This window comes from Microtus oregoni, unplaced genomic scaffold (genome assembly GCF_018167655.1).
Source record: "Microtus oregoni isolate MIOR12 unplaced genomic scaffold, Mior012 000015F_ref0000493, whole genome shotgun sequence".
Taxonomy (NCBI): Eukaryota; Metazoa; Chordata; class Mammalia; order Rodentia; family Cricetidae; genus Microtus; species Microtus oregoni.
The window spans coordinates 37344805-37415660 of NW_024543074.1; the positions used below are offsets into that span (position 1 = coordinate 37344805).

General features: G+C 49.9%; 2 protein-coding genes across 2 annotated transcripts; one reads left to right on the forward strand and one right to left on the reverse strand.

Moving 5' to 3' along the window:
• Positions 1 to 20467: 20467 nt before the first annotated feature.
• On the reverse strand, positions 20468 to 41029 carry Map2k3 (mitogen-activated protein kinase kinase 3). Its single transcript, XM_041664506.1, has 12 exons — positions 40813 to 41029; positions 31212 to 31278; positions 30811 to 30859; positions 29905 to 30018; positions 29566 to 29685; positions 28314 to 28430; positions 27552 to 27603; positions 26347 to 26474; positions 25941 to 26018; positions 23062 to 23201; positions 21959 to 22004; positions 20468 to 21505 (listed from the first exon to the last, which is right to left on the reverse strand). The coding sequence occupies exons 1-12, from the start codon at positions 40859 to 40861 to the stop codon at positions 21422 to 21424; spliced, it is 1044 nt and encodes a 347-aa protein (XP_041520440.1). The 5' UTR covers positions 40862 to 41029; the 3' UTR covers positions 20468 to 21421.
• Positions 41030 to 62866: 21837 nt separating this feature from the next.
• Positions 62867 to 69436, forward strand: Natd1 (N-acetyltransferase domain containing 1). The gene is made up of 3 exons (XM_041665495.1): positions 62867 to 63031; positions 67739 to 67857; positions 68626 to 69436. The coding sequence occupies exons 1-3, from the start codon at positions 62935 to 62937 to the stop codon at positions 68740 to 68742; spliced, it is 333 nt and encodes a 110-aa protein (XP_041521429.1). The 5' UTR covers positions 62867 to 62934; the 3' UTR covers positions 68743 to 69436.
• Positions 69437 to 70856: the final 1420 nt, after the last annotated feature.

A 70856-nucleotide genomic window follows, 5' to 3' on the forward strand; every position in this document is an offset into this window, starting at 1 on the left:
TGCTCTTGGATCTCCAAAACTATTAACCAAATAACCTGTCCTGTATACAGCACTGACAGGAAGATTGTAGCAATGGGAAATAGATACTTAAATTTGTTTAGTTATGACTTCTAGTACTGTGAAGACATACCACAACCACGGCAACTCTTATAAAGGAAAATATTTAATTGGGTGGCTAACAGTTTCAGAGGTTTATTCCATTATCATCATGATGGGACATGGCAGCGTGCCAGAAGACATGGTGCTGGAGAAGGAGCTGAGAAGTCTACATCTTTTTATCTTTAGACAACAGGAAGTGAACTGAAACACTGGCGTGACTTGAGCGTGTGAGACCTCAAAGCCTACCTCCAAAATGACACACTTCCTCCAAGGCCACACCTACCCCAACAAAACCACACCTCCTCATGATTCCCCTCCCTATGAGCTTATGGGGGCCAAATACATTCACTATCATACATTTACTCCAAGATTGTCAGCTGTTCCATAGTTTATCAGTCAAAAAGTACTCAGCTTCAATTACAATGCATTACATTTAATGGCCTCCTATCAAGAAAATTTCAGCCAGCACTCAGGAGACAGAGGTGTGCAGATCTCTGTGAATTCAAGGCTATCCTGGCCTACATACAGAGCTCCAAGCTATCCAAAACTGTGTAGGGAGACCCTGGGTACCAGATAGTTTTATGTCAACTTGATACAAGTTAAAGCCATTTGAGAAGAGGGAACCTCAATTAAGAAGATGCCTCCAAGGCCGGGCGGTGGTGGCGCACGCCTTTAATCCCCAGCACTCGGGAGGCAGAGGCAGGCAGATCTCTGTGAGTTCTAGGCCAGCCTGGTCTATAAGAGCTAGTTCCAGGACGGGCACCAAAGCTACAGAGAAACCCTGTCTCGAAAAACCAAAAAAAAAAAAAAAAAAAAAGAAGAAGAAGAAGAAGAAGATGCCTCCAGCCAGGTGGTGGTGGCACACACCTGTAATCCGAGCCCTTGGGAGGCAGAGGCAGGTGGATCTCTGTGAGTTTTGAGGCCAGCCTGGTCTACAAAACAAGTTCAAGGACAGCTAGGACTGTAACAGAGAAACCCTCTCTTGAGAAAACAAAAAAGAAAAAGAAAATGCCTCCATAAGATCAGGCTGTAGATAGCCGGGCGATGGTGGCGCACGCCTTTAATCCCAGCACTCGGGAGGCAGAGGCAGGCGGATCTCTGTGAGTTCGAGCCCAGCCTGGTCTACAGAGCTAGTTCCAGGACAGGATCCAAAGCCACAGAGAAACCCTGTCTCGAAAAAAAACCAAAAAAAAAAAAAAAAAAAAAAAAAAAAAAAAAAAAAAAAAAGATCAGGCTGTAGGCAAGCCTGTAGGACATTTTCTTAATTAGTGACTAATTTGGGGAGGGCCCAGCCGCTTGTGGGTGGGGCCACCCCTGGGCTGGTGGTCCTGGGTTCTATAAGACATCAAACTGAGCAAGCATTGAGAACAAGTCAGTAAGCAGCACCCCTCCATGGCCTCTGCATCAGCTCCTGCATCCAGCTTCCTGCCCTGTTTGAGGGACTGTCCTGACTTCCTTAATGATGAACTATGATGTGGAAGAATGAGCTGAATAAACCCTTCCCTCCCCAAGCCGCTTGGTCATGGTGTTTCATCACAGCAATAGTAACCCTAAGATACCCTGCCTCGAAGGATGAAAAGGAAGAAATGAACAAACAAACGAACGAAGGAACAAAAGAGAGAAGGCAAAGGAAAATCTGACCTAGAACATCCCACAGAAGTATGATAGCCAGAGACAGTCAATGACGTCACTGAGTCAGGGAAAGACCATGTCATGAGCGGGAAGAGCATCTCATCAGGCTCACCTCCTCCCCACCCACAGCAGAAATCCCGGGACCAAGTGGGAGGCAGGGATGCTAGCATCTAGCCAAAGTGCCAACTGAAAGGCTGTGTGCAGAGCATCATGGGAACTCCAGGCCCCTTGTCCTGTGAGCCTTCCAGAGAACACCCAAGAAAGTAAGTACACTGGGCAGTTTTTATTGTATACTCAATGCTTCATTTGCTAGATCTGATTTCAAAATAATGTAATCACAATACATATTTATTTTTATTTTTTAGCTCTGAGTAATTTATTTTTTCTTTTAATTTTATAATTTGCAATACATTCCAACCACAGTTTCCCCTCTCTCCACTTCCCCCAGTCCCCCTCACCCCAAACCTCCCTTCTCCACCAAACCCACCGCTTCTGCTTCCCTTCAGAAAAGAACGGGCCCCCACAACACATATTTATAAGGTGCAAATACTGAAAACACAGAAGGAAACAAATGGGCCTGTGCACCCCAGCTTTGTCAGCACGAAGAATAGAGACTTCTGTGAGCCATAGCCTGACAATACATCTCTGCTGCCAGGCACCCTAACACTGAAAAGGAATCCCGATGTCCAACAAGATGGCTGGGTAAGTCAGGGTGCGTGCTGCCAAGACTGAGGACCTGCGTCCAGTCCACAGGACCCACGTGGAAGGAGAGAAACAGCTCACAGTGGTCGTCCTCTGACCTCCGCCCCCACGTGCACATTCGTGCATAATCAACTAACTTAATTAATTAACACAATAATAAAAAGAAGCAGAAAACAATCATCTACAGTTTCTTCATCACATCTCCTTATTGTTTATTATTTGTGTGCCTTGGGCTCAAGAAGACAGCTTCCTGATTGCTGTCCCAGTGTTGCTAAGATCCCAGAGGTTAAATAAAAACCCGGAGGTTAAAAAAAAAAAGGTACTGAATGTGGATCCAAAGTTGAACCAATGACATAAAACCCATGACCTATGCCCTGTGCAGCAGCTTTCTGTACTGCTGGTACCCAGACTATGGTTCCTAAGAACAAATTCCCACTATCAAGGCCCTGGGCTCCACAAAGATATGGCCGAGTCCCAGCCAATAAGAAGGATTCTAGATGAGCCTGCTCTAGCACTTTTCCCAACCAGATAGCAGGCTCTTAAAAATCACCAGAGTGAAGGCCAAAGACTCAGTGACTGACTGGAAAGATGGGATAATTCGAGCCTCAATAGCAGCAATTATTTCAACCATTTAAAACACACACAAAGTATCTCTGAATTCATGAGTTCAGTTATTTCTTAACCTTCTTAGGCTCCTGGGAGAGCGGTTTTATCTAGAGAACTGTGGGGTGGGACAAGGAGCACGAATTCTGCCTTTACCAGCTACACACATGGGGAGCCAAGGAGCACAGTTGACTGAGGGGTGGCTGCTCCCTAGAGAATTACTTCAACCACAAGCACAAAGGGAATGATAGCGTCTGAACCATCATTGTGCATCTACTAACAAATTTGAGATTTATTTGCAAACCACTAATGAATTAATGAAGCCAAGTTCTGACCGTCAGAACAAGAAGCGCTCTAGGGAGAAAAAAAGAAGAAAAGCTCGAAGTTCCTCACACTCACAAAAAAAATAGGCTGCAGCCTCAGAACAAGACCAGTCTGTGCCTCACATCCCAGCAACTCTGCACAACAGAACCCTAGTAACGGGGGATAATGAAGGTTATTTAATCAGACTTGGTTAAAATGTTTGCTCCCTGGGTTCCAGGATTCTGGTCCCCTAGAATTCTCATGAGTTTGGCCACTGTGCTGCCTGAAGACCACCTCCATCAGTCCAGGCCCTCAGCACCACTGTGCCGCCTGAAGACCACCTCCATCAGTCCAGGCCCTCAGCACCACTGTGCCGCCTGAAGACCACCTCCATCAGTCCAGGCCCTCAGCACCACTGTGCCGCCTGAAGACCACCTCCATCAGTCCAGGCCCTCAGCACCACTGTGCTGCCTGAAGACCACCTCCATCAGTCCAGGCCCTCAGCACCACTGTGCTGCCTGAAGACCACCTCCATCAGTCCAGGCCCTCAGCACCACTGTGCCGCCTGAAGACCACCTCCATAGGTCCAGGCCCTCAGCACCACTGCTGCTGTGGTAAGCTGCCATCTCCAGTAATGCTCAACATGGCAGGTGCTGGAGACATTCCCTTATTGCCACATTCCTGCCATCGCCATTGCTCCAAACAGTGAGGCTCACTCCTGGGGGACCTCCAGACATATCCAGCATGATCCAGGCTTTGACACTACAGTCCCCCCAGCAGAGGCGTCACCTAAAGTAAAGATGCAGGAAGGTCCTGGCAGCTCTAGATCAGACAGGGTTAGTGTCCAGAATGTACAAAGTACTCCAAAAATCAAATTACCTAAACCTCCCAACCAATAAATGGGCAAACTATCTATTTACAGTTCTCAAAAGAATAAATACAACTGGCTAATAAGCACACAAAAGGGTCAACATCCTGGGCCATCAGAAAATGCAAAACTGCAATGAGATTCCATCCCAACCCAGACAAAATGGTTCTCATCGAGAAACAAACAGCTGGGCATTGGCGGCACACGCCTTTAATCCCAGCACTTGGGAGGCAGAGGCAGGGGGATCTCTGGGAGTTCGAGGCCAACCTTGTCTACAAATTGGGTTCCAGGGCAGCCAGGACTGTTACACAGAGAAACCCCCATCTCAAAATACCAGAAACAGAAAAAGAACGAAAGAAACAAGGAAACAAACAAACAAGTGCTGATCAGGGTGTGGTTAAATTGGAGTTCTTGTGTATTGCTAGTGCGAGTTAAACTGGTAGGTGCTGCCACTGTGGAAATCAGTGTAGATGTTCTTTAAAAACACTGACAACAGAACCGCTCAGGCCCCGGCTATAGCATCCTGGGTGTACACTAGAAAGAATTCAAGTCAGCATACCATAGACACTTGTCACACTACTCCAGACAGACAGCCTGGACACCCACCAGCACATGAACAGATAAAGAGAACGTGGGACATACACATGTAGAAATATGGGTGTTCTCTAGTGGTAAAGAAAAATGAATCATGATATCCATAGGACAATAAGTGGCACTGGGACCATCATGTAACATGAAGTAAGTCAGATGCATAAGGACAAATACTGTTTTTGTCACGTTTAGAAGTCAGACTTAGGGCTGGAGAGATGGCTCAGAGGTTAAGAGCATTGCCTGCTCTTCCAAAGGTCCTGAGTTCAATTCCCAGCAACCACATGGTGGCTCACAACCATCTGTAATGAGATCTGGTGCCCTCTTCTGGCCAGAATATTGTATATATAAAAAATAAATAAATATTTTAAAAAGAAAAAAAAAGAAGTCAGACTTAAACCTATGTGACGTGAGAGCAGAACGGAGAGGAACCAGTAGGCGTGGAGGAGGGGTGGGCAGAAACTATATGTATGCATGAAAGTATCACAGTAAAGCCCAGTTTTCAGCTCCAACTACCGAGATTAAGTTCTCTGCAGGGCACACACACTGCTTCCATATTCCCGGAGCCATCACCCCCACTTTAGAGTGTCCCTCCTGGCAGTAGTACTTGGCTCTGCTAGGCCTGAGGACGTGTTCCCCACTGCCAGAGTGACCCTGTCACCTAAAGAGTCCCAGCCAGGCCCAGTAATGGGTGCTTGCTCCACTAAGTCCTAAAGTCATACAGCCCTGGTAGCCCATGCCCTACCCAGTCACACTGCCACCTCCACAGACATTTGCAATCTAAGTCAACGAAACACTCACAAACACCACTGGTGTCGACTGTAGCTAGAGTTCACGTAGAAACTCTACCTTCATTCCCTACTCCAAACCGAAGCCAAAGCACCACGTCTACACATCAGAACAGAGCTACTCTGCAAAGCCAGACGAGGTGACTGCCCCATGAGATGCACAGCCAAGCACTGAGGGACAGAGTCAAGAAAGCAACAACAAAGGAACAGAGAGGCCACAAGAAACAGAGAAAAGAAAATGCAGGGCGTTTCTAAAACAGACCCCAGGACCTAATGACCCTAGGAAACGTGGGGAAACATAAGAGAGTGCAGAAGGAGGATTCAAGAAACTGAAGAAAACAACTGATGACCTAGGGGGGAAAAGTAACTCAAGAGCAGAACAGACATTGTAAGAGCCAAACAGAAATCCAGAACTGAAGAATTCAATCGATAAAATAAAAAGTACAATGGAGAATCTTGACACAGAGTAAACCAAGCAGAAAAAAAGAGTTTCTGAACTTAAAGACAGGTCTTTTGGAATAACTCAACAACAACAAAAATAGTGATAAAGAATAAAAGGAATGAAGAAAGCCTATGAGACTTGTGGAACACCATTAAGCAAACAAATATTCATTCTATGGGTATTACAGAAGAGGAAAGCATGGGGAAGCTATTCCGAGAGCAAATGGCTAGAAGCTCCCTCAGCCTTTGGGAAGGTATAAACATCAGAGACCAGAAAGGCTCAAAGGATTCTAAAGAGAACTTGTCCCAAACCAGCTCCTCTGCAAAGTATGGTACAGCCCAAATGTCAAAAGTCCAAGACTAATAAGAGAATCCAAAGCAAGATGAGGTGTTGCCAACCTGTAACCGTGGCACCCAGCAGGCAGCGGTAGGGGGTTGCTGCAAATCTAAGGCCAGCCTGGTCCAGACCAGCCACCATGTTTTAGTTTCCTTTCTATTTTCGTAATGAACACCATGACCAAATGCAACTTGGGGAAGAAAGGATTCATTTGGCTTACACTTCCACAGCAGAATCCACCATTCAAGGAACTCAGATGAGGGACCTGAGGCAAGAGATGATGCAGAGGCCATAGAGGAGTCCTTGCTCCTCACGGCTTCTCAGCCTGCTTTCTTATATACTCAGGACCACCAGCCCAGGGATGGCACCACCAATGGTGATCTGGGCCCTCCAACATCAATCATCAGCCAAAACAATGTACCACAGCCAGGCTGGTGGTACACACTTTTAATCCTAGTATTCGGGAGGCCAAGGCAGATGGATCTCTAAGGGTTCAAGGCCAGCCTCATCTTCAGAGTGAGTTCCAGAACAGCCATGGATACACAAAGAAACCATGCCTTGAAAAACAGAAAGAAAGAAAGATAGAAAGAAAGAAAGAAAGAAAGAAAGAAAGAGAAAGAAGAGGAGGAGGAGGAGGGAAGGGGAAGGAAGGAAGGAAAGAAAGACCCATAGGCTTGTCACAGTCAAGGAATCCCTTTATACCAACAGCAGATTTCCCAGTAGAAACTGTACAAACCAAGAGGGAATAAGATAACATGTTCAAAATCATGAAAGGAAAAGCTGTCTACAGAGTATTTTATAACCTGAACAACTGCTGTTTATAAATGAAGGTGCAGGAAAGATTGTATTAGACAAGTAAAGATAAAGGAGTTCGTTACCACTATGCTGGCTCACACACAAAAAGAAAAAAGAAAGGAAGGAAGGAAGGAAGAAAAAATACTTAAAGGAGTCCTGGAGTCAAAGGACTATAATGCCCGAAACAGTCAAAGCAAAAATAGAAAAACTCACTGGGACAATAGATACACACGAAGAACAAAAACCAGTAGACTTGACCATTAGAGGACTAACAAATGACAAAACACATAAAAGACCATTGAGATGGCTCAGTGGGCAAAGGCTTCTACCAAGAGAAAGGCACTTGCCACTAAGCCTGATGATCTGAGTTTGATCCCCAGTACCAAAGTAGTGGAAAGAGATTCAACTCCTCTGTCCTCTGCAAGTGCACTGTGACACACACACACACACACACACACACACACACACACACACCATTTTAGAAAGAAATAAGCCAGGTGGTGATGGTGTACACCTTTAATTCCAACACTCTGGAGGCTGCGGCAGGTGGACATCTGAGTTCAAGGCCAGTCTGGTCTACAGAGTTTTTTACAGGATAGTCAGGACTACCAAAAAAACACTATTTAAAGAAAAAACAAAAACAACAACAAAAGATAAGGAATCTGTTGTCATCTAGTCTAATCCCTTCTACGTGTCCTGTTTTTAGGAATCTCTTTGTTACAGACTTTGAACTTTCTGTAAGAAAGACTTTTTGCTGTGATTGGGGAGATGGGAAGCGATAACTGGAGATTTAATCCAGGGGCTTGTACATACTAAGCACGTGAGTTCCAGCTGCAGCCTGGAAAGGACCCTTCTGGTCACACCTCTTAGGGTTCTATGAGTTTCCTGTGCCTGAATGTCGTCTGTATCTTTCCCAAGACCAGGGAAGGTTTTTAGGTATAACTTCATTGAACTATTATTAGTTTTCTATTGCTATTTTAACAAACAAAAAATACTCAAAAAATGCAGGAATAGATTGATACTTACCAAGAACAACCTTGAATATAAGGAGTTTAAATCCTCCAAAGTACAGAGTGGTACTGACCCAAGCCACTGGGGAGGTCAAGACATGGAGGATCACTAGGGATAAGTGGGGTGGGGAGAGAGGGAGGGAGAGAGGGAGGGAGAGAGGGAGGGAGGGAGGGAGGGAGGGAGGGAGAGAGGGAGGAGAAAGGGGGAAAAGAGAGAGAGAGAAAGAGAAACTGAATGAATTTAAGATTAAAAAAAAAGCAAAGCAATCCGACTATATACTACAAGATATTCATTCATTCTACGAGTAAAGACACATAAACTGAACGTGAATGTGAAGTGTTGGAAAGGATATTCCATGCAAATAGAAACTACCAGAACATCTTTGCTTATACCACATAAAAGAAATCTTAAGTCAAAAACTGGAAGAGGGGGTTGGAGAGACAGCTCAGCAGTTTCGAGCACTGGGGCACTCACTGAGGACCCAGGTCTCATATGGTGGCTCCCGAACATTTGTAACTCCAGTTCCAGGGGACCTGAAACCTCTTCTGACCTCCTGAGGAACCAGGCATGCATATGGTAAGCATACATGTATGTAGGCAAAACAACCATACACAAAAAAAAATAAAATAAACCAAACATTTTTACACTTAAAAGGAAACAAGGAAGGTGTGATAGTTTAAACGAGGATGGCCCCCCCAGGCTCATATGTTTGAATAATTGATCCCCAGTTGGTGGAACTGTTTAGGAAGGATTAAGAGGTGTGGCCTTGTTGGAGGAGGTGTGTCACTGGAGGTGGGCTTTGAGGTTTCAAAAGCCCACACCATTCCCAGGTAGCTTTCTCTGCCTCAGACTTGTGTCTCAAGATTCAAGCTCTCGGCTTCGGCTGCTCCAGTGTCAGGCCTAACTGCTGCCATGCTCCTACCGTGATGATCAGGGACTAATCCCCTGAAGTTTTTAGCCCCAAATAAATTCTTTCTTTTATAAATTGCCTTGGTCCCAGTGTCTTATTACAGCAATAGAAAAGCGACTAAGACAGTAGGGAAACTATCCAAAGACAATGGATAAGCCCAACAGGAGAGAATGAATTACAAACACATTTGCCCCAAGCTGCAGCCACAACACGTAGGGCAAATGCCGCAGTAAGGGCAAAGGTGGATGCCAATACAGTTAACAGCTGGTGACTTCCACACCCACTCTCATTAGATTTAAACCATACTGTAGACCAGGTGACCCCAACACACAAGCAGAGTGTGTCATCCATTGGCCAGGATTCCCAATGTCTTTATTAAGACATGGACAAGATATGCCTTGGGCCACAAAGTGAGTTGCAGGGCTAATGAGATGACTTAAATCCTAGCACTTGGAAGACAGAGGCAGGTGAACTTGAAGCCATCCTGGATAGTAAGTTCCAGATCAGCCAGGGCTAGATAGTCAGCACCTGTCTAAAATAATTAATAACAATAATAAGGCAGATTTAAAAAGAGAGAACAATTTGGGAAACTGAGGCAGGAGCACTACTGTGTATTTAAGATCAGCCTCAGCTATAGAGTAAATCCCAAGGTCAGCCTGAACTGTAGAAGTAACGCCTAAGTCTGAGCTTCAGGAGAGGACCCTGTCTCCAAAAAAAAAAATTAAAAAAAAAAAATCAAACCCAAAGTTAGTAGAAGAAAAAAATCAAAGAGAAATAAAATAGAGACTAAAGTAAATACAAAAGATCAATAGCAAGTGTTTTGAAAAGATGAATAAAATTGAATTACCATTAGCCAGGCTTGCAAGGGCAGAAGAGAGAGGGGATACTCATATAAATAAATTCAGAGATAAAAAATGAGTCAACAAATACCACAGGGATACAAATGACTGATCCTCTTCTAAGATGACTGCAAGCCGCTGCGGACTACAGATTCTAAGACTAAATAAAGGCATCACCTTCTGTACACACACAACCAACCCAAACTGAAGCATGAAGGTAGAGCTGGAGGCATCGCAATGACTAATGTCTGAATACAATACAAAAGCCCTACAAAGCAAAGCAGCGGGATGCTGGCCTGAATAAAGGGATATACAGATCAATGGAAAGAGTATAAAATCCAGAAATTAGTTCAGGCTTTTATAGCAACTGATTTCAGCAAAGGCGCCATGAATACACGGTGGAGAAAGAATATTCTCTCCCTTAAATGGTGCTGGGAAAATGGAATACAGAGACAGACGACAGACAGACAGACAGACAGGCAGGCAGGCAGGCAGGCAGGCAGACAGACATACAGTGTGAAACCCAGACATCGACTCAGAACAGGTCATGAATCCAGACAAAGTGAGGACCAAGTCAGAAGCCAGAAGGAAACAGATGAAAGCGGAGTGGGAATACTTCGAGACACTGGCAAAGACAGTGTTTTGGAGAAAACCTCAAATGCGCAGACAACAACAGCAAAAATAGACAGATGGGATTGTGTCATTCTCCGAAGCTGTGAATGGCAAAGGAAACATTCAGCTGGGTGAAGGGGGAGTCTGCAGAATGACGGAGCGTGTCTTAAACTATTCATCTGGAAAAGAACTAATAGAAAAAAAAATCGATTTTTAAATGGGGACTAGCCCTTTCTCAGGTGAAGATAAGAAAAATGGTCAACAACTATTTTAAAAATGTTTAGCCTGGCTGACCACCAGGGAAACATAAACGGAAGTAGTCACAGGGAGACATCACCTCATCCCAGTTAGAACAGGTATTACCGAAGAGATAAAAGACAACAATAAATGCCGACAGGGATGCCGGCAGAATGGTGCTAGCGCAGCCACTGAGGAAAACAGCACAGAGGCTTCTCAAACCTGAAAAGACAATTACCACATGGCCCAGCAGTCCCACCACCGAGTAAGCCAAAGGAGATAGGTCACACCACAAAAGAAGCACCCGCATGGCCATTGGAATTGCAGAATTACTCACAGCGGCCAGGGAATGAAATCTACCGAGATATCCATTGGCGGATAAGTGGGTTTAAAGGTGTGGTCTGGGGTGATGGGTTGGAGAGGCGGCTCAGCCGTTGAGAGCATGTCCTGCTCTTGCAGAGGACCCCATCCAGTTTTCAGCACCGACATCAAGCAGCTCACAACCGCTTGTAATTCCAGTTCCAGGGGATCCAGTGACCTCTTCTACCTCCCATGGGTATCGGTATTCATTCGTGTATGTATGTGCACACACAGAGAGTTTAGAAAAACAAAATAAGACTTCAAAAACTTATTTGAAAAATAAAGAATGTGGTCCGTGAACCCAGTGGAAGATCATCACCCACTGAAGAGATGAAATTCTGTCAAAGGCAGCCAGCAACGTGGACCGAACTGGGTGTTATTTCGTTACTGAAATAACCCAGACACAGAAAGGCAAACCACACATACCCATTCATTTGCATAAGGAGACTAAGAGCGTTGCTACATAGTAGAGAATAGAATATAGATCCTGGGCGCTCTGCAAGATGGGATGAGGGTTGCAGAGTGGACAATGAACATCAAGGCACTACTGGAGGAAGTGTTCAATGTTGTGTAGCAAGTGTGACTGGAGGAGAGCTTGGAGGCTCTCACACACAGAAGCCAGGCGGGGAGATGGAAACACACTGCACACTGCACGCGTGTACCCGGTTTAAAAAACACACCCACAGATGTGTGTACAATGTGTCAAATAAGGATGTGTTTAACAAAACAGCTATTAATGATTTGCTTAATGGTAAAATAATTACTTTGTTACATTTTTATATCATGTTATAATGAAGTACAACTCAAGTACGGTTCAGAATCTTAGTTGTTTTGTTTTTAAAAGCAGTTTCATGCATCCCAGGCTGGCCTCAAATTAGCTATGTAACTGAGGAAGACCATGGACTTCTGATCTTCCTGCATCTGTCTCCCAAGCACTGCAGTTAGAGGCATGGGACACCACACCTGGCTCTGAATCTAGTCACTCTACAGATGCTGCTAGCAACTTCCAGAAAACACAGGGTGTGGGTATCTAACACCTTGGTTTCTTCAACAGATCAGTTCTACGGAAGAACAGAGACGTGTCTGGAAAACACTGAGCAGATGTGCCAGCCAGCTGTGCTACGAGCCATGTTAAGGGCCTATTTCACTTCTTGTACTAATTTTGACATTAATGAGACGATCAGAAATTTGAACAGAAGCTAGGTATTTGCCAACAGTGAGGGATTGTTGTTACATGTATGAATACTAAATAATGCTATTGTTGTTTTTAAAACCCTAATCTTCCAGAAATACACTGGAATATTTGAAGATTATCATGTCTGAGAAGAGTGTCATGGATGTCCAGATAATTTGAGGAGAAAGTGGGTGTGACGGAGCCAGGACAGGGTGTGATGGAGCCGGGACAGGGTGTGATGGAGCCGGGACAGGGTGTGATGGAGCCGGGACAGGGTGTGATGGAGTCGGGACAGGGTGTGATGGAGCCAGGACAGGGTGTGATGGAGTCAGGACAGGGTGTGATGGAGCCGGGACAGGGTGTGATGGAGTCAGGACAGGGTGTGATGGAGCCGGGACAGGGTGTGATGGAGTCAGGACAGGGTGTGATGGAGTCAGGACAGGGTGTGATGGAGCCAGGACAGGGTGTGATGGAGTCAGGACAGGGTGTGATGGAGCCAGGACAGGGCGTGATTTGAGTCCTGTGTGCACAGGATGTCTATGCTGGGAAACCTGGAGGCAGAGAACACAACCAGCCCAGGTATGATGTACAATGGGTTGATGAGGAGACATCTAAGACAGTAATTAGTGAATAGAATGCTTCAAACTTCCTGTGAGGTGAGGAGGCATGGCTGTAAACCCCCACATGACTCCGGTTCTGTCAACCCCAAAAGCATGAGTGGAAGGTGCTTCACAGGGCAGCACTCGGGGGTCAGATAGAAGCTGAGCAGTTAGGGAAGCTGATGTATGCTCACTGTGCCTCCTCCGTTCTCAAAAGGCTTCTGGGGAGCTAAAAAGATGGCTTGGTTGAAAAAGTGCTTGCCGACTTTGAATCCTCAACACCCATGTAAAAAGCTATACCTGGCAGCGTAATCCTACAGCCCAAGTGCTAACAAGGCAAAGTCGGAGGGTCCCTGGAGCCCACTGGTCAGCCAGTCCAGATTCAGGGAGGGACCCTGTCTCAAAAAACAAAGTGGAGAGTGACTAAGAGAGACACTCAGTGTTGGCCTCCAGCCTCTACCCAGCATACACTGCCACACCCACACACGAAGGCCTGTAGACTCCCTAACCTCCAACACCAGCCAGGGGTCTGTGCCAACACATTACATCCTCAAGCTGGCTTGGTCCTTGATGCCTTCACTCCTGCTCCTTTCCTGGGGTCTCCCCTCCCCTCACAAGTCACTGGAAATCGGTTAGACTGGCTGACCAGTGGACTCCAAGGATCCTTCGTCAGCACCAGGGCTGCAGGCGCACACTGTTATGCCTGGCTTTCACATGACTGTTGAGGCTCCAGACTCACAAGGCTAGGTTTCAAAGTGAGGGTCTCTGCCCAGGAACTCCTTACTGGCCATGCCTTGTGCTTCCTCCTCCAGTAAGCTGATTGGGACTTGAGACACCTCCCAGAATGTCCCCTGGGAGATACTTCCTGCACCCACAGAGTCCTCAGCATGTCTCCTTAAACAAAGATAGTCTCTCTATGGAAAACAAATCTTCCTGCTCTAAAGTAAGGCTCTTGTGTACTCCATGGAAAGGTAGCTCCTATGTCTGGGCCCCTCTCTTGTGGCCACAGAGCCCCAGAAAGATAGCCAGAAGATAGCTACAAATAGAAAGACTATACTTCCTAGCCTCCCTTAGCCATGTGGCTAAAAGATGACCAAGAGGCTGTAAGCCCCATGACGTGTCCCACTTCAAAGAGAAGGGAACACTGGTTTCTATCTCTCCCAACGGCCACACACAAGGCAGGCTTGCTCTTGCAATCACCTGGGATGTGTGGATTCGGGAATCAAACACTCAAGGAAAGGCAAAACCACCCAACAGAAGAGGAGTGAGCAATAGCCCTATACAACCCCCACTGCTACAAACCTCGGATCCTCTAACTAGTGAGATGGAATAAGTGCCTTTGTTTAAACCACCACTCGGATGGGTTTGCTTTGCTTTCCAGTAAGCAGCCAAGCCTAGACCATACCGAGTTCTCTGGCTTTACTGACCCATCCTGGTACCCAGGCCCACAGGTTACCTTCGACTGGGTTCCCAGAAGCAGAGCCGGAGGCACAGTTTCTTCATGCACAAAGGGACCTCACTGAGGGCCATCCCCCATTGGGAATCAAGTATGGAGTGAGGGCTTGGGGTGAGGAACAGTGCTATCAACCCTAAAGAACCTTGGGACTCATCCTGCGGCAAGCCACCCCTCTAACATTGATTTGAGATTCAGGGTTTGGGATTAGGTGTGAGATCCCAGAAACAAGGTCTCAGTGGGGTGCTACACACAAAGAACCCAGAAGCCTCATAGCTAGGTCCTTTTTGATTCCTGTTCACCTTGGCCCCCAAAGGTGAACATTCCACTGAACCCCTCAGGAGACAGCTACATTACCTGCCTCCATGGGTTGGAGGACACCATGGGGCCTGGGATTCAGCTGCCGGGTAGCCCGTGCTGGCAGTACATCCCAGCCCAGAACCATAGAGGTACAGGGACTTCCCCAACCCAGCTAGCATCGAGGGGCGGGGTGCACAGGAAGAGGGTAAAACAAAGCTACAAAGTGGGTTAACCCCGGGGGGAAAGACCCCAAATTCTCTAGGGCTTCTGAGTAGGTCAGGGTCCCAGTGGCTGTTCTACCAGTCCCTAGAGGTACTGTCTCACGTGATCCCCGCTACACTAGGACACTGTTGTGAACTCAAGAATAAGGAGGACATAGAGTATCCCGACCGAGAGGTGAGAAGCTGGCGAGAGGCACGTGACCAGCACAGTCATTCTTGTGATGAATGGAGCTCCTGCAGCTCAGAAAACTGAAGGGACAGCACGGAACACAGCCACCAAGACCTCTCTCGTTCCCTGTGCATGCTTCTGAGAAACATCAATTCCTGGCTGACCTGCTTCCCACTCCTGCAAGCAGCGCCAGCCCAGAGACAGCCCTGGGTAGAGTGGCTACGACGCTGAGCAGCCACATCTCCAAGAAGCACAGGCCCTAGGGTAGGAGGGCACCGCAGTGCCTGATGCAGGGAGATGCTCCTGGATGGGGGAACAGAGCATAGGAAGGGAAGGATGAGTGGGTTTCCACTGGCAGGAAGAGGCAGGTGAATCCGAGTTGGGCAGGCTGGCTGCCCAGCATCCAAAGCTTGCCTGGGGAAGGCACCCTCCTGTGTGTGGTCCTGGGTGGGCAATGTCCTCTCTCCCACTGCAAGAACTGAAAGGACCAGGCTCATATCTGGGATTCTTAGGCTTCAGATCTGGAGCACAGGCCAGCAGATAATCGAACCCCTGAAAGCCTTTTCGTCTTAGTCTGGATAGCAGCTCTCTACCCAAACACCCTGAAGGCTTGACAGGAAGGTTATGTGAGAAGTGATGGAGGAAGTGACGGCCCAAATGATTCTTGGCCTGTGTTCTGTGAAGGTACTTCCCCAGATTGAGGCCACCTTTGAGGCAAGCTGCACAAGGCCTCTCTGCCAGTAAAACTGAGCCCTGAGACACAAGGCAGCTCACTAAAGTTTCCTAATGGTCACGGCGCTCAGTGAGCACCAGCAGAGTTTGAGGGCCTGATCAAGCTTCTGTCCTTGTCCCCACACTGCTGAAGGCCTATCCTACGTGACCCAGCAGACACTGAGAGCAAGACTCAAAGGGCAAACCTGGCTCCACACAGAAGGCTTCAGTCAGCAGCAGCTGTGGAAAAGGGATAGTGAACTGGGGTCTGAGCATTAACTAGAGGAACAAGCAGAGGAATGCAGTGCCCAGCTGGCTGCCTTTAGTGGGTCTTTGCACTTTGCAGGTATTGCTGAAAGCTACCACGGTCCTAGAGGATCAATATGTGGAGGAGAGGTCGGTTTGGAGCAGAGGAAGTGATATTTCAGAAAGATGCAGGACATCTTTAAGGTCAACGTGGGACACAGGGCTATTCACCCTGGGGGTGGAGAGTAAGGGACAGAGTGGAGTTCTGAAGGCAAAACCGTGTCACCTGGCTGAGACGGGGACATAGCACAAAGCAATCCTGTCACATGTCTCTTTCTCTAAAACACTTCCTTGGAAATCAAGTCTACCCTCTGCGTAGTCCACAGGGGCCAGTGCCACCTGTCTTTCAACTCCGTGTCCCCTCAGTGCCAGTGAGAGCCCTCCCACCTGGGAGCGTTTAAATTCAATTTAAATAATTCAATTAATCAAATGGAATGCCTGAATTGTAACTGAGCTTCATTAGTTGTAACAACCGCAATAATTAATTGAATGGAACCAGATGTTTCTCCCTGGGGACCGATGACAAGAAAGGTGGGACAGTGACATCTGAGATGCTGGCTGAGTTGGCTGAGAGCAGGCTCAGGACTCGCAGTCCGGCTTGGCTCTCCAGGGAAAGAAGGCTGCGGGCTACACGGTAGGTGCTCAGATCGCATCTACCATGTGCCCAGCCCCACAGAGCACACAGACACCCCCTGCTGTAGAGATTTTGTTATCTTTAAGTGCTGTGGGCAGTAGAGCACCATGGAAGGAAGGTTTGGGAGATGAATGAACACGGCAATTGCTCCATCCCTAACCAAAGATGGCAGCTCTGCTACCTCCCCAAGTCAAGTCTCCCACGTCAAGTCCCGTGTCCCTTTTGGTATTCAAAAGAAACAGAGCAGTCCATGGCTCCTGCTGTACCACAGGAGGTGACTGTGACCGGCTAAAGCTGGCTTGCTAGGTAGCCCAGTTGCAATGGTGCAGAGCTTGGATCATGAGGACTCTGGTTTCTGAGTCCTCCCTGATTCTGCTCTCTCTGAGTGGCCGGAACCTGTTTGAGCCTCTGTGAGCTTCTGGAGACCCCTACAACCAGCTGCCCAGGGAGTGAAGACAGAGAGGCTCTATGTAGGGCAGCTAGTGTATATACCCTCCCATGTGCTTTGGGGGTGGGGCTAGAGAAGCAATCGCTTCACATGCCAGAGTGTGTACACAGCCCACATGTTGCAGGCTTCAGGTAGCAGAATAGGGCCAGAAGACAGACCAGGACCCTTCTGAAAGCTTGTCTTCATGGAGTGACCTCTTTGGCAGGGGTGAGGGGTATAGAGGTGAAAATTGATGCTCAAGTCTCCATGGGTGTGAGAGTGACCGGGCAGAGCCTTAGGTACCCACTTCTACCTTTCTGCTGGGAGACGGGGCAACTTGGATCCTGCTGCCCACAAAACGAAACAAGAAAACAGCTTGAGAATGAGGAGAGGGAGCTCCTGGCAGCCTGTGCAGGTTTTCACGACTGGAGGGGAGAGGAGCTGACAAGTTCTGGGCCTTTGATACTAGCAGCCACATAGCCAGGTGGGCAAAAGGCTTCTCCTGGCCCAGCCTCCAACACAGAATTGGATCACCCTGAGTGTGCAGGGAGACCCCACAGAAGACAGCCATGGTGGGGCTGGCTCCAAATGAGGGCTGTCCAGACTTCACACAGCTCTGTCAGGACCTTCTTCCACCCTACCCTCCATCTCACACACGCACTGAACCAGGCTCCGAGCAATCAGACCCTCCTGGTCCAGTCCCAGAGGCAGAGAAGGGACAGGAAGGAAAGTGAAGCAAGCCACAGGTTGTCAGTCAGATTTTCTGGGGAGGGCGCCCCTGAGCAGCTCTCTGGGGAAAGGATTGGGGGAGATGGAGAAGAGTGTGTTTGCATCTATGGAAACAAAGAGAGAAGTAAGAAGCAGAGTGCCAGCGGAACCAGTGGGGACACCTGGAAGAGACGAGCTATTTTTCTTGTTACTGGGACAAAATGCCTGACAAAAGCAGTTTGGGGGGTGACTTTTGGCTCAGTTTGATGGTACAGTCAGTCCATTGTGGTGGGGAAGCCATGGTGGTCGGAGCTTGAAGCATTTGGCCACAGTGCATCATCCACAGTCAAGAGGCAGGGGGAGATGGATGCTGATTCCTCTTGCTTTCTCTTTTCCCTATGGTCCCAGAGGCTACACCATAGAATGGTACCACCCACATTGATGGAGGGTAGGACCCACCCACTTCAGTTACTGTCCAGAAACCGTCACAGTCATGCCTGTTGGTTTGTCTCCTGGGTGACTCAAGAAGTCAACAGTCAGTAGTAACTATTACCACGAAGATCTGAGCAGGAGCTGCAGTATGATCCTGAGGGAGGAGAGACAGCTGGTGTTTAACAGCGCTGCCTGCCCTGGCCTGCATTAAACAGTATCCAGGAACCACGTGTCTTCAGAAGCAGTTCTAGAACAGGCCTAACCACTGTAGTGTTGTCGTGTTTGAGTTGTTTGGTGGCCCTTGTGGTGTGACTGAAACAGGAAAGCCTCTATGTCCATCAGTCCAGAGACATTAACCCCAGACCTAAAGATGCCCGCTGGTCCTGCCAGCTGCCTGATGAGAAACAGAGACAATGGGCCTCTGTAAGGTCTTAATAGGTTCCTAGTCTCCCCCACACACACCCTGACTCAAGGATGGAAATGGGGACAAGAGGAGCCTGCCACTAAGCAGGGAGCCTGGTGTGGGACGTCACTGTAGCCATGGGGGCTTTGCAATGTCAATGTGATTTGCATACTGGATAGCAGGCTAAAGGTCTCCAAATGTAAAGAGACCAAAACCACTATTTGCAGTACAATATGCTCTAGAGGAATATACTATGAGGTGCTAGCCAGATTTCAGCAAGCAAACTGTTAAGTGCTTAGTAAACTAGTAAATCCCCTGGAAGCCCACAGAGGCTTGCAAATTTTTATCTGCTTTGCAGAGCCTGTTTGGTCGGCCGCTGAGAAATCTGTAAAGCGCTGCCCTCTAGAAGCCGAATGGTTTGCCAGCTGCAGACCCGGCGCCTGCTGATTGCCCTCCATCAGTTACGCCGAGCTTGGCAAGCACCCTGCAGAACCTACAGAGCCTAGACGGGCTGGACTAGGTAGAGACTCTGCCGCCTCCTGGCGGCCAGGGAAATGCGATTCGGCCGCGCCCTACACTGACTACTGCAAGGAAGGACCTGCGCATGCGCGAGCCCAAATGCACGCCTGCTTTATCCTGTGGGTGCTCACTACTTCACTACACACGACCATGATATTCTCATTCGTTATACAACAAAAGTTAACAAAGTCCCCTTAGGGGTTGGCAGTTTCCTCTCACAGTGGCGGGTCACATCTGCGCTGATGACGCTGAGCCTGGTAGGCCACTCTTTTAAGTCATGGTCATCCTGTTAGGCCTCCCTAAGGCAGTGACAGGAAAATGGGACAGGGTGACCCATGCAGACCTCTGGGATGAGAACCAACCTTATGTCTAAAGGCAGGAGGCTCCATGAAGCTATGAAAGCTGAACCAGGGAAGTCACTGCAGAGGCCAGTGAAGGTGGTGGTGGAGGTTCCCATGAGATCCCGTGTTCTCCCAGGGCCACCAAGGCCCTGCCCTCACCTTTGCGATGTGCCAACTCTCCCCAGGGTCCACCTATGCCTGAAGCCACACTCCAGTCTTCTGGCTTGAGCATGAGCACATGACTCCATCCCAGCCAGCACTAACCCTCCAGAGGACGGTAAGGACCTACCTTTGTCAAGCTGGAAGAAGCCACCAGGTTCTGGTGACCCCCCCAAAGAATAGTGAATGGACACAAGTCCTTTAACCAAGCACCTGAATACCCAGTGCCTAAGACCACACACATCCCTCCTTACGGGAGGAGAGGGCCTGTGGGTGGCCTCTGTCCTAGTCCGTATTTCGAGGACAGGGTTACACTGCCCTAGGGAAGGGCTTTATGCCAAGCAGCATCCTCACAGCCTTCCTCTAGGCACCACTACCTGCCTGAGCCTCAGCTGGCTTTGAGTAAGTGTGGGGGGCTCTGGGCACATTTTCTCATCTGTAAACTGAGACAGCGTAGTGCAATCAATGTGGAACCTGCCACTTCCTACCCAGCCTCTCTCTACCTCTGGCTAGCTGCAGACTTTGTTGGTAGTGGTCAGGTGGCCTCTACGGGATCTAGCCTGGGTGGCCATGGCATGAAGCACCTCACCACAGCGCCCTAGGAACCTGTGTCCTCCTGTGGCTTGTGGCCAGGCAAGTGTAAGGTCCTGGTGGGTTGGCAGCCTCCAGGCTCCAGTCACGCTGTACTGCCACACTCCCAGAATAAGGATTCTGCCTAGGGCCCCACAACTCCCCAAGAAAGAGCAGGCTTGCCAAAGTCAGTCTCACACGGTTTTTGTTTTTGGTTTGTTTTTTAATTAAAACAGCAATAGGTTCCTGCCCAGGGAAAGGCTGGGATAGGCAGGCCTTTCTTCACAAAAATATATTTTCTTCCTTTTTTTTTTTTTTTTTTTTAAAAACACCACCAAAGTAAACCTATTAGCTCCAATGAGCTGGTCACACTTGGAGAGTTGGTATGGCTCCCCCGGTGGCCTTGTGCAAAGAGCTTGAGCCATCCTGTAGACTCCAGTCTGAGCACAGGGGTAGCTGTGATACTGCTGGTACCTAGGGTTAAGTGACCAGCTTCAAACCATGCAAGAAAAACCAGCGACACCCATAAAGCAGAAGGCAATGAGGATAACAGTTTAAAAATAAAGGCAGATACCATTAGAGGTGGAGGCTAGGGGCTAGGTCAGTGGACCCCCAAGAGACCACTGGCCAGTGCTGGGTGAAGGCCAGGAAAGTCTTTAGGGGATCCACATGGCTTATCCCCATAGTGTGTCTCAGCACCCGAGACAGGATAGAGATGTCCCTGATCCAGGCCAGTGTACACAGTCCATTCAGTTGTGATTTAAAATATATATATACAACCTGGGGAGCATCCAGGACAGAACCAAGGCTATGGCCTGTCCACAGAAGCACCAGCTGCCTCCTCTTCAAGAGGCAATAGCATCTGCAGGTGGGGAGGGGGTACACGGACCTCTCCAAATTCATCCTTTGGTTGGAGGCCTGAGACTCTGGGAGCAGCGACAGCAGAGGCACTGTGGGGCCCATATGGGCCTGGTTAGGAGCCCCCCTGAGGTCTGATTCTTTGGCACTTGGAAGAGCTAGTTGCCGAGCCAGACAGGAACAACCCCCTCAATTCCTCCTGGAATGTCCAGGACCAGAATGGCAGTAGCTTATGGCTGTAGGGAAGTGCTGCCCCAGCAGAGGGGTATGGGATGCTGGCAGGCCAATGGGATCCTGGGCCTGGGCCAGACTCTATGAATCCTCTCCCAGGATCTCCTTCACAAAGGCAGCAATGTCCGTCTTCTTCGTTTTGTGCAAGGTGAAGAAAGGGTGTTCCTGGTAGGAAACAGAGGCACAATTTTGGGGGTGAAGGGGTACAGCAGGAGGTATAAAGGGAGATCCCCCATGCAAGCCTGATCCACCCCGGCATGCTTCTCCTGCCTGGCCAGCTCCTGCAGTAGCTCCCACCACACAAGCGTCTCTTTCCTCAAGGGTACAGGGCCTCTGCTCTACCAGACCCTCCACCCTTCCTTCACCAGCAAAAGCACATATCTGCCCTTCCAGGCTCAGTTCTCCGAGGCCACACTGACTCCTCTGCCCTACTGTCACAGCGCAGAGCACCTTTCTACAAGGTCTGGGTTGTGCGTGTGAACCAAGGAGAAACTACACAAGTGTCTGCAGAAGACAAGCGCTACCCCTCCACCCTCAGACTCAGCCCTCTTCCGGACAGCCCCACCCAGCCACTGCAAAGCCCAGCGGGCAGGGCAAGCACTTCCCAAGCACACTCACCATCAGCTCCAGGTAGCTCATGCGCTCAGCGGGGTTCTTCCTTAGGCTAGGAAAGAGGGCAGTGAAGCCAGGCTCACACGGAGGAAGTGAATCTAGACAGGCTGGGCTTGCCCCCATTAAAGCGGCACACTCCTGGGGCTCACTGTCTGGGGGTCTCGCAAAGTGGCTTGGAGTCCATGGGTCCAAACTACAGTATTGGCAGCAACTTTCCATGCCTCTTGGGAGTCCAGCTGTCTCCATACTGATCCAGACTACGTCCATGATACCAACCCTGACATGTTCTGCCTAATGACCAGATACTAAATTATCCTTTATCAGAAGGGAAGACATCAATCGATGGTTCTGGAGCATGAAGGTCCAATCAGAAAGGGTCAGAGCAATCAATGAGCCTTGCTACTGGACTCATCTGCTTTCAGTTTTTGTTTTCTAGTGAGAGGCACTGTCTTGTTCTCTGAGCACCTCTTGGCCCACAACATACAAACACTGGTTTGCCCTCACTAGTTTCTTCTTAAAAATGTATTTCTAAGCCGGGCGATGGTGGCGCACGCCTTTAATCCCTGCACTCGGGAGGCAGAGGCAGGCGGATCTCTGTGAGTTCGAGACCAGCCTGGTCTACAGAGCTAGTTGCAGGACAGGAACCAAAAAAAGCTACGGAGAAACCCTATCTCGAAAAACCAAAAAAAAAAAAAAATGTATTTTCTAAATCTCTTTAGTATTCCCAGAGTCATTTACAAGAATCTACTTTTACTTTCCATGTGCTTATTTAATTATGGTGAGAGAACATGGTCTGTATAATTGCTTTTTAAAATTCTTTTATAACTTTAAACATGATTTTTATAAAGCTTCCACGAACATTCTGTAATTTGATAAAAACTTCTAGGCACCAATAAATGCAAACTTCATTATGCATTGTAATCTTCCATAATATATAATCACATACACACTATTCCGGATTTATCCTTCTCAGGGAAGTCTACATGAAACCTCCTGCTGGGACTCAGGTTTTGCTCACGCTGGGGCTGTCACCACTTCCTAACTTTTGAAACCATGTGGTTCAAGGGTTTACTTCACACAGGAGGAGAGGACAGAGCCCACACACTCACCACTGGCTAGTGAAGTCCACAAACTCAGGGGAGAACTGGTCAGCTGGGAGCTGCGGGGATGGTTCCTCCACCACCTGCTTCAGCTGCTGAAACGGTGTCCCCCAAGACTCATAAGGGAATCGCAGAATGGCCATCTCGATCTGCAGTAGGGATAGCAGAGACAACGGGCTCCAGACATCAGATGACCCAAACTTTGTATCCAGAAGCATGAAGTGGAAGGGACCTGGCCATCCTTCCCCAGTACCCCAGGCCAGTGGTGCTGTCCCTGACTGCCCTCACATCTAGCAGTAGGTCAAGTACTGGGATGCCAGTACTAAGCTCCTCTAACCAGGTTAGCAGAGCTAGCTCAGACTAAGTCTAACCCTGGGCTAGACTAGGTTTGAATACCACTGTCTTTTCAAACAATCTAAAATTGTTAGATTTTATCTAGCAACTTGGGTTCCAGATAGTGTGCCAGACATGAGGAGTGGGAGCCACGGACACCTTTCCACAAGGCAGCAGTCAGCAGAGTACCTCACTGTGTCAAGTCCAAGGCCTGCTGGCCCAGCTACTCCCTCTCCAACACTTCCCCAACACAGATGTTTGTTTTTACTAGAGGGGACAACTGAGTATAGCACACTCTCCTGCATGAACACCTCCTGATTGGTACGGCAGGCTGTAGCCACCATGAGAAATGGAAGAGACACCACTCAAACAAATGTAACTGGCACCAAATGGAGCACTAAAAACTAAACTAGGAAGGGACTTTCCTGTCCATCTCCAGGCCTTTCCAGCCAATATGAGAAGACCATGGTGGGAGGGGAGTGTGTGTCACCTGTATGTCTGTCCACAGGACAGAGCCATGCAGACTCAAAACTGCCTCAGCGTTTCCAGAATCTACAGTGGCCTTTCTGCAGACTATAAGAGAAAGCTCGGTGGTGCCTAACCAAAGCACCAGAATCTGGGCGTTAACCATCTTTAGAAAAGGTCTGATGATCTTCTTTTTTAAAGAGCTTAGAAAATAATAAAACTACCTCAGCAAAAAGATGCATAAGGCAGTCACCTATCACAGGAAATTACTTAGAAAAAGACCCACCACCCCCAGGAGGGAGCCCCCTGTAACAGCTGAATGTCTGGTAACATACACAGAAAACGTGTGTTTTGAAACATAGATGTGTGTGCCCAGAACTCCCGAGGCCAGAGTCCACTGAGGGGGGTGACTGTTCCAAGGACAGCAGCATTTTAAGTGGAAATGTTGGGCTGAAGATAAATGTGAGTGGTGGCCCTGGAGGAAGAAGTTCTAGAAAACCTAGAAGACAGCCCAAGCCTTGCTCCTATTTCTGCAGCATGTAAAGCTACTGTGAAACTTTGATCCTGGATGTCAACATAAAGCCTCTTTAAAAATGACAAAATGTCTCACCCAAAAGTCACGAGCTCAATCTGGGACATCTCAAAACAATTAGACAGGAGGGAACCAAGAACACGGGCAGCTTATCTTGGTACCTGTGACTCCTGACAGTCAGAAGGTCTCTTTGCTAAAGGTCATTGCAACGGCAGATAGTTGTTCTTGCTGTATCAAGAACTAAGGTACTGGGGCATTTTCCACACATGTGCAGCAGAGAAGTGTGCCCATCTTCAAAGAATTCGGCTTCACTGTAACACTGTGCTGGCTAGTTTTATGTCAGCTCGGTACAAGCTGGAGTCATTTGGGAAGAGGGGAACCTCACTTGAGAAAAGGCCCCTGCCAGACTGGCCTGTGAGCAAGCCTGTGCATTTTCTTGACTGATGATTGATGGGGGAGGCCCCACTCACTGTAGGGATTCAACTCAACCTCTGGGCTGGTGGTCCTAGCTAATGTAACAAAACAGGCTCAGCGAGCCTGGAGCAGCAAGCCAGTAAGCAGTGTTCCTCCATGGCTTCTGCTTCATTCAGTTCCTGCCTCAAGGTTCCTGCCCTGACTTCCCTCAGTGAAGGGGTATAACCTGAAAGCTATAAGCCAAAATAAACCCTTTCCTCCCCAAGTTACTTTTAGTCATTGTGTTTTATCGCATCAATAGGTCAATTAGAGTTCTCTGCCAGGCAGGTCAAGAAGGCAGAGGTCCATCCCTACACCTGGACTCAGAATTATCTGGTTCAACTCCATCATACTGGGCTGGCCTGTGCCCCTCCCCTCCAAGCCAACGATCCTTTCAGTCTCCACAGAGCTAGGATCCAGAGCCTCACCCACCCTACTGAGCCTGGAGAAATACAACCAGAACCTATACCAACAGGTATGTGTGTATTAGGGGGGAGGGAGAACCTCAATTACTTTTTTTTTTCTTTTTTAGGGTTGGGAAGGGTATTGAGACAGGGTCCTTCAAATTCACTATGAAGTTGAGGATAACCTCCTGCCTCTGCCTTCCAAAGAATCACATTACAAAAGGGTGCTGCTACCACAGGAATCACATCCGAGGAGGGTGCTGCCATGCCCAGCTAAAAGTTTACCTTTGTGACTTGGAAATCACTTGCATGGCAAGAACTAAACTTAGCATCGGCTGGGATTTCGTGATCTACCAATGGCTCTAAGTAAAAGGCTGACGTCGCAGAATACAGAGAACAGTCATGATGGTTAAACTGAGCCATCAGGAAAGGGGTACTGTAGCTTCCAAATATCCTCTTACCCAAACAGGAATGTTTGATGGTGCTTTTTCCCCCCTTGGACACTAAAAACAACTCTTTCTTCTGGGATTTAAACGACTTGGAGCCCAGGGACCCCAACACAGACATATCCCACCCCACTGGACCAGCAAGTGCTGTGCCCAGTCCAGACAGTACGGTGGTGATGCTGAGCCCAGGGACCCCAAGACAGGCACACCCCACCACACTGGAGTAGCAAGTGCTGCACCCAGCCCAGACAGTACCATAGTGATGCCAAGGCTCCAGACATCAGACTTGACATTGTAGCCCTTCTGATTCAGCTCAGGGTTGATCCTCTCAGGCTGCAAGAGAAACTAGAGGGCTTGAACACCCAACTAGCCAAAGCCCCCTCTGTTAGACCTTTCCTCTTCTCCTAAAACATAAAATTAGTTCCCCTGCCCACATGATATAACCCAATCCCTGCCTTCCCACCAGGCCCCCAGTCCTAAGGAACCTGCCTTCCTCACAATAGGGATCGCAGGTTCTACAGACTCTAAGTTCATCCAAACAAGGATCTTGGAGTGCAGGTAAATGGTGGCAGGGTCCCTATGGCAGGAACCCTATGGCAGGTACAGCTGGAAAAATCCTGCCCACTCCATAGAAGCAGAATCTTGTTCTGCCCCCACTTACAGCCATGTAAGGCTTGCAGCCAGCATCCATTGTCTTTGCCACAGAGTCCACCAGGTAGCCACTGATGCCAAAGTCGCACATCTTCACATGCCCCTCCTTGTTGATGAGGACGTTGGACGGCTTCACATCTACAAGTGGAGCATGCCTTTCTCAGCCTATGCCAAGTGAGATGCTGCCCCTTCAGTGCCCTGTGGTCCAGCAGCAGGTCACCCAATGCCCCAAGGATAGGACAACGAAACAGAGGCAGGGAGATGTGCAGCACTAGGCCCCATCAAGCTAAACAAGGGATCAGAATGTACTTCAGCCTGTCCCCACCAAAGAGAAACATAAGAGTTCTGGAGACACAACCTAGGGGCTACTCATGCACATCACCTTCTAGACACAAATCTAGCAAGCAGAAGATGGTGATCAATAGGGCAGGTGAAGGTGTGAGAATGGGTCTGTGTGCAAATGAGGAGCCCCATCCCTGCCTCACAGGAAGCAAGACCCTCCAAGCAAAGGTCATTGTGGACGTGTAAAGACAAAGATGCCCAGAAAAGACAGGAAGGTTCCATGCCAAAGGACCAACAATGATAACTTGAGGATAGAACTGGGATGGGCACTGGGCAGCAAACCCTATATGGCCTCCTTCATTTTCTAAGGGCAATGCAACCAAGTTAATGGGAGATTATGTTTTTGTTTTGCTTTGTTTGGGTTTTGGTTTGGTTTTTTGAGAAAGGGTTTCTTTCTGTAACAGTCTTTGCTGTTCTGGAACTTACTCTGTAGACCAGACTGACCTTGAACTCACAAGAGTTCCACCGGCCTCTGCCTCCCAAGTGCTGGGATTAAAGGCACGTGCAACCACTACCAGGCAGGAGACTGATCTTAATAACTATAGCCCTGAAGGGGAAAAACCAGACTAGTGGCCGCAAGGGCAAAAAGAGCCCAGGAAAGCTCAAGATGGTGGGGGGTGAGGGGGTGGGGGTGTGTAATAAGAAAGAGCTTGTATCAGAATCCCAGAGTGACATGCCAAAATCTACGTGTTTCACAGCACATGAACTGTACATATGAATGAGAAGTGGGCAATGGAGCCCAGGAAGAGTGGGGATCCAGTTAGTTCCTCCTGTTGAGCACAGCAGACCCAAATGCAAAAGTGGCCCATGCCCCACCAGGTATAGTCTCAGTCTGCCCCTCCCTGAGCCTCAGTGCAGGTGGAGGACACCTACCTCTGTGGATCACAGACAGTTTGCTGTGCAGGTGCTCCAGGGCCCGCACGATCTGAATCGGGGTGGGAGAGGCAGGACTGCTGTTATTCCAGGCAACACCAATGATAACAAAGCAGCAAACCTCATCCCCTCTAAACACGTCCCAGCCCCTTCACCCAGCTCCTGCCCACACCCCAGATGTGCCCATCATCCTGGCTGTCCTAGGACAGACTTGACAGCTTCCTACCTTTCCTCTTACTCCACAAATCCCAAGTAGTGCTACCCAAGGACCATCACTAAGACCTATCAGGTCCCCAGGTTCCTCTCACTCCCTAGTAGAGCTACCTACCCTAGTAGAGGGGCTGGAGGCATCGGATGATTTAAACGCTTCCAGGTGCAAACAGGATTAAAAGGCATCCTTGATTCTAGTGCCCCCTCCCCAGCTGTAGCAATGCTCAAATAATAGTTGTTGCCCTCATCTAGAAAGAGTAGACTCAGAAGGCAACATTTCCCTAAGGCAGCATGGACCTCTGAGAGCTACCATGAGGTGTCTTAGCATGCGGCAGTCTGAAACTCCTTTCTTCAAAATGGGCAGGAACCTGAGGACTGCATTCAGTCTTGGAGGCAGGGAGTGGCCAAGCCTAAGGAGCTCCAGCCTGGGGCCTCTCCGGGGAGGTAATGCTCCAAGGCTTCAGAAGTACTGAGCCTTGAGGGATGGCTGTTCTGCCAAGACTCAGTCAGACAGAAGGTTCTGTGCATGCTGGGCAGAGCCAGGTCACTCACAGACACGGCGATCTCGCCTAGGATGTCCTCTGGAATTGTCATATTCTTGTCCAGCACCTTCCGGTAGAACTTGTCCAGGGAAGTGTCCATGAGCTCCATGCAGATCCACACATCTCCCTAAGAGAACACCCAGGGCTTAGCTGGTCCACCAATGCTACCCAGTCCTGGACAATCTACAGGCTCCCAGTGGCCTCCCCAGCCCTGAACAGCATGGCTTTGAGCACCAGATCTAGCCTCCACCTAGAAGGGACATAATAAACCCCTCACTCGCACACACACCTCAGATGTTCCTGAGCCCCTCACCACCCCTGCCTGCCTTTCTGGCCCCACACCATGCAGTCCACCACACAGCCCTAGTCTCTTCCACCTGTGCCCTACTGCAACAGTGTTCCCAGAGAAGGAGCCTGGTATGTACTGAAACTTTCAAGTCAGGACACAAAGGGACAAGAACCAAATTTCTTCACTGGCAAATGACTTCTCCCCAGAAAACATGCATAGCCTTGGGACGGCCTCCGGGGGAGGTCCAGGCCTCCGGGGGAGGTCCAGGCCTCCGGGGGAGGTCCAGGCCTCCAGTCCAGGACCTCCTGAGCACAGAGCTGGCTGACGCTTGCACAGGGGGGGTCAGCCCACCACACGAGATGCACAAAGTAGGGTCTGAGCCACCACTGGGACTTGAAAGAGGTCCAAAAGGAAAGCCAGGGAGAAGAAACATCGCAGACCACTCAAGAGCTCTAAGATAGAAGGTCACCACGGGAAGCTCTGATCCATCCTAGCAGCTCAGCTCACACTGTTCACAACACTGTATGCCTCCAGCTGGCTCAGGGGCAGCTCCATGCTCTTGATAAGCCCTATGGTCTAGATCTTATACCTTGCTTCAGCCTCCAGTCCTCCAATCTAGAATCTAGCCCAGATCCTCATCCCTCCACAGTGCTTCCCGCTTGGGGCTCACCCTGCATGCCCACTCAGGTGCTAGCAGAAAACAAACAGATACAAACATACGTCTCAGCTGCTACCGAGTGCCAGGCCCCAGACCAGGACCCTGATCACAACCTGAAGAGACCTGCTCAAACACCTGCTTCATCTTCAGACAAGGAAACTGAGGCACAGAGTTAGCCAGGAACAGGGAAGCCCAGCTCCCAAGCCTGCCTCCGGTGGCAGGGAGCTCAGTGTGGCTCGCCTCTCGGCACACAACAGAAATGGCAGAGCAGCAGTGGCTGGCAAGAGTTGGGCAGAGACAGAGGGAGGCTCTTACCTCTCTGAAGAGGGCGCCATAGAAGGTGACAGTGTAGAAGCAGTCGACCGTGCGCATGTTAATGTCTAGGTCCATGAGCAGGCGTTTTTGCTCCTGTGAGTTCACAGTGGCCCGGATGCGCTGCGGGAGGGAAGCGTGTCAGGGTCATGTGTAGGCTGCACCCCTTACCTAGTCCATGAGGTCCCGGAGCGTTGGGGATTCATGGCTTGGCCTGGTCTGAGAAGTTCTGCCTCAACGCTGGTGAAGACAGCAAGGGACAGGGCCACAAGGTAGGTAGTCAACCTGCAGCTCAGTCCATGCCTCCTTAAGTGCTACTCCAGGTAAGAAAGCCCTTCTTACCTTTACAGCCATGATGGTGCCACTCTGAGCATGCCGCACCTTCTCCACCACCCCGTAGGCTCCACGGCCCAGCTCTGAGATGGTCACCAAGTCATCAGCCTCCACCTCAAAGTTCTTAAGAGGCAAAGAGAAGAGGTGATTAGTGAGCATCAAGTTGGAGACTGGCTCTTCTCCCTCGTCCAGAAAAAAGAAGCAGAGGACAAGCTAATCAGATCTGAGCCTGAAGCTGCTCTGCGTCATGCTGTGCAACCCTGTGGAAATCACCAATCAGAGCCTGCCGCTGGCCTCTATAAAAAGGGTTCAAAACCAAAGACTCGGAGACGGAGAGAAGCCCTTCCCTCTTTCAGACACATCTCAGCAGAGGGAGACATCAGTCAATCATCTACTGAACCTTTCGGTGAGTTCCCTCCCCTGAATGAGACACGCGGGATTATGCAATCAGACTAACAGGACACTGGGCACTGACAGGGGTTGGGTAGGTAGCATCTGCCAAGAAGAAGCTCCCAGCATGCTTTGCCCTGGTGCATATTCCCAAGTCAGGCTTCTCAATGACAGGCGGTTCTCTGAGGCACTCGGAGGAATGAACAATACAGAGGCTAGGGTCTGACCTGAGGTCTGGGGGCCCGGACGCCTGCATGTCCAACATGCTGTTTGCAGGTGATACAGAAGAGAAAGACTCATAACCCACCCTCTGGGGTAGGCAGTTCTGGGCTCCCCACAGCCCTAAAAGGCAGGTGGAATGTACTCCACCCAGATGGGAGGTCTAAGGGCAGGTGGCCCAGGGCCACAACCAGCAAGACAGCAAAGAAGCTCTTCCCCAGAGCCCAGCAATGTCTACCACCCATGGCCACCTCTCACTGGCACTGTGAGATAAAGTAGGAGGCCACCCAGGGTCCAGTCACCTACTCTGTCTCCGATAGTGATGAAGGTCCGGGAGTCCAGGTTCCGGGGGGGTCTGTGGAGAAAGCAGATCCATAAGCTTCTCGGGGAGAAGAAACAATGAGGTATGAGGGTGGAATGCAGCCTGGTCATGGAGGCCGCTTACAGTCACCTCATTTCACTGATTACTGAATGTCTACTGGGTGGACGTGCAATGGTGTTGCCAGGTGGCCCTGACAGAGCCCCCAAGGAAAGGGCTGGGAAGGAAGGCAAAGAGCAAACAGCCAATGCTCCTGAGTCTCCACTGGATGAGAAGAAACAGCTCTCTCACCCACCTCCGACCCCCACGTCCCTGCTTCTTACACTCCTGACCTCCTTCAGAAGTCTCTCCAAGTCTGAACAGAGTGAGAAACTTAAGGTATACTCACGTGGGGTTGGGCACAGGTGGCTTGCACACACAGGCTATCCGTAAATCCTTTTTCCTCTTTGATTTTCCTGAAGTGGAGAGAAAACAGGGATCTGGTCAACTCTTAGTCCTGGGCTGGGCAAAGCTGGGGAGGGAGGTGACTCGGGCCCCTGGTCTTCACTACCTGTCCCTCCAGACATAGATACCCAAGAGAGAGGCCAAGAGGAGCCTCAAAACCTTGAGGTATACAGAACATGGTCTCACTCAGGCTGCGGGTCAGGCTCAGGCTTTCTCCCTACCACAATGGCAAAACCAAGCCCCACCCTCCTAGGAGTTGCCCTGCAGCTGGGAGGCACCAGACAGCTGTGCCTATAAGACACACACACTCAAATACTCAACTATGCATGAGTATCCAGGCCTCTTACCACCAGGAATGGAATGTAGTCTGCCCAGTACCAATGTTCCCAACCACACAAAAGCTCATGTCCTAGGTCTCTGTTATGGGCTGAGCTGTGTCTTTCAAAACTTAGATGTTGAAGTCTTGACACCCAGAACCCAAGAATGTGACCTTATTTGGAGAATAGTTTTTTTTTTTTTTACAGCTAATTAAATCAAAATGAAGTCATTAGAGTTGGCCCTAATCCAGTGTGGCAGGACTGGTGAGTGTGTCTGTGTGTGCACATGTGCATACACAGAAGTATGTGGGGCGGGGGGGGGGGTGAAATCTAGAGCTTTTTGCCTGCCAGGTATGTAAGTGCTCTTCCAGGACAACTGGTATCCTTATAATAGAGGAAACTGGAGTACAAAAGGGGAAGCCAAATGAGGCACAGGAGATGCCACCTCTAAGTCAGAGGGAGGTTTGAAAGAAAGCACAGGTGGAGCCTTCCTGCATGGCCTCTGGGGAATGCACCGTCCTCTCAGATTCCTACTGTGGAAGCTGCCTGTTAGGTAGGACTTTGTAACAGCAGTCCTTGCCACACGGTGTCCTTCCTTCTTCCACTAGGATCAACCTTGGTGAGGGAGTGACTGAGACTGAGCTCCATCCAGGACCCTGCTCACTGAGCCTCACACCAGAATAGACCCCCACTGGGGCAGTGGGGGCTTGGCCTGGTGCACAGCCTGAATGGACTACCCCAGGATCTCCATCTCCCACACAGGGCTCAGCGCCCATCACTGACAGCAAACACTAACTCTCTCAGCCTCAGCTTCTCCAGACAGTAGAGGCACTGAACCCCAAACAGGGAGAAAACTCCAGAAAAAAGCAGGATAAGAAAGGAAGATGCAACAATCTCCTCAATGTCACACAGGACAGACCAGCACTGACCAAATGCCTGCCCTTCACAGAAACTTCCTGCAAACTGCCACCACCTGCCCAGGAGACCCCAGACTCTGAAGCCATGCCTAAATCAGATTCTGGCAGAGCCGGTGGTAGCCACACACAATCCAGAGCTTGGAATGTGACTCGGGCAGTAAGGCCCGGTGTTCAGGGCAGTCTGGGGTGACCAGGACAAGATGGGCAGCTGGGCTCACTGCAGACTCTTTGGGGAGGGGGTGTCTCCCCGTGCTGGGGGGACAGGCCCTGGGTCTCATGCACCTGTGGGTCCAAATCTCTGCCAGGTATGACCTCTGGCTACACGTGCTAGGGGCAGAGTTAGAGAGCTGCTACATAGCTCACTCTGCAAGTACCAAGACGGGCATGTGTGCAAGTTATCTCTTTACACTTTGGCCTGTACTATCTAGTTTTCATTACTGATATGAGGATCTTTGCAACCAAAATATAACGTGTTCTGTAATAAAATGCACAAGTCTGCTTAGAACATACAGAGCTACAGCCTGACCCGCAGCCCTGGCAAACCTGCCTAAGTGGAGCTCATAGTCCTACCCACCCACGTCATCTCCACTTTCTGTTCTCCTGTGTCTCCTGCAGTGGACTGGGAGGTATTATGAGATGTGCCCTCAACTGCCCCATCTGCCAAGGTCATGTCCACACATGCTGTTGGGTATGGTGGTGAGCTCCTCTTAACTTCCCAAGCTGGGCAGCGCACAGCCAACTACCCTACAGGACCAGCAGCCTGTTAGGAGTGACCTGAGCTACTGGTGCAGCTATGCCAGCTGTCAGAGGGAATGGGCAAGGCCACCATGGAGACAGCCCAGAAACAGGCCTCAAGCCACCAGACACCACTGGCAATATCCAAGGCCAAAGTCAGGGCTGGGCCCAGATGGTCAGGCAGCCTGGGGCTACCCAGGTGTGGCCCAAGGTGGTGACTGTCACCACAACAAACAGAGGCTCTTGGCCACCATGAGCAAACCACAAGTCTGCCAGGATCGCAGGGTCCTTTGTGCAGGCCAGCCTAGTGACAGGCATCTACATAGTTCACTCCAACCTCACAGCAGCTCCTCAGGAAAGAAGTGAAGAAACTGAGGCAAGAAGGATTCAACCGCTAACCCGAGATTCTACCACTGACATCAAAGCACCCACAGATGAGGGTGATTTCTGGCCCCATCTCCTCCCACCTGACCCACTATCCCCCTCGCACCTCCCTAAATGAACCACCTTGCTTTCCATTATTGTCTTTGCATATACTATTCTCTCTGTCTTCCACTCCATCTAGTCTGGTACCTGAGCCTGCCAGCTGATGGCTGCAGCTTAGTCCCCTTGCCATCCATGAGACCTCCTGGCCTCTACTGCCATGTGTCACAGACACTTTCTCAGACAGGCCACTCTGGAGCTGGGTTCAACTGTCATTCTGTCATTTCTCTGCCATGCACTCATAGGCAAATGATTATGCCCTCTCAGTACGATGTGTAGAGGACTGGCAGACCTCCCAGGACCCTGAAGTGCCCAACAGAGGATAAGAGGGAGCTATCTGAGGCTACCATCCATGTTACACCCCCTTTTACATGGCTCCATGAGGGAAAGTTTTTCACTGATCCACTATATAAGTCAGGTGACGAGGAAAGATGGCTTGACAAAGGGCATTGTAGCATCTGGTGGGGTATGGATATGATCCTGATCAGGCTGACTTGCTCCAACATCCAACTATCAGCAGGGATAGCCTGAGAGCATGCCACTTGGAGAGAGCCCTGTACCATAAGACAGTAAGGCCCACCCATCATTTTCAATGATAAAAGTGACGTTTATGCCTTAACTTTCCCCACCCCTACCACCAGTGCTTAATATGGATCTGGTTTCCAGGAGAAGTCCTGGGCCTGGGCAACTAAGCCAACCAAACTGGGAGCTAATATTGATGCTTAAGTGTCAGAGGCAAGGTGTCCCACCTTCCCACTCAGCTGGCCATCTTCATCCAGCAGCGTTTTAGAGAATAAATAAGGCCACCCACAACTGAACAGAAAAAACTGAGGTCCAAAAAGAAGGGAGGACTCTTTTGTAAGCAGCTTCCCCTTGGTAGCTAAACTGTGCCAGCTTCAAGTGCCTGGAGGTCAGCTGAGAACCTGATATTGGTTGGGGTAGCCATAGAATGACTGAGCCAGAACCTCTGGGCATGGCAGCAGGGTCAAGCACAGATAGGAAAGGGAAGAGACTATGGCTTCCAAGAGCACAGTCCCCACCAATTCCAGGGCCCAGTACTGGCTTCACAGGTCAGCATGAGCAAAAGTCCTTCTCCTCTTACCGCACTGTTCTAGGTGGGACCCATCATCCTGGGGGTTATCAAAATGCCCCATTTCCCTTCGGCTAGAAATGATGCCTCTGGCAATCCATCCAATCTTACTCCTACTCCCATGGCAATTCATTGAGTTATCATGAGCCAGGCCAAAGTACTGGCCCTTGGTTCCCCCCAACACAACCAACCTCTTGGATTATGCCCAATCCTAAGGCTAATATACAGGGCCTTTTGTGGCCCTGTCCCCAAGGGGCCTGGCCTGTAACTGCACACCTGCTGACTCAAGACAAGCTCCTGAACTTGGTGACATTTACAGTGATGCAGGTGACCAATGCCAAGGTTGTCCATGTAGCCACACAGGTAGGTACCATACAAGTTGGGGCAGCCAGAAAAACACTCACCCCTATAGACTCTGAGCTGTCATAAACCAGCACCCTCATCAGCCAGCACACTGAACTTCCCTTCCACTGAGGTCCCAGAACAAATGAAGCCAAAGCCAAGAGTGAAGAAGTATTGTGATCCTAGCCAGCTGACTTCAGCTTCCTCCCATTCTCATCAGGGCTTTCCTGTAGTCCACAGCCCTGTAGTCCAGGCTGCCCTGTATCCTGTGTGGATGCAGCCTCGCCTTAATAGGACAGAGAGCTAAACACACTTTGGGCACGCCAAAGCTCAATTTTATTTATCTATGTATTTTGAGGCAGTCCCATATAAGAACTCACTGATATTATACAGCTGAGAATAGCACTAAATTTTTCTTTTTGAGACAGGGTCCTCTGACTCCTAAGAGCCAAAATTAAAGGTATGTACCACCATGCCTACCTGCAACATTGAACTTCTGATCCTCTTGCTTCCACCAATGGAAAGCTAGCAAACTCAAATTTTAAAAACAATTGAAGGGGCTGGAGATATAGCTTAATTTGTATTTGTAGAGTGCTTTCCTAGCATGCATGAGATCCTAGACTGAATCCCCAGAGACCCTGAGTTTGATCCCCAACACCACATAAAACCAGGAATGGTTTTATGAAACTTAATTACATCAAAAAAAAAAAGGAGGAAGAAGAAAAGAAAAGAAAAGAAAAGAAAAATGAGCAGTTCTGGGGAGATGGGGGTAAAGGGAAAGTGGGGAAGAGGGAGGGAAGAAAAGGAAACTTAACCAAGAGGGGTCACAGAGTAGGCTTCACCCTGGGCCTGTCCATGGAAGGAGGGTCCAGTTGAGTCACTCAGGGATGGGGACTAGCTGTGGGTGCTGCTGGACACAGCATCCCTGAGAAGTCAGGGCAGCCCTAGAACTGCAGCTCAGCCAAGACACGCAATCCTGCAGGCAGGAAGAAAGGTCAGGGTAGGAAGCTGTTGACTCTCCCAGGGCCAAGGATGGCTAGGCTTGTCTCTGTACCCTAGTAAGAAAGAGCACTGTCTCTGTTCTTTAAGAAATGAGGAAGAAAAGTCTACAGGGGCTACCGGGCACATAGGTCTGACAGATATGTGCAACATGGAAAGACAATCAAGGGGAGGTACGAGGGAATTCAGAATGAGCCCTGCACTCCCCAGGCTGGCACCTGAAATCCTAAGCCCTAAGAAACTAGCCCAGAAGCTTCTACCCTGAGGTCAGTCCCACACTTCCCAAGCTTCCCCCGCTTATCCTTTCAATGACACTGGACAACAAAGCTGAGTGACAGGGACAGACTGCAGAAAGACCCAAGCACCTGGGTTCTGTAATCCCTTCTTAACTTCCTCAGGATGCCCAGGCAGAAATAGCAGCCTAGAGTTGCAGCTTAGGAAGAAGAGGAGAAAGACAGACTAGAGCAGAGGTTCTCAACCTGAGGGCCAAGACCCCTTCAGGGGTCAAATGATGCTTTTATGGGGTCCCCTAAAAGCATCAGAAAACACAGATATTTATGTTATGATTAATAACAGCAGCAAAATTGTGATTATGAAATAGTAATAAAAATAATTTTATGGCTAGGGTCACCACATCATGAGGAACTGTATTAAAGGGTCACAGCATTTGGAAGGTTGAGAACTACTGTCCCAGAGCATAGCAAGTCTGTGTCACAGATCCCATGAGTACATCATCAAAGGCTATTTGTTCACCTCCCAATGAAAAGCAGCCACAATCCCACCAATTAAATAATAACAGATGCCATCTGTTTGGGAAACACTATCTCCCATCTTTACTACCACCCTGGAGGGGAGAGATGCTTCCTCCCTCTGCTGAAGAAGACAGAGAGTCAAAGAGAACATGCCACTTTTGCCCAGGTGAGGAATGGAGTCAGGACTAGATCCTAGGTGCATTATAGCTGCAATGACCAGAACCTGTCACCTGGCCACTGGATAAGGTTATCTGCATCCACATAGGTGGGACTTGCAAGCTCATTTTGCTGGAGGGGAGGGGGAAGACCTTCGGCTTCTCTGAAAGATGGGCCAGACCCACGAAACTGAAACCTATACAAAGTATCGTGAATGTACCAGATACAATTTGTTCAATGTCATATTGCAAAATGGGCAGAATGGGGATCTGACCACAGGCAGTTCAAACTGGATGACCCTGCAAGGCCACTACTCCTGGCTTTCCCCAGGCCCTGTTCCCTGGGCCAGGGGCACACAACAGCAGCTGCCACCTACTCCTAAGCAGTGAGCAAGAGGAAGCAAGAGTCTTTTACCTAACAGAGGAAGTTTCTGGACGGGACAGGAGGACCTGCCCAGAATCCCAGCCCAGCCCAAGAACAGACCACCTGTAGTGTCCGGTTCAGGGCCAGGGGCAGCCTACAGGGCCAGGTATGTAACCCCGACCACTGCCAGCCAGGCATTGCCCTTTTAAGCTATAGCAGTGACTGGCATGCCTGTGGTAGTCAGCAGGCGCTGGATGCTGACTCACCCACCGGAAGCCTGGCTGCCTCTCCCCACACAGGCTGACTGGGAACTTTACTGCCTTCAGGCCCTGAGCCACAGGCTGGCTGATAGAGAGTTTCCTGTGCGTCACACTAGGACTGGGGGAAGTCCCCAAGGTGCCACCCTCTAGTCTTTCCAACTCCCAGGACAGGAGGAAAGCTATAACTATAGCAGGCAGGGCCAGGACAAGACACTCAGGGCTCCATTTACCTCGCTGGGCTGCCAGAGGCACCAGCCACCAATGAACTCCAGAGATAACATCCCAACAGAGTACCAAAGGCCATCCCTAACAACACATACCGCATTTCCCAGACCACCCTGAGCACATGTGCCCTGTATCAACTGCCCTTGGCCTCTGACCGCAGCCAGTGGCCCACTACTGAGCAAGGAGGCAGGAGTCAACAAAGCTGAGGGACCTACGGGCCTGTCACATTTGGGGAAAACTTCCCAGGCTTGGGCACAAAGGACAGGCTGTCAACTGTCCAGTGGGAAGTTCACAGATAAAATTCCCCACCAAAGGTCAGGTGCTACCACTCCCTGCTCTGTTCAAAGTCCTCAGCAAACAGGCTGGCAAGATGGCTCAGCAGGTAAGGGTACTTACTATCAAACCTGATGACCTAAGTTCCATGCCCGAACCCACATGGTGGAAAGTTGATCCACATGGCTAAACGAGAGAACTGACTCCCACAAAGTATATTCTGACTTCCAGAGAGACCTCCATACATGTGCTATGCTGTGGCATGCATATATCTATACATATATATATGTGTAATTTTTTTAAAGTCTTCTGCAAAGAGTTTGTGCCATGGTCCATACTGGTACAGACTCACCAGGGCCTCCACCTACACCTTTGCATCTGTTGCAGGGTTACACTGGGAGAAGCATCCACTGCTAAAGACTACATGCATAATAGGTGGTCCTCTGCTTCAACAGGCCTCCAGGTCAGGTGGCCAGGAGGGTGATGGCCAGGATGCCAGGGTCCCACTGTCCCCCTAAGCACCTCATATAGGATTAGGATAGAGGGAGCACTGAGGAGATCATCTTAGAATCCTGCTGTAGCCACACTCTGTCCATCACTGTGTAGCTTCTGTAAATGGTTAGTGTCCCTGAGCCTCTGTTAATGGGCAAATGGGGCTACAGGGAATAAACAAGGCAATGTATAAAAAAGCCTGGTAAGTGACAACTAGAGAGCCACCAAGATGTCTCCAGGCCGCTAAAGGCTACAAGGATCTTGGGCACTGGAGAGAGTCTGACCTCCATCCATCCACCAAATATCATGTTATCTAACCTACAATCTGCAAATTTATACTGGCCCTCTCAGAAAAAAGGCCCAGAGAGTCCAGTGCCACGACTCAAGTCACCCAGCACATGAGGGTCAACAGTACCCCCAATCAGTGCTTTGCTATGTCACCCACAATCTACAACTGCAACCTCTATTTTGAGGGGGCATCTCTCGCCTGGAAGAGCTGAACTGCCTCCAAAACAAATACTGCTTCCAAACCCTTCCTGAGTGGAGCAGCATCTAATTTCCTGGTTCTCAAGTTCCACGAGGTTTTCACAGCAAGTCCCTCCCCAGCCTCCTCCCCCAACAAGTGCCTCCCTAGTTACTCACAGAAGTTGGGCAATGGTCAGGGATCTGGCCTCCCACTTATGTAAGATGCAATTACCCCGCCCACTGGGCTCCTGCACAGCCATGGAAGCCAGCTGCAGGGGACTGAAAAGGCCCCCGCCTGCCCAGGACAGCCTGCCCAGCACCAGGACTTCTGAGGTCGAGGTTTCCTAGGTCAGAAGGAGAGAAGGCCACCACTGCCCAAGCACCCTCTAAGTGCCCACCATTCCTGACATCTGCACTCTGCAGCTGCAATCCAAAGTGGGGCCCTGACCCCACAGGGCTAAGTCTTTCCAACAAGAAAAGCTGGAAACAGCCAAGGATGTGCAGCAACTTTTTCCCCTTGTGCCTACTGTGTGTCGGGTGCTGGCCTGGGCTTCTGATCATCTTGCCCATGCTTGCTTCAAACCATTCTCTCCATCCAATTTCACCTCACACCCCTGATATCTGGTTCATTAATAAGGTCCAGACATGTCAAGAGACTGGCCAGGTGAGGCAGGAGCAGGTTCAGAATGCTGAGGGTCAACCCATTCACAGCTGTAAGTGCAGTTTGGAACTCTCTTTTCTGCAGCCCAACCTACTTAGTCTCTGACAAGTAAAAAAAAAAAAAAAAATCTTGCTCCCTTCCTGGAAAAAAAAAAAAAGCACTCATTGCCTTCCAAGTCTGGTCCCCCTCACTTCCCATGACAAATGCTGCTGCTGCTGCAACCCACGCAGCACCACTGCCACCTCACAGAAATTTCCAGGAAAGCCAGTTAGTTACTTGGAGAAGACAAGTCCCAGACTTGTACAGTTAGCCCCCGGCTCAGCAGCTAACCCAAGTACCAAAGAGCAGCTCTGAAAGCAGCCGACCGAGAAACACTAAGTGCAGGAGGAGGTCGGCTCCCAAAAGCGCAGTTAAAAGACTGCAACTGAGTCAATGAGCAGCAGGTAGCACGGGCTGAGCGGCGAGGCGGAGATGCCAGGAAGTTCTACAGAGACAGCCCCAGGGAGGAGCGCAGGCGGCCAGTGTGCAGGCCAGAAAGGCATGGGCCAAGGAGGACTCACAAGGATGGAGTTGGAGGAGAGGAGGAGTTCTGAGTTCAAGACTAGGCAGATTTCCGGCATTGGGAACACAGCCCTGGGGCCCAGAGGAGAGTAAATTCCAGCCTGGACACAATCCAGGAGCCTGGCCTGAGGGGCTGGTGCAGCCCAAGGACCCTCTAGCAGGGATCAGTGAAATCCCGTTTGGGTCCAGGATGCAGCCCGGAAGCCTAAACAAGGAGATCCCGGTGGAGGCTCCAGACTTGGAGCGGGATAAAGAGAATGAGGTCCTGCCTGGGTGCAGTCCCATGGCCTTAGATCCGGATTCCAATGAGGTCCCGTGAGGTCCCGGGCTTGGGCTGGACGCAGCCCTGGGCTGGAGTGCCGGTGCCCATGCCCGGCCCGGAAGGGAGTCCAGTGTCCCGGACGGGCTCGAACTGAGTGTGGCTCGGGCCGCGCGGTAGGGCGGGAGCGCCTACCTTTGGTTTGAGGCAAGCTGGCCGGCGGGTTCGCGGCGGGGGACTCCATGCTGTGGACGGTCGCAGCGGAGAGCACTAATCTAGAGGACAGCAGACTACACCGGGGCCGGGCGCGTTCATGGCTGCTGGTGGCTGGCGGCGGACGACAGGCGACGGAGAGCAGAGAGGCGGCGGTAGCAGGCGTCCGAGGCGGGCGGCGCCACAGCCACACTGGGCAGCGCCGGACGCGGACCGACGGCGCCACGCAGACCCCGCCCCCCGCGCTGATTGGCCCGCCTGAAAAGGCCCTTACCTATCAGACACCGACCGGACTGTCACGCACAAGTCCCACCCTCCAGGAGCCGGAATCCAACCCTGCTTTCCCCCTAGTCCAGCCCGGCTCCGCCCTCTTGCCTATCAAGATGACAGCCCTACCCACCCGCAGGATTGTGCTAGCGTGGTCCTGGGTGCCCCAACCTGTGCCCCCCCTACGGTACAGCGTGTGCGGGTCGTAATCTGGAAAATCTGAAGCTCTCTAGGGTGGCATGGCCGGGCTGATGCGGCTGGTGGGGTTAAAAGTGCTCCTTCAGTGAGACTGGACTCCTAAGTGACTGCGCCGTTCCCAGGGTGAGCGTCCATGTGCTCCCCTGTAGAGAGCAGCGACCTCGGACCCGCCTCCTAGGGCAGCGAGGGGAAACGAGATCCCGCGGCGGTGCGTGCCAGGTGAGTGTTGACCGACTGTGGGAAATAGTTTACTGCGCCTTGCTGAGCGCACACGCGTTTAAGTCCGAGTGGCTGCAGCAGCCACGAGCACCTGACACGCCGGCACTTAGGGAGCGCGGGAAATCAGTGGCTAACCTGGTGGTGCCTACTGACAAAATAACTGTTTGAGTTGTAGCATTATAGCCCTCTACTCCGAGGGCTGGGGGAAGTCTAAGATAATAAGATGTCATTCCAAACATTGAAATACCTTTGGCCAGCCTTGAATGGGGTTCCATCTCAGCCGTCGGTCGCTCGCTGAGCCTCTGTCCTCACACTAGCCAGGAGTCTGTGGGATCGGAAGGAAAGCCAGGCGTAGTGAGGGCAAGAAGCACAAGGTCAAGGAGACTGTCAGAGCCCGAGTGAGTCTTAGCTCTCTGGCCAGCACTCAGGCCACCAATGCCTTGCTTGCATACTTGCTTGCCTGCCCCTCCCCATTAGGAATCCTGACTGTCTCATCTTCCATCGTATCCCAAGGCTTAGCCCAGAGCCATGCACATAGTAGGTACCTAAGAACTATTTGAGGAATGAACAGAGGAAGTAGGAAAGCATGCCACAGACACGGGTAAAGTGATTCTAGTCCCGTGCCAGCCTCCCAGACACCAGGGTGACTCAGACCAAGTCCTCAAACAGGAGGAGTTTAATGGATTAGTCAGAGAACTTGACAAACAGCCCAGGAATCACAAACTCCATGTGGGATGCTATAAATAGATTCAAAAGTCCTAAGAGGAGGCCCTACCTCACCTGGGTGGGGTCAAGGAAGGTGACCTTCATGGACCAGTAACCAGGCAGACCGAGAAGAGACCCTCCTTGGAAGAACAGAGAAGCCAGTTCAGGCAGGGGGGAGCTGCTCACGAAGCTAGGCTGTACCTGCAAGCCAGTCAGCTGTGGGGGTAAGGGGCATGACAGAAGGCCGCTAGGTTTTTTTCTCTCAGACCACCTCTGGCAACAGCATCCATTGCCCTCCGGTCTCTAAGGGAAGTACATGGCCACTCAGAAACTGACCAGAGCATTGGAGCCAGCCCCCAGCCTCTTACTCTGGCTCCTAGGGGAGCAGACCCCTCTGCAAACTCAGGGAAAATGAGGCTTAGGGTAGGAAGGGTTCAGCCTGTATTAGCATGTAGCTTGAGGTACGTAGGACCTGGAGTGATAGCTGTAGAAAAAGGGTGGTCCAAACCCAACGGGGGGACCTCATTTACTGAGCACATACTGTGTGCCTAACTAACGTTGTGGGGTCAACACTGAACAAAACAGGTGTAACTCTGCTCTCGGGAAGAAATGAACTTCTGGCCTAAGTTAATTTGATAGGATGTCTCAGGTTGACAAACGCTGTCAGGAAAAAAAAAAACAGGAGAGAGACAAGTGTGTAGAGAAGTGGTGGTGTTGTTTTAATGAGGGCAGTCAGAAAAGGCCTCCCTATAGGTGGGATGGAAGCAGACTTGTGGAGGCAAGAGAAAGGGCAATCATTCCCAACAGAGGGAGGGAATAGTAGTGCAAAAGCCCCAGGCTGTCGTGTCACTGGGTTTAGTCAGAGGTGAGGGGCCCTCTTCGCCCATGCTGTTACCTGTCATCCCCATGTGCTGATCATACATCCCCAGCACTCCTGAATACACGTGAGGGCACAAGTGTTTGTATGCATGTAACATGGCTGCACAGAAGCAGCATTCATGCACAGCTCTCTGTGTGGTCAGTACCTGCCACCTGCGATGCCTCCAAGGCTTGCTGACCTGGGGTGGGTTCCTTCTGGTGACCAGACCTAGTGTGGCTGTGCTCTATCGGGGCCCTGCACAGAATAAACCATCCAGCCGTCTCACTTCTGTGCTAGCTGCTGCAGAGTCTCCCCAGGGCTTCAGAGGAAGCTTTCAGAAACAGGGCTGGCCAAGCTCCAGACACTTCCTGGTTCCCTAGGTAGGGAATTTCCAACACTCTGGCCCTGTTGACATCTCTAGATACTTCCAGACTAAGCTTTCCTTTTTGATCCTGTCTTTGCAAAGGCTGTTCCCTCAGTCAGGAATGCCCCTCACTGCCTTCATCTGAAGCTTCCCGCACTTCTTCTGCCATTCCTGCACTTCTTCTGCCATGTGAAAAACCGCAGGGGAGATTTTTGTAGTAGTACTTCCTCGTCAGGACCATCAGCCTGAAGATAATGACACAGAGACTTACTACTCAGTATGAAAGCTTGGCCCTGAGCTTAGGCTCCTATGACTCAAATTAACCTGTTCCTATTAATCTACATTTTGCTACATGGCCTTTACCTTTCCTCAGTATGACATGTCACCTCTCCAAGTCTACTGGCAAAACGCGTGTGCCTAAATTCCTCTTCCTCTTCCTCTCTGTCCCCGGAAATCCTGTCTGTCCTCCCCTGCCTAGCTTTATTACACCAATCACAGCAATACATCTTCACACAGTGTACAAATATCCCACAACAAGGCCTACCTGCCAAATATGTTTTATTTTTTGTTTTTTACTTGCTGTATTTAAATGGCCACTGGTGCAAGAGCAAGTGCCATTTTCACAGCCCTAGTGTGTGCCCGTCCCTCATGAGGACTTCTTACGAGGCAAGCTGTGAGGAGAAGTGCCATACTTGGCTCCTGGCCTCCACGGTGCACAGCAGGCACTCACTGGACACTTGGAGCACACCCCTTCCAAGGAGGTGTGCATTTTCATAGACACAGAGCACAATAGAAAGCAGAGGATAAAGACCTGCGCGCGTGCGCGCACACACACACACACACACACACACACACACACACACACACACACGACTGCTGCAGTGGCGGGCTATTGTTGAACTCCCGTCTGGCAGATCTTGACACTTTCTCCTGCTTTTTTCTGCCTATGCTCTTATTAAAATGTTTCACAGTGCTCTTCTACAGGTTTCCCTGCGTTTCTTCCTTGGCTTTCTTGACAGATAGTAGCTCTTTGCTCTTGGATCTGAACTACCCAGGTCCTTGCAGGGTCCTGTGGAGCCCTCTGGCTGCAGCAGGGAAGAGTTCCAGGCTGAGAAGTATCCAACATGGCCCTTCCTGCCTAGGACACAGAACACAAGCATTTATTGTCACTCACCCCATGGCAGGCCTCATAAGTTCACACCTTAGTAAAGCTGGCATAGTTGGAAATTCTCCTTGCAGATGAGGGAACTAAGACCCAAGCATCTTGCCCAGGTCTCATGGCTGGGAGGGAGGAGACCAGATCCTAACCCAAATGATCGAGGTTGGCTCAAAGTATCATGTAGGAGCTTTTTTACAAGAGTGCTTGTTTGTCCTGCTGTCTGGAACCCAGGACTGCCAGGATGTTCTTATTGCCACGATTTGGTGAGAAGCATCAAAAACAGAGACCAGTGACTTGCCCATAGTCACAGAGCCAAGAAAAGAGAGGCAGAAGTATATTAGCCCTGTATCAACATTACCACGTGAGCAATCACAGGGTCCACCTGCACAGGGCTGTCCTCCAGCCTAAGCCACAACGCAGCTGAGTAACCTGGAGTGAATCATTTGTCTCTGCCTCATGTGCATATGTGCTTCATGTGTCTGTGTATCTGTCTGTCTGTGTCTTGGGAGATAACATCTCAAGATGTAGGCCAGGCTAGCCTTGAATTCTTGATCTTCATGTATTAGCCTCTCTAGTGCGTGAATGGGGCTTTCTTTCCCAGCCACAGGCATTATTGCTTCTGCCGGGCCCCCTCAGCCATCCCCAAGGCCCTTGACTCCTTCCACAACTTAGCCGCTGCTGGGAAGTTGTGGCAGCTGGCGAGGGGGAGGCCAGAACACCTAGCAGGCCTTCTCATAGGGCCACTGCCACCCCCACTGGGATCATCACCAGGACTGCCACTGTTTTTTTTTTTTTCGGTGATAGTCAGCTGCCTTGTTGCTTTCACAGTTTAGCTTGCCACCTGCTCAGCTGTTACTGCCACTGCTGTTCTGCTACCTCTTGTTGCCTCTCTTCTGCTGGCTTCTGGTGTGGTAATCACCGCTTGCTACTGTCCCTGCTTCTTACCTCTTTAGGTAACAACCAGCTCAGCCCACACTACAGAAAGCGAGTCTAGAAAGATCATGTAAAAGAAACCTTTTCTTGGGCCCGATTTTAACGCCAGGGATGGTGGCACAGGAGGCTGTCTGGAGAGCCTAAGCAGCCTGCCGGTAGTTGAGCCAATCAGGGCCGCTTGTTTGGACCAATCTTACCAGCCTCCTCAGTCCCCCAGGAGAAAACCGGGGACATTGCGCCCCTTCTGGCCAGAGTGAGAATAGCTTAAGAGTCACAGAGCGCTCGGCAGCACTAAGGATAGCAGTCTGTAGAGTGACATAAGTTGTAATTGGGGGGGGGGGGGGTTGGAGAGATGGCTCAGTGGTTAAGAGCCTTGCCTCTTCTTCCAAAGGTCCTGAGTTCAATTCCCAGCAACCACATGGTGGCTCACAACCTTCTATAAAGAGGTCTGGTGCCCTCTTCTGGCCTGCAGACATGCACACAGACAGAATATTGTATGCATAATAAATAAATATTTTTTAAAAAAAATTGTAGTTCTGTAGAGCTTGCCTGTCATGCAGGAAGCCCTAGGTTCGGTCCCCAGTACAAGGGGTGGTGGCACAGGCCTGTAATCCCAGTGCTTAGGAGGTGGAGGCAAGGAAGAGCAGAAATTCAAGATCATATGCTGTGTAGGAAGTTTGAGGCCATTCTGAGCTTAGAGACCATGTCTCAAAACAGGGTCTGGATGAGGCTGGAAAGATGGCTCAGCACTTAAGAGCACTATACCGGGGTTCGATTCCTAGCACCCATATGGCAGTTCACAACTGTCTGACTCCAGTTCCAGGGGATACAAATGCATATAAAATAATAATGTAATGTAATGTAATATAATATAATATAATATAATATGGGGAGGTCTGATACAGACTGTTCCAAACATCCCTGACTGTGACCGCACCTTCAGAAGCCAAGGTATACCCATGCTCTCTATATAGTTTGCTCTGGGTGTCTGTGAAGTATTCAAGATGGCTGGTTCTGGCATAGGGTAGCCTGCTTGGCTGTTAGACTAGCAGTCCTTTTGCTCAGGACATCAAGGGAAATCCTGTCTGCTGCTACTCAGGGAACATCATTGCCCAACCCAGTGCTTTTTCATTTACAAAAGTGAGCATCAGGCTTGGGGTGAGGGTATTCGCCTTTAATCCCCACACTCAAGGCAGAGGCAGGGGAATCTCTGTGAGTGTGAGGCCAGCCTGGTCTACAGAGTGAGTTCCAGGACAGCCAGGGCTACACAGAAAAATTCTGCCAAAAAAAAAAATATGAACATAGGAAAAATGCTTACAACATTGTCTTAGTTGGGGTTACTGTTGCTGTGATGAAACACCATGACCAAAGCTAAGTTAGGGAGGAAAAAGTTTATTTTGCTTACAGTTCCACATCACTGTTCATTACTGAAGAAAGTCAGGGCAGGAAACTGGAGGCAGGAGCTAATGCAGAAGCCATGGAGGAATGCTGCTTACTGGCTTGTTCAGCCTCATTTCATATAGAACCCAGAACCACCAGCCCAGGGATGGCACCACTCACAGTAGGCTGGGCTCTCTCCCATCAATCACTAACTAACTGCCTACAGCCCGAACTTATGGGGGCATTTTCTCAACTGAGGTTCTCTCTCAATGACTCTGGCTTATATCAAGTGGACATAAAAACTAGCTGGCCCAAATAGAGCTTCGAGCGTATTAACACTAAGAAGCAACTTTAACAAAATGTCTTAACGGTCATTAACAGAATAACTTAACAGCTTGGTGCCCAGGAGGTCAAGGAGTCCATTGGTCACAAGAAGTCAAATATAGGGGGCTAGAGAGATGGCTCAGCAGTTAAGAGCACTGACTGCTCTTCCAGAGGACCCAGGTTCAATTTCCAGCACCCACGTGGCAGCTCACAACTGTCTGTAACTCCAGGATCCAACACCCTCACACAGACATACATGTAGGCAAAACACCAATGCACACAAAATAAAAATAAATAAATCTTTTTTTTTTTTTGATTTTCGAGACAGGGTTTCTCTGTAGCTTTTTGGTTCCTGTCCTGGAACTAGCTCTTGTAGACCAGGCTGGCCTCGAACTCACAAAGATCCGCCTGCCTCTGCCTCCCGAGTGCTGGGATTAAAGGCGTGCGCCACCACCGCCCGGCAATAAGTCATTTTTTAAAAGTCATATATACAGATCCCTTTGCAACAGAACTGAGTCCTTACCTTCTACAGTAGGAAGCTGTTGGATGCTGTCTGAGCTGGAAGAGTGGAAAGAAAGCAGTATTCACATATGATAGAGAAGGAAGGAGTAGTTCAAACAGTTCGAAGGTAGAAATTTGTTCAGTTAGGCTGCGTTTCATCTCCCAGGTAAGAAACCTGGCAGTGATTGATGAGGACTCTCTATTGGCAGCAGGAGCAGACCGGGGAGCCAGTGGCTGCTTGTTATTATGTTGCTCTTATAGCTGTTTGATATGGTTACATGACTGCAAAGCTTTAGTTAAAAAAAAGATACTTCAAGGAATGTAAAAGGGCCACCATGCATGAGACAAATGTGGATAAAGAAAGAAGTGGAGGAGAGAGAAAGAAACCAAAGAGTAAATTATGGGGAAATAAACAGAGAATCTAGGGCCATTCTGGAACTCCACCTGTGAACTGCATGCCCACAGAAGAGCCACAAGCGTCTCAGCAGAGCCACATGGGTGAAGATGCCATCACTACTTTGGGCTCTGCACTTGGAGCCACAGTGAGTAGCTGTACCCACCTAGTCACACTTCTAGCCAGGTGGCCATCCCAAGCATATCATTGGCTGCATCCCAGTACCAAGGTCAGCTAGGAAGCACTGTATCCCTGGTACCCAGCCTCCCCAGCAGAGCATCCCTCTAAGAGGAATCTGAGCCAGGCAGGCAGAAGGAGCTGCCCAAAAGGTTCCAATTACACCCCTTAACTTTAACTGGGAACATGGCCTTGGACCTAAATTGTAGAGAGTCAGCCTTGCTAGCCAGGCCTTGGAGGTCTTGGGGGGTGGGTCTTACAGGGATGTCAAGTCAGAGAGCTAGCTAGACACACCCCCAGGTCAATTCACAGATCTGTCTTGGGAGTGAGTACCTGATGGCCCAGGCAAGCACTAAAGGAGAAGTGATATTAGTTCCTAGGGTTTCTTTAAGCATCTTCCACTGCCTGTGCAGAGAGGAGATCTTGAAACCCCCATCTCTTTGCCCAGTGCACCAGCCCTGGGCCTTCCTCTTGCCTGGGATCCAGGTCTCAGGCAACACCCTGTGTACCCTCTTCATATTTCCAGTGTGGAGTTGCTCTTTCTTGTGTCAGGGAAGAAGCATGTTCTCATGTTTGGCCTTTGGATGCATATGGTTCTGAGGGAAGAACTCCTCTGGATTGGGGGCTGGTGGGAGTCCCTGTGGAAATGAATTTCCTCTCCTGGGCACAGGGCTCAGATGAGTGGAGACGTTCATCAGCCGAGTAGCCAAGAGAACTCAGGTATACTGAGAGCAGGCCCCACCTTGCCCTCCCGATTTCCACTGTTTATCTGTTGTTCTGAGGGCTGTCCTGAATCTGAGTTTATTTGTTGTTTTGAGGATTTTGAGAGCTAAGAACTGACAGGTTTTAGGAACAAATGCTGTCACCACCCCTCTGGTAGAGCCACACCTCCAGGGAGGGGCTGGTACCTTAGGAACAGAAGGGCCACTGTGATAACAGGGAGGCAGGGAGGGGTCCTTCAGAGGCAGGGGAATTGATAGCTGACAAAAATTATACCCATGAAGTCCTTTTTATCTATTTTTTTTTAAAGACAAGGTCTCTCTACAGAGCCCTGGCTGTCCTTGAACTGGCCTTGAATCTGTCTCCCAAGTGCTGGGACCACCTCACCTACTAGCCAGAAGTTCTTTGGTGGATGATCGGTCTCTCCCTTTCACCAGCTAGTGTCTTCTCCACTAAAGCAGAGGAGTTTACCACAAGCTGTGGAAGGTGAAGTGCTTGTAGAAACAGGAAAGGGCTACAGCTCAGCCGTGACAGTTGTGTCTGTGCGTTCACATGTGTACATGTATGCATGTGCACACACATGTGGAGGTCAGAGGTCAGCATTGGCTAGCTTCCTTAATAGCTCCCTACCTTTTTTTTTCCTTTTGTTTAAAGATAAAGTCTCACTGTGTAGCACCAACCAGCCCTAAGCTACATCCTGGCGATTTCTCTTTCAACTTTATCCATCAAATATTTCTGCAAGAAATATGTAATATTTTCAGAATATTTTAGGTATTTGGGATTTAAATATCAACATAACCGATTAATATAAATAATGTTAATAGTGCTTTAACATAAATAGATGAAATATAAATTAAGTCTGCCTGTTCTGTATAGATCAAATCTATTCCTTCCATGTAGCCTTCCTGAATCACCAACCCAAGATCTTCAAAGGCAGGTTGGACCCAAAAGGGACTTTAAAGATCTCTTTTAGGGGGCTGGAGAGATGGCTCAGAGGTTAAGAGCATTGCCTGCTCTTCCAAAGGTCCTGAGTTCAATTCCCAGCAACTACATGGTGGCTCACAACCATCTGTAATGGGGTCCGGTGCCCTCTTCTGGCCTGCAGGCATACAGAATATTGTATACATAATAAATAAATAAATAAATATTTTTTTTTAAAAAAAAGATCTCTTTTAGTGATTCAAAACCCCAGACACAAATGGTATCTATTGGATATGGAGGAAGAAGATGGGATCAAAGCAAATCCTTCCTGATTTTAGTGTTGCCCTTATTTTGTTGTGCAGGGTGAACTGTAGGCTAGGACTTGACCCAAACCAGTTTCTAAACCAGTGCTGCCCCAACAGCTTTGGTCTCTGGCAGGTCACAGCAGGTGTCTGCAAATTAGTTAAGGAATAATGATGAGGAGGGAGAGTTTCTCAAGTCACTGCCTAGCTTATGCTCTTTCCTGGTACAAAAAAAGCCTACATTTGTTCCAAAAAGAACCTGCTTCATTTTGAATCCCTAGATGCAGCTGCCAGCCCTGGTCAACCCAAAGCAAAAGAAGCCCTAACTGACCCAGCAGTCCCTGAAGGTTCATCCTCAGCTGAAGCTCACTTTCCATGGTAGCTGCAGCCCAAGAGACAGAGGATGTTCAAGTTCTGATGCATCTTCTGAGGACTTGGATGCATTTGAGGACTTGGAGTTACACCTGAGTCACCCCTGTACCAAGAACCCTTGGTCTTGGCTGATGGAGGAGGGTCATTTGTCTATCTGTTGCTTTCATTGGTTAATTAATAAAGAAACTGCTTGGCCTTTAATAGGACGAAAATTAGGTAGGCGGAGTAAACAGAACAGAATGCTGGGAGGAAGTGAGGCAATTGCCATGCCTCTCCTCTCTGGGTCAGACATGATGAAGCTCCAGCCCAAGATGGACGTACACTAAAATCTTCCTGGTAAGCCACCACCTCATAGTGCTACACAGATTATTAGATATGGGTTAAGCAAGATATGGGAGTTAGCCAGTAAGAGACTAGAGCTAATGGGCCAAGCAGTGTTTAAATGAATACAATTTGTGTGCTGTTATTTCTGGGGCTAAGCTAGCTGAGCAGGAGCCGGGTGGGATGAAAAGCAGGCCTGCCCACAGCTCCTTTCTACACTCTGCCAAGGAATTTTGATCCCAAGGAAGAAGTGGCCTTTCAGACAAGAGCCATGTATTTCTAAATGTGGGGGGTGGGGTGATGGTTGCTTCTGTTTCCTAAGGACTGCAGGTCATATCCTGGGGTTGGTTTGTAGAGTTCAGCAGCTCACTGGAGCAATAGTGTTAGTTCCACTGCCAAGTTAATGTGCCCTGGCTGAGCTTTTATTTCTTTAGTTTTTTATATGAAAATTGCTGTCCTGAGACTCCTGGAACTTCTCAGTCCTGTTTCCAGAGTGTAGGGTTACAGGTGTTCGCCATCAGCCCATCTGGATCCGTTTGCTTTCTTTGACAGTGGTTCCAACTCTTGTTACCACGATGGCCAAACATTTTCTGTGACTCTCCTTTGTCCCTTGAAGGCTAGAAATTGATGTGTTGACTGGAATTTGGGCAGCAATTACCAATTCCTCAGGTACTTCCCTCATTTAATTGCCTAAGTTTTTGTGATATACTAAATAATTGCATAAATATATTCATATATTGACCTAGTATTTACATATGCAGCCTAGGTAGGCCCTGGGTTCAGGTCATACTTTGGCTTCCTTAGTGCTATGGTTCTATATGTGTGTTAAATGCTTATTTTGCTATTTATCATTTATCCGTTTGCTTTAAATAAAGTGTTTTTGCTTTAAAAAAAAAAGCCTACATTTGATAACACAAAACAGCTAGTAAAGCCAGGCATGGTTGTGCACACTCTTGTGCCAGCATTCAGGAGACAGAGGCAGGCAGACCTGTGAGTTTAAGTTTGAGGCCAGCCAGTTTTACACAGGGAGACTCTGTCTCAAAGAAAACAAACAAAAACAGCTAGTATAATAGGGTGGGTCTACTCTGTCCCCCAGAGTCCAAAGTACCACTGGGATTTACCCAAAGGCCCCATCACCTGAACATCCAGCAACTAGGCAAGAATCCCAGCCCCCCCCACACACACACACCGTTAGCACTGTAATAGATGGCTCTCCGTTGTGTGTTTAGCCAGCATCTGGGTGGCTCCAGTAACTCGCAGTGACAGTGACTGTCCTTGTGCAGACATTCCCTCCTCACACGCAGGAGTGCACCCCAGGAAGACAACCCTGGAAAGGGACTGGTTAGGGCAAAGCTCCTTTGCATCAGAACAGAGACAGGTCAAGGCAAACTGCCCTCCTCACAAGCACACATCCTGTTTCCCTGGGAGATTTGGGTAGATAACAGTGATGCCAGCTTCAGGAGGGGAGGACAGCATACAGCACTGATAATGGGGCCCGTCATGGAGGCTTGGGGACAGTGGGACTCTGAGGACAGTTGCGATGATGACTAAAGATGCGCCCATACCCTGCCTGGCGCCTCTGAGACTGTGGGTTGTACGTGGCAGGTCCCATCTGAACCAGCAGTCAAGCTCTGGGTCTCTAGCCCTCCACCTTTAGTCTGTCAGACAGAAGAATCCCACTAGGGCAGGAACTTCTCTGGTGTGTGATCCTTCTGGAAGAGTCTGGTGTGTGGTGCCTGCCGGGTGTTCTGCAGTTGTGTTCACCCACAGTGGGTCTTTGTATGGCTAGGCTGGAGTATGTAGGGGTGGGAGTAATGATGCCACCAGTGATAGTGTCTGGAGTGGATCTTGGTCCCGTACCGCTGGGCTTTAGGAATCTGTATAGCCACATCGTTGAGCCTCAGTGATCTCCTGTGGCAAACAGGAATCAGAAATGAGCAAGACAGGGCTCTGATGAGAAGACCTATCTTCGGGCACCCAGCAAAGGCAAGCTGCCAGTGTGGGCTAGAGTTTGGAGAAGACTGTGACTGTATGTCTCAGGCAGGGCGGGGGGAGTAGGAGGGCGATATTCCAGGGCCTCCCTTTCCTCCCATGAGCAACTCCAGCCATCAGCTTGAGCCAGCTGACAGGTTTTGATAAATGAGTATCATAAACAACCATGGCCTTGGCTTCCTCAAGAAGGTCTAGCTGGAGGGACGTGAGTGACAGGTTTGGGGGGCGGGTGCCAAGAAGAACTGGTGGGCAGATGCCACTGGCAGCTCGACCTGAGGGCTCATGCCCCTAGCCACAGTGTCTTAATGGAGCAATGAACTAATTGTGGCAATATTGACTGTGATAATAGCACCCACTTACTAAGTAAGTGCTAATGACCTTGTTTAATATACAAAGCAAGCTGAGAAAAAAATCTTCACAAAACATTTCAGAAGCGGGACTTTTATTAGAATACGTGAAAAATGGGGCTGGGGAGATGGTTCCGTGGTTAAGAGCACTGACTGCTCTTCTAGAGGACCCAAGTTCAATCCCCAGCACCCTCATGGCAGTGCTGTCTGTAATTCCAAGATCTGGAGTACATGCAAGCAAAACACCAATGCATATAAAATAAAAATTATTGAAAGAGAAGAATATGTGAAAAACCTCCTACAACTGGAGAGTGAGATCGTATCCAGCCAATGAAAATGCATGAAGGATTTGAACAGATACATCACCCCAAAGAAAGTTTGTGTGGGTGGCAAATGAATAGCCTCCTTGTTGCTTGAGGTACCAGCAGGCATTGCCCCTCCTTCAGCTACCACGGTGTGGACCATGCTGTGTTGTTATTGCCACTATGTATGCACAGAAAGCCCATACCAAAGCTTGCTTTCCAGTTCCTGTTGGCAGTGAAGAACTGGAACAGTCTGCTTGGGACAATCAGCTCAGTGACCAGATCCCACGCAAGGCTGGCAGCCTTCCAGGACCACGTGGCTCTTCTTGTTGGATCCTCAGATGTTGCCCTCCTCTGAGCAGCACCTCACCTTTACCACCTCCTGAGGGCTCAGGTCCTTCTATATCCTTAGATGCTGCTCTTGCCAAGGAATGTTGGGACAGGCCAGCTGCTTGATGTCAGTGCTGTTCAAGGTGTCAGATTCTGGACTCAGTCTCGCTGGGGTCATGTCCCCACTGCCACCAAGAGGCCTGTGGGAAGTTGTCAGTTGCTCTCAGGCCATGACCCTCCTCTCGTGACCCCAAACTCTGCGGTAGGCAAACAGAGCTGATCAGGTAGCACACAGGAAGCTAAGCATGAGAAGCGCTGACTCAATGCTGTTTCTACGACCTTCTCAAGAGAGGATGCCTGGGGAAGAGAGGTCTACCTCCTTCTCAAGAGAGGATGCCTGGGGAAGAGAGGAAATATAGCAACATAGTCACTCAGAGATGTGAGAATTAGGAGGTGACCTAGGATTCACAGCTAAGACAAAGATGTTCTACTTTATAATGTTTAAATGTATTTATTTATGTATGTGTTGTTGTAATAATGGAGACTTGAACCTAGGCCTTCCTGTGGGCCGGGCACATGCTCTGTAACTGAACCACATCTCCAGCCCTCTTTAATTTCTTTAATTTGATGCCAGCCTGGAGCTTTGATTCTCTTACCTCAGCCTCCCAAGTCGCTAGGATGACAGGCCTGCCCCACCAGACCCAGCGAGATGCTGTATTTAGACATGACCCAAGCTGCTGTCCATTGGAGCCTGTTCAAATGAATGACTGGAGCCTTGCCAGCCTCGGATGGTCACAGCCCATCATTGTGGAGCACTTCACAGCAATGGAAGAATGGGGACATGAAGGCAGTGGCGCTTCAGGCAGCTCACGAAAGACTGCTAAGGGGTGGGTTTCACTTTATGATTATATACTAAATGTTAGGTTGAAAAATGAGGAACAAATATAGGTTTGTACTAACTTGTATTTATGGGTATAACATTCTGAAAGAACACGTAAGGGAAAGGTTAAAAAAATTCCATTGCATGTGTTTAGGGAGAGCTAAGCAGATGACAGACAAAACGGGAGGCAGGTTTTCCTCAGTTCCGAACCTTGCAGGAAGCTGTTATGCACACAAATTCCAGATCTGTGTTTCTAGCCAACCATGGGCCAGAGACATTCAGGGACCCGCTGTAATTCAGTAGTAGAGCCCTGGTTAGTGCCCATAGGGCCCTAGGTTCCAGCCCCAACCCCCCCACACACACACACCACAAAGACATTACATCTGTGCTGAGCATGTACAGAGATTTTTCCTTGATATTCTTTCCTAAAAGGACAACACAGCAGCTATTTCTGAAACATTTACACTATGCCAGAGATTACAAGTCATCTCTATTATAAGGTAGATTTTTATGCAAATATGAGGTCTATCATAGTTAGCCTTGACTGTCAGTTTGACAAAACCTAAAGTAGGTACTGCCTCAATTAGATTGGCTTTGTGGGCATGGTGTCTACAAGGGAGTATTTGTGCCAGTGCCTCACAGATAAGAAACGGCAATGTTTTATTTTTTGAAATATGACTTTGTGGGGGCTGGAGAGATGGCTCAGCGATTAAGAGCACTGGCTATTCCTGCAGAGAACCTGGGTTTGATTCCCAGCGCCACATGGTGGCTCACACCCATTTTACCTCCAGTACCAGGGAATCTGTTTACTGCTCTAGAGGTTCTGAGATGGAGGAATGTGGGGCCAATAAGTGAGGCGGACTAAAGTCTCGTACAGCAGTCAGCTTTATTCAGAGCATCAGACAATTTGCACTCTGAGGATTAAAAAGAGTCTCATGAGTCAAAGGTTGATCAAAAGGGCAAGCTTCACGTGGCGGACGTGAAAGCAGAATCCAATAACAATTCCGTGGTTTTGAAGAAACTGAAGTCACAAGAGTCTTGCCTTGGTTTCTTGGAATTTTCTCACAAGCATTCAGAAATCTCACACGACTCCATTCTTGGACCATGTTCCAAAGGGGATCCAAAGCACTCTCCTGCATTCCACAAACATCCAACAGGCTCCGACATGGTGCACAAATATACGTGCAGGCAAAACACTCATACACACAAAATAAAAACAATAAATCTTTTTTAAAAAATAAATGACTTTGTTGCTCTGCTAGCTAGCTTTCTGCTGGTGTAACAGAATGCCTAGGATAATCAACATATGAAGAGAAGAGGTTGTGTGTGGAGGCCCCTCATCTGGGGCCTGTGGCAGTACAGTGCAGTGATATGTCACTCATCTCATGGCCAAAAAGTAATAGAAGACGAGAAAGAGCCAGGGCTTCACAGCCCTCTTCAAGGGCACATCCCAGTGACTTAACCTTCTTTTAATAGGCCCTGCCTCCTGAAAGGTCCACCAACTCCCAATGGTGTCAAGCTGGTGACTGACTTCCAGCCTATGGGCCTTGGAGGGGACACTTCAGATTTAAACTATAGCAATGACCTCATTAAAATGGTATTGAAAGTCAGATGTGGTAGCACACGCCTTGGATCCCAGCACCTGGGAGACAGAGGCAGGTGGGTCTCTGTGAGTTCAAGGCCAGCCTGGTCTACAAAGTGAGTTCCAGGACAACCAAGGCTATACAAAGAAACTCAATAAATAAATAAATAAATAAATGTTAGATGCTCAAAATATATTGTTAAATGGAAAAACAGCAGGGTATAAAACAGCAAATATGAGCCAGGCATGGTAGCTTAAACCTATGATTTGAGCACTCGAGGGCAGAGGCAGGGTTGCAAGCTTAAGGCCTGCCTGGGTTTTATAGAGAGCCTGTCTCAAAAACCAAGCCAAAGTAACAAAAACAGAAAACTCAGCAAAACCAATAGGATTTGATTACATTTTTGGAAAAAATATTCGTGACAAAGTCTCTGTGTGAGCAGGCACTTTGCCTCATTTTTGACTGCATCTCTGGTCCAGAACACGCAGTTGCAGCTCAGATGACTGCATCCCTGCATGCAATTGCACCTCAGAGACCACACCTCTGATCCAGAACACGCAGTTGCAACTCAGAGGACCACATCCCTGCATGCAGTTGCAGCTCAGATGACTGTATCCCTGCATGCAATTGCACCCCAGAGACCACACCCCTGGTCCAGAATACGCCGTTATAGCTCAGGTGACCGCATCCTTGGTCCAGATGTGCAGTTGCAGCTCAGATGACCGCATCCCTGGTCCAGAACACACAGTTGCAGCTCAGAGGACTGCACCCCTGGTCCAGACGTGCAGTTGCAGTTCAGAAAGCACAAGTGGAAGCAGGTCAAGTGAAGCAATGGGTGACAGGGCTAGGCTGCTCTCTCAGGACGTGGGGCCACATCGGGCTTGTTAGTGGATTCAAGAGAGACTTCTTAATATTTTCCTACTTTTTTTTCTGAGCTTTTAAAATGAGCATCCCCCATGCTTCTAATCAGAAAATGAAAATAGTTGTAGAATTAAGAGGTGCAGTGGGGGTGAGGGGCTCATTGGAAAAATATCAAGCTGCTGAACAGACGGGCCTCTGCCTTCGCAGCCATGCCCTTGTCACTCAGACCCAATAAAGGTGTGTGCCCTAGGAGGAGAGAGGGGGTGGGAGCTCCAGGACAAGAGCTGGAGAATGCAGACAGCCAGGTCTGCAGGAGCCTGGTGAAAGAGATGGCCTGGGACTGGCCTGAGACCACACAGCAGGCCAGGGACAGATGAGCCAGTCTTGATCAACCCTTACTCTCCAACATCAAGAGACCTGGACACCAGACAAGCTTATGTGCCCCAGTCCCGTTCCACAAAAGAAGGAAAACTGAAGCCCTGTGAGTACAGAACTGCAGACTCTAGAGACGAATAGACCCAGGAGTCCATCCAAGACCCGGTACTCAACGCCGGTGGGCACCTCTCCTGGTGGAACTTCAGCTCCCTCCTATGACTGGGTGAAGATACCCACATCAAGTCAAGTGACTTGTGCAAGACAAGGGGGATTTCCAGCTCGTTCAGACTCCACCATCAGGTCCCTGGGGTTGTGTCCTCTGTTTACTGTTGTTATCAAACTTGGGGTCACAACCTATGCTCCAAGGCAGGTCTGGCTACTCCTCCTCCATAAGTCAACCAAAGGAGCCAAATTAAACATAGAAATCAGAAAAGAAAAAAAAAGTATTCAGTGTGGCCATGGCCCAGTGGTGATGCTGCACACCTTTGGTCCCAGCACTCAGAAGGCAGAGGCAGACAGAGCTCTGTGAGTTTGAGGTCAGCCTGATCTATAGAGAGTTCCAGGACTGCCAGAGTGGCTACACAGAGAAATCCTATCTTGGGGAAAAAATAATAATAATGTGGCCATATTGGGGGAGAGAGGGAAAAATAGTTCCAGAAAACTCCCAAGTTTTGGAATCCTGAAGTGAGAGCAAGGTTTAAATTGAGGGCGGACGCTGGGCTGTGGTGGCGCATGCCTTTAATCCCAGCACTCGGGAGGCAGAGGCAGGTGGATCTCTGTGAGTTCGAGACCAGCCTGGTCTACAAGAGCTAGTTCCAGGACAGGCTCCAAAACCACAGAGAAACCCTGCCTCGAAAATAAATAAATAAATAAATATAAAAATAAGAGGGCGGAGAATGAGCGCATCTAAGCAGTGTGGTCAAGGTGTCAGTCAAGGGGGTCCTGCACTTCCTTGACTGTCACTGTCAGGACTTCAGCCTCATCCGGTAAGGTGCTCTGACAGCTTGTGACCTGTGTGAAATCTTTCAGGGAGACAAGTTCCCCTGTAGCTAGTGCCTTTCCTTCTCCCAGCAGGAGGTTTCTGGGGAAATTCCTATTTCTTTGGGGCCCATTGTTTCAACAGTTTGATAGTCACAACAGTGTCTTTAGAATTCTTCATTCCTTCCCAGGCAGTTACAGTACCACAGCAAAGAGACAAAGTATCCATAATGTTCAGGGAGCTGAGAAGACCTCCTAGTCATGGCAACAGACAGGGTGGAGGTGGAGGCTGGAACTTTCCTTCCTGTCACTAAGATGGCAGAGCTTGAGACTGTGAACAACAGCTATGTTGTCCTTGGGAGCATTGCAGAGTCCCTAATCCCTGTTCCACTTCTGGGCCACCCTCATGCGGTTAGCAGAGGGGCACTTAACACCATTTCTCAGATCTTACATAGCCGTGAAGGGACAGGGTGCTGAGTGGTTCAGTGTATTAGTCAATTGCAAGGACATCAGAATGATCGGGGGCAGGCCAAAAGGTTACAAGCTGCAAGGTTCCTGGTGGATGACACTCTAGCAAAGGCAAAAGGAGAAGGACTGAAAACTGGCCAGGTGGGTGGGTAAGGGGTTGAAAGAAGTGTCAGGGCAGGACATTGTTTTGGACTGAGAGGTGGTGGTGGCTCAGTGGCTTGTAAAATATCTGCTCAAAGAAGGGGTCCTTACTGAATGTAAACACCCTTTAAATTTTGTTAAATGAAGACAAACAGCAATTGGGCAGGTAAGTAGAACAGTATTTTACTTACTATTTTATCTACAAATGTGGACAAATTTCAGAACAAATAATCATGCCCAAGCCCTCCCCCATCCCCTCCCCCGGGCTACTTCCCAGCTCCTGTCAGGGGTCCTTGCTGTACGACCCAGTGGCAGTCAGTGGCTTCCCAACAGTGCTTTGTTTTGTTTTTCAAGATAGGTCTTCTCTGTGTAGCTCAGGCTGTCCTGCAACTCACTCTGTAGACCAGGCTGGCCACAAATTCACAGAGATCCGCTTGCCTCTTGCCCCCTTAGTACTAGAATTAGCGGTGTGTACCACCACCGCCTGGCCCCACCTGGGCTCTTTATCTTAACCCAATGCCTCTGCTGCCTAGACTGCTCTCCCTCTCCCACCCAGCTCATTCCTTTACTTCCTTCAAGTCTTTCTTTAAAAGCCTCTATCTCAGCTGAAGCCTGCCTGAAGCCAAACTGCCTCCAGGAGCGCACTGACCCAGAAACAGCTGGATTGGGGAGCATTGGCACCATCAACCCACTCCTTCCTTCTTTGATTTCAGTGCACCCCTGTGGAGCTGTGCTGTGGGGATGGGGGGGGTGCATCTGCTTTGCTCATTTGTGTCCTCACAACAGTCCCTGCCCCACAGGAGATGTTCAGTACATGCCTGGCAGATTAAAGAGCACCCAGATAAGCCAGCTCCACACCCTACTCTAGTCCTCATGCATGAGCAGCTTCCAGCACTGAGTCATCCAGACATTCAGTGACTCCAGCAAACATTCATTGCTCTGGTTTTTGTGTTTTGTTTTGTTTTCCAAGACAGGGTTTTGGAGACTGTCCTGGAACTTGCTCCACAGACCAGCCTGGCCTTGAACTCACAGAGATCCACCCGCCTCTGCTGCTTGAGTGCGGGGATTAAAGGCGTGTGACACCACCACCACCCGGCACTCAATTTATTCTTTTGTTTTCTGGAAAGAACTTTACTTCTTTGGTTTGGGTGGGCAGGGTTGCCCATAGCTCAAGCTAAGGATGTAGCTGAGAATTGCCCTGAATGCCCACCTCCACCTCCCAAGTGCGAGAGTCCAGGCCAACACTATGCCTAGCTTCCAAGATGGATTTCTGCAGGGCTCACAGACCCAGCACGTAGGGAAGAAAGAGTCTAAGAGAAGTAAGCTTCTCATGTGCCCTTGTCTGACCTGCATCAGGCCAGACAGACTCTCCCCTAGTCCAGACTGGCAGGTGGGACGCGTTGTCAGTAGACATAAGAGCGGACGAGCGCTTCTCCAGGAAGTGGCACTAGGGCAGTCATGCAAAGGCACAGTGGTGTGCAGATGAGTGGCCTGCTCAGACACTGTCCAGGAACGTGCCCTGGCCGTCTCCACTCACATTCTAGGGGAGTGAGGTCACCTGAGACTCACAGGTCTTATCTTCCTAGTTCACGGTTGCCTCCACCCTGACTCAGCCAAGCCCTAGCCCTCTCTGATCACGTGATCCCTTTCCGTCACTTTGCAGATCATGACCCACCTCAGCCCTCTTTTGTTTACAAATGCTGTGGTACAGCACACACTCCTTAAGAAAAGGAAATTACTTGCTCAGAAAAGACACTCTCAATAGTGCATCTGACCTCTAACCAAACAATAGGAAAGGTCAGAAGAAATTGAAATGAAAATTAAGTGGGCACAAAACCAGACAAGAGTGTTAATTAATGGCTGTGTAAGTGGCCTGGCAGCCTGGGGAAGGGTTCAAGAGCCAATCACTGCCATGAATGATGAAATGTCCACTGCAAACTTATCAGTAGCAATGTAAAACTGCGCATTTAGAAAAGGGTCCTGCAGCTTTTCACAACACTAAACACACCGGCTATACAACCCAGCCACACATTCCTTGGAACTACCCCAGGGGAATACTGGCCAGAGGATATCCACAACATGTTACTCATAGCTGCCCCAAACCAAAACAACACAACAACCCATTGACATGTGACGGATAAACCGGTACATGCTCACCATGGAATACCTGACACAGCGATGAACATGAGAGCAGCAACAACATGGCTGATCACAGGTGGGTGCCAAGAGAGAAACTAAATACTAAGCTAGGGAGTGGTGGCGCACGCCTTTAATCCCAGAACTCGGGAGGCAGGGGCAGGCGGGTCTCTGAGTTCAAGGCCAGCTTGGTCTACGTGGCAGTTTCCCTGACGTTCAGGGCTACACAGAGGAATCTGGTCTCAAACAAAAAGAAAGGAACTGGATACTAAAAGGTCAATATTGTGCAGTTCCATTATATAGGACGTTCTTGGAGAAATCTGTTTAGCTAAAAATCAGGGAGCATAGTTCCATCCAAAGGAAGACACCAATTGGCAGTGGACCCATGGAGATCTCTTTTTTTTTTTTTTTTTTTTTTTTTTTTTTTTTTTTTTTTGGTTTTTCGAGACAGGGTTTCTCTGTGGCTTTGGAGCCTGTCCTGGAACTAGCTCTGTAGACCAGGCTGGTCTCGAACTCACAGAGATCCGCCTGCCTCTGCCTCCCGAGTGCTGGGATTAAAGGCGTGCGCCACCATCGCCCGGCTATGGAGATCTCTTTTTAGCTGCTAAGTGCTTACTTATCGTCACCACCACCACCAGTCACCGCCGCCACCACCACCACCAGTCACCACCATCATCACCACCACCATCACCACCACCAACACCATCACCACCACCACCACCAGTCACCACCACCACCAGTCACCACCACCACCAGTCACCACCACCACCAGTCACCACCACCACCACCACCGACGTACACTTTGTGTCGGTTAGGAACACACAACTTCAAGCACTCTACCACTGAGGTACACACACCCAAGCTTTCTGTATGTTCATTTGTATGGTGGTCTTATAGATGTGGACATCAAATTTGCACCGTAATTAACAGAATATGATTCTGTGAACATGCATGGCAAACTTTCCAAATACTATTTGCTGAGGAGTAGTTACAAATACTGTGGTTTCTAGGGAGACATTGGTTCCTGGGGAGCTCGCTTTCCAGGGACCTCGTAAATCTGCCTTTCTTTTGGGAAAGGTGACTTTTTCACCCAGTACCAAACACGCCTGGGGGCAATCTCTCAACAGTAGCTTCAACAGCCCCAGGTGGATGAGTTGCACAGCGCCAGTCCCAGCAGAGTTCCAGCTGGAGACTAGGTATGCCTTTTGATGCCCAGTCCCAGTGAAACGGGGTCTGGGTTATCTGTGCTTGCCAGTGAAGCCAGTGCCTAATATTAGATGACTGTCTTAGAGAGGATCAGAATTGCCCCACGGGTCGAAGTTACGTGTTTTTCAGATGGGTCCATGTGGGTCCTACAGATGCATCTGGGGCAAACCCGAGAACAATCGGCATCCTTGAGGGGCCAGCCCATCATTGTTGCGGCCGCGAGAGAAACGCGCGGCGCGGTCTCTTTAAGAGACGCCAGGAATGTATCCAAACAGACAGTGCGCGCGGCGCACGTGACTCACAGCTGATTTCCGGCCCCGCCCCCCTCTCCGGCCCGCGCCGCCCGAGAGTCAGTTCGCTGCGGCCCGCGGTCCCCAACCTCGGCGCGCGCGATGGCACACGCGACCCCGCCGAGCGCGCTGGAGCAGGGCGGCCCCATCCGCGTGGAACACGACCGCCAACGCCGCCAGTTCTCCGTGCGCCTCAACGGTACCGCGCTGCCTTTGTTTGCGCGCGCGCGGGCGGGACGGGGCGGGACCTGCGGGCGGACGGATCCCGGGGCGGGAGGGCTCCCGAACCCCGATAGGCACCGGCGGAGCGCGCCCGCCCGGGCAGCCCGCACCTGCTAGCGCTGCCGGCTTCCGGCATCGCGGACGGAGGGCTGCCACCCTGGATCCTAGAGAGCAGGTCGCTGGTGGCCTGTCATCCCCCCCCCCGGGTGTTCGATTGCTTCCTGCCGCCCCTGGAGGAGCCTGCGCGGGCCTGGGGCATAGCCCCGGGAACTTGTGGCCTGGAGGAGGAGGCGGGTAGGTGGCTCTGAGATGTTAGTTAGGCCAACTTGCCCGGTCGATGTGTTCCTCGGCCTCCCAGAATCTGCAGTGGGGATAGTAGTAGTGAACACCGCTTTGGATGGCAGTGAGGATGAGATACTGTGGCATTAAAGGTTCAGAATGACACATTCGGTGCACAGCGAGTGCTGATAAACATAGGTAAATGGCTACTTTTCAAACCGGAGAGCTAGGTCAAGGCCTCTCGTCTTCTGTAGCGTTTGTCCCAGCAGGCCGACACTCCCATTGATCCTAGGGACTGGAAACGAATATGAAATATGGGACCTTGAATTCTTTTTAGCCTACCCCTCCCATCTGGGCCCTCTGAGCTGTCTGTGACCTAACTTAGAGGCCACTGCGCCAGTGAAAGGACACACTTGCGTGAGGTCTGCCAGTGAGTTGTGCAGCAGAGAAGGTACGGATCGGCCTGTCCTGAGTTTCTGAGCCAGTCTTCTGTGACCACCACTTGGTCCCAAGCAAAAGAGGCCTGGCCTCCCATTTGTGCCTCCTACCTACAGTGGAGGCAGCTGTCGCTTCCTTGTTGTGACATACTGCCCCACATTTCACATGAGTAAACTGAGGCTGGGGCTCAGGAAGTGACTTGCTCAGCCTTAACAAGACCAGAGTCATATTCAAATCTGGGTCCAGCTGCCCCTGTGCTGTCACGCTCTTCCATAGAGAAACAAGTCCTGTCGTCGTCACGCTGATGGTGGCTCAGCTGGCAGTGACACTTGGCCCTGGTTACTTGAGAGGCCTTGTCTGGGTTTTGTTTGTTGATTTTTTTTTTTCCTCAGAATCTCTTTTCTGAAGTTTTCTGAGTTCCAGGGAGGCTGTGTATGATTCTCCAGGTGACTCCAGAGACCCATTAGATCCACAAAGAAAAAAACAGGGATCCCTTGGGCTTCTTTTCCCCTTTCTCTTCAAATGGGTCCAGTGAAAAGGACAGCACTCTAATGCTGCCTGTGAGCAGACTACAGCTTTAAACTTGAGCCTTGTGGAACCTGCTGCCCTGTCGCTAACCACAAATGGTGCCCTGGGGAAACAGGGTACCTAGAGGCTGGCAGCCCCTCCTCCACTCCTCCTGCACAGCCTAGGCCAACTAGGGTTCATTTCGCTAGTATTTACTGAGTACCTACTGTTTACCAGCACTCTTCAAGGTGCCCAGGGCTTGTGGTACTGACAGTCTATAGGGAGAGGTGGGTCTCAAATAAATTACATAATGTCTTATAAAACAAAGGCCCTTGGGAGAAGTGACACTGAACAAAAGAAGCAGTTGAGAGCAGAGGTCCTGCAGTCCCCGTTGTGTGTGTTCAGAGCAGCCAGGAGCAGTGCCTGGATAGGGGAGCTTGGCGGGTATGGTGAGACTGAGCTCATAGGGGGCAAATAGTATAGGGCCTGGAAATGTTGGCTTATATGAGTTTGGCTTTGACCCTGAAAAGAGAACAGATGACATGGATCAGGAACCCTAAGGCTGGGCTAGTGGGGAACATACTATGGGGCATGATAGAGCAGGGAGCTGGCTACTACCCTGGTCCACGCAGTTGTGAGCAGGGGTGGAAGAAATGCCTAAGTCCTGAGCAGAAGTGCAGGAAACAGCAAGAGCTTGCTGATGCGGAATGTGAGAGGAGACTAGAACTCAGGTATATATGAGTTCTGAAATACAGGATGTGTGGCCACTGTTTCCTAGGTGGGAGACCAAGGCAGGAGATTGTGAACAGCTAGTCTAGAATGGAACCTCAGGCTGCCTTCTGAGGGTTTGTCATCTAAAGGTTGGATGAAGTTAGATAAGGCCCCTGCCTCCAGCCCCTTCCTTGCCTTCTCTTTCCTTACCTCAGCCAGGTCTGTGTATGTGGTTTAAAGATTTGGGGTGTGTGTGTGTGTGTGTGTGTGTGTGTGACTTGTATTCCAGTGCCTGTAGAGGTCAAACGAGGGCGTCAGATCGTGCAGCTGGTGTTAGAGACAGGTGTGAAGAACTGAGGGTTCCCTGTAAAAGTAGAAAGCCCTCTTCACTGCTGAGCTAGCTCTCCACCTCTGGGACAGCTACTGGTGGCAAGAAGGCTCACTTAGATCCCTCCCAGAATCTTTCTACCCTCTACTTTGCAAGTAGGAAGACAGAACAAGAACTGAGCCCAGCTCATTCCTCCAGTTCCTGGGTGCCCATCACCGTCCCCAACATGCTTGTCATCAGAGGTCTGGGTCACTCAGAGCCTCACCTAGACTGAGTCCAGGTGGTCCATCCATTGCATGGTGTTGACGTGAGCATTGTGTCCCGTGATGGTGGGCAGTCAGGAGAAGCCCCTAGTGAGGAAACATCTGGAATGAGAAGGCGGTGCCCATCTGGGAGGCTCTGGGTACAGATGTGGCAAGTGGGAAGACCAGCAAGCAGCTAATCAAACACTTAGTGGCTGCTGTAGGGAGGGGCTGCAGTTAGGGTGTGGCTGGAGCTTGCTGGTATATCTGAAAGCAAGCCCAAGCAGACACCTGCTGGGGACTTGGCTGTTCTCTGGGGATCCCACTAAAAGCGCAGGGGCCAGGCCTCGGGGCTCCCATATGCAACTAGTCCATCTCTAGTCTCATGCATCCAGTGGGAAGAAGCAGGTTTTTGACAGACTTTTCCTGGGGGTTATGGGGACAAGGTGGTGATTGTCCTGACCACAAGACACCAAAGGCCACCGGGCTGTAGTGGCACACACCTTTAATCCCAGTACTTGGGAGGCAGAGGCAGGTGGATCTTGCCAGCCTGGTCTACAAGAGCTAGTTCCGGAATAGGCTCCAAAAGCTACAGAGAAACCCTGTCTCGAAAAAGAAAAGGAAAAAAAAAAAAACACCAAAGGCCTAGGCAGAGAATCACTGCGATATTCCAGGGTTGCCCATAGGCTAAGTAGGCTCTATGGGATTGAGAACAGGAAGAGACTGAAGATACTAGCAAATTTGCAAGAGCTCAGCCCCTGACTCCCAAGACTGCTTGGGAGCATAAGCTAGTCTTTTGGTGGCCCTAGGATCCCTGACACACTCAGAGCAGCCACTCTGGCCTCCTTGTTCTGAGTATCATGAGGACTTTGCTTCTGCTATCTCACCACCTGGACTTCTCACACCAGTGGGCCTTGTGTCCCCCATTCCTTCAGGACTTTTGCACAAAGGCCAGATACCCTCTTTCTAACAACTGTGTCCTTCCCAGATGACAGGCTTTGTCCTGAGAGCCCCCTGGCAACCCCTGCCATAATGGCTCTGCCTCTCCTCGGAGCCAGCTTGAGTATTTCTCTCACACACAGGCAGTCCCTTCGAATAAAAATTGTTGGGTTTGCCTTTGGCTTCTTTTGTCATTGAGCATACCTCAACTGCCATCTAGTCCTCCAGAGTGGACACCTCTGGAGTAGTCTGGCCTCCTCTTCCCACTAGAACTAAGGCAGCTGCTGCATTGAACTCTTTTGCCCTAGATTGTCACACAGCAGCCAGAAGATTCTGTGAAACTACAAATTACCTTCCTTCCCTCTACTAAGGACCTAGTTCATGATGGCCAAGAAGGCGTTGCAGGACCTGCCCGTCACTTCCCGCTCCCTTGGTCCACTCTCGCTAGCTACACCAGCATCCTCACTGTTCCTGCTGGAGCATCTCCCCGAGCCCATTCCCCATCGACTGATACGTTACACGCTACTTGCTTTTTCTTGCTTACCTTTGCTCCCCTTAGTCATGAGGGCAGATCTGTATGCCCAGCACCTGAGAAGTGTTTGCAACTTGATAAACATTGGGTGGATGAGTGACTAGGCAGTCAGAGAACTACAATTGTGATTTGAAGCAGCTTCCCCAGGAACATTTCCAGCAGGATTTTAGCAGACTGGTGAACTCTTGTCCTGGCAGGGCAGGGAGGGTGGATAACGATTTGTTCCTGCTTCCTGTGCCTAATGTTGATGCCTTGTGGACTCTGATTCAGCCTGAGTCTTGGCTGGGGGATGGGCAGGGCTTGTGCTCTGACTGATAGTGCCTCCTGTATCCTCCCTCTACTGAAGTCATGGGTTTATTAGGCTCTATTGTGCCCCATGCTGGACCTAAAAGTGGGGGTTAGCTGAGAACACAGGGTTAGGGTCCCTGGAATGACAGTAGCAAGGTCTTGTGGGTTATTGGGTGTTTTGGGCACCACATTGAGCAGAGAATGCCCCATTGAACTCTACACACAGCCCTCTGAGGAATGCCATCATGCTCCTTACTCTGGGGATATGGAAACCAAGGTACAGGGGTTGTTCAAAATTCAGCTCTTGTAGCGTACTGGTAGTCTGGCTCCAGATACCATTCTTTACCCTATCCTCCACACCTGGGAAGCTCCGAGGACTCCTGGAGTCCATGCCTCAGTTCTTTCTATCCCCTGGTCTAGGATGTCATGACCGGGCTGTCCTGCTCTATGAGTATGTGGGCAAGCGGATCGTAGACCTGCAGCACACAGAGGTTCCAGATGCTTACCGTGGGCGTGGCATTGCCAAGCACCTGGCCAAGGTATGATGGGCAGCAGACCAGGACACAGCTGTCACTCCTCTTGCAGGGAAGATCGACTGGTGGCTAACTCTAGTTTGTGTCTAGGCCACAGCTGCACAGGCCCATCTGGCCAAGAGTTTGCAGTCAGCAGTGGGAGAACTCTGGAGACTGCTTATTGTGCCCCTAGGCCTGCTGTGGCAGGTGACAACTCTTTTGAGCATAGGGTCCCTATAGCCTGATTCCACCTTGAGACCAGGACTTGGCACTCAGGACTTGTTTAGTAAGCCCTGATAATGCAAAGTAAATGAATGTCCGAGTCAGTAGGCTCATGCCCGGGTCATCCACCTCCACCTGCCTCTCCCAAGCACTTCAAAATTCCAGGCTTCCTGGGAACAAAGTACAGGTGAGACAAAGAATCCTTTTTGGGTGCAGCCCCCACCCTGTGTTTCTAGTGAAGCCCTCTGCTAGTTTCCCAATCCCGTGTCCCTCTCTTCCCCTCCCTGCTCCCTTACTCCCTTATTCTCCTAGATTGGAGGCCTCTTTTCCCTTCCCGTGGGGTTTCCTGGGCCTCGTGCCCTTACATACAGGACCTGGTCACAAGCTGGTCTGTAAATTAACCCAATTACCAGGGAAAGAACTTGAGACACTGAGCTAGGCAAAATGGGAAGATAGCCACATGGGGAACCTGGGAAAATAACAGCGCTGATGTCCCCCAGTCATGGACCACAATGGGCCTCAGTCCCCAGTAAGCTACAACTCTTAACAACTGTTTTCCCTTTGCTGGTCCAGGCCGCCCTGGACTTCGTGGTGGAGGAAGACCTGAAGGCTCACCTCACCTGCTGGTATATCCAGAAATACGTCAAGGAAAACCCCCTGCCACAGTACCTGGAGCGCCTACAGCCATGACCCTGGCCACTGTGTGCAGGAGTGCACCCTGTGGGCCTTCCACGTGGGCCTCAGCCAGCTCATGTGCTCTCAGGAACCTGTTCCCATGGGGACAGGCTCAGAGTTATTTTTGCAAGGACACTCATCTGCAGCCCTCATCCAGAATTCTGGGGACCAGCTGCTGGCTGAGGATGTGTGCATATCCAGAGTGGAATGAAGGACAGGCCAAGTGGCCAAGACCCTCTTCCCACAGAGGTCTGGCTTTGCTGAGGTTCTTCTTCCACCAGCCGCACATCCCGTCTAGCCTGGCTACTGGGTCCCTGCTCAGATCAGCAAGAGGGTGAGGTAGAGTCCCCGCCACCACGTCCTGGAGCTGTGTCCTTCCTGCAAATGAGGAGGGCGTTCCTGGAGCCAAGAAGAACAACAGGAACCCTATGTGCCAGCTTCCCAAGGAGGGGGTGCCAAGCCTTAGCCACTGCCAGTGTAACCCTTTCTCTTTCTCAGACTTGCGTGCCCTGGCACAGACAGTGGAACGGCAGCAGAGAGCACGCTCCTGGTGTGTGAGAGCTGTGCCCCCGGCCCGTCTGTGGGCATGCACGAGCACAGAAACAGGGCAGGTGACAGTGAATGCCTTCCTCTCCTTGGTTACCCACACTGTCTGTCTGGGTTCTGTAAAGAAACATGATCCTTGGCTGAGGGTCTGCTTTCCCATGGATTCACCTGCTGGAGTCAGTTCAAAGGACAGTGTTGGTCTGCTGAGCAGTGCGGTATCCTCGGCCCTCTCTGACCTTCCAGCAGCACTACCAGGCCTTTCTTGAAGGTCACCTTGGAGATGGGTGGGAAGGTGACACTGCAAAATCCATTTTGTATCCTCTCTTGTGTTCCTGGCTTCTGGTCGTCTCCACTGCTGCTTAGCCACTCCAGACACCTTCCCACTCTGCAGGAGTACTGAAATCTGTAGCAGGAGACCATGTATCCTGACTGGCTCAGAACCCTTGAGCCTCACTCACCACTGCAGTCATGGCATGGGTCTTCATGGTCCCCACCCTTGGCATTTCCCTACCTCTTGCACCCCTGACTCTTACCCTGTTCTTGATGTTCCTTTTCCAGCCTCCTAGAACTCTGGGATGACCCAACATACCTCCCCTGCCCTTCTCTGTCTGCCAGGAACTCTTTTCCGGGTCCAGACAAACCATGGGCCTCTAGGAAGACATTGCTGACAGTATTCTGCCAGCTGTGATGGCAGTGTGTCTACAACACAGTACTTGAATGAGGGTCCCTGACTCGTGGACCCAAGAAGAGTGGCTAGGCTTCCTCGGTGAACTTGTTTCAAGTCGCTGCAGGGTGGCCTGAGCATCCTCACTGCCTTGGCAGCCTTAAAGTCCCACTGCCCATGACCCGGAGGCTTCCCAGCCTTGCGGTGTAGCAATAACCATATCTCTGCCTCTTCCTCTTGGCCAACCAATACTGCCCAACTGGGCCACTCTGGTGCTACCCATCTGCCTCTCCATCCCACCTGCTCCATGTCCCGGCTCACTCCAGGAGTCCATGGTTAGCCACTGGTCGCTCGGCTTCATGTTCCTTCAGTAGGTCTGTGCTGTGGTCAGTTTTTACCCTGGGGTTTCTCTTCCTTGCCCAGTCTACCCAGGCAGTAACTCATGTGCCTTTCCTACTCAATCTGCCACCAGTAGTATCTGGGCCAAGGCTGGTCTTGGGACCTACATCCCCCTCATTTTTCTGACTTTTGAACAGATTGCATGATCCTGTTGGTAACTGATAAAAGACTAAGGCACAGGCAAGGTCAGGGAGCCCCAGAGTGAAGGAATGGGGAAGAGATAGATTGTGTAGGAAGCGGTCCTCCCTGGTGTCCAGCCTGTTTCTTGGTCCTCAGCACTACCTGTGTAGTGGGACCCCCCCCCCCCCCCACTTCAGGGGAGCCTACGCTCTGAAGGCTACCGTGGGCCGACGGGTCTTCCAGCACAATAGTGGTAATTAGCATTGGGATCCCTACTCCTCATTGCCTGGGCAACAGCTTTATAAGGATTCCTAGAAGAGGTCATGGTCCCATACTAGCCTCTCATACATGAGCTGCTCTTTGCCCGAAGTTGGTCATTTGGGGATTCTTGGCCCAACGT

Bases quoted from the DNA above. Each gene is read 5' to 3' on its own strand.
- Map2k3 (XM_041664506.1), bottom strand. From the start codon at position 40,861: ATGGAGTCCCCCGCCGCGAACCCGCCGGCCAGCTTGCCTCAAACCAAA. The intron at 30,019-30,810 runs GTAGGTGACTGG...TTGCCTCTTAAG, and splicing joins TCATCACTATCGGAGACAGA to AACTTTGAGGTGGAGGCTGA. The intron at 29,686-29,904 runs GTAAGAAGGGCT...TCCCTCCCGCAG, and splicing joins GCACCATCATGGCTGTAAAG to CGCATCCGGGCCACTGTGAA.
- Natd1 (XM_041665495.1), top strand. From the start codon at position 62,935: ATGGCACACGCGACCCCGCCGAGCGCGCTGGAGCAGGGCGGCCCCATC. The intron at 63,032-67,738 runs GTACCGCGCTGC...CCCCTGGTCTAG, and splicing joins GTTCTCCGTGCGCCTCAACG to GATGTCATGACCGGGCTGTC. The intron at 67,858-68,625 runs GTATGATGGGCA...TTGCTGGTCCAG, and splicing joins TTGCCAAGCACCTGGCCAAG to GCCGCCCTGGACTTCGTGGT.